The 70,740-nt window shown below is 47.2% G+C and overlaps 5 protein-coding genes, 1 long non-coding RNA gene, 1 other non-coding gene and 2 pseudogenes across 9 annotated transcripts; 3 read left to right on the top strand and 6 right to left on the bottom strand.

Annotated features, from left to right (window-relative positions):
* Positions 1-34,694: 34,694 nt before the first annotated feature.
* On the top strand, positions 34,695-39,782 carry LOC120669753 (polyadenylate-binding protein 2-like). Of its 3 annotated transcripts, none has more exons than XM_039949601.1 (6): positions 34,695-34,931; positions 35,013-35,112; positions 36,078-36,148; positions 38,905-39,096; positions 39,210-39,325; positions 39,438-39,782. In XM_039949601.1, exons 1-6 carry the CDS (start codon positions 34,839-34,841, stop codon positions 39,478-39,480), a joined length of 615 nt encoding a protein of 204 aa, XP_039805535.1. In that variant the 5' UTR covers positions 34,695-34,838; the 3' UTR covers positions 39,481-39,782. The 3 variants fall into 3 exon arrangements, with proteins under 3 accessions (XP_039805535.1, XP_039805534.1, XP_039805536.1); XM_039949602.1 differs by having other exon boundaries at positions 34,697-34,931; positions 35,019-35,112; XM_039949600.1 differs by having other exon boundaries at positions 34,696-35,112.
* Positions 39,783-40,113: 331 nt separating this feature from the next.
* On the bottom strand, positions 40,114-45,086 carry LOC120669754 (annotated as a pseudogene).
* TRNAD-GUC lies at positions 41,671-41,742 on the top strand. Its single transcript has one exon. It is a non-coding gene; the product is annotated as a tRNA-Asp (tRNA).
* On the bottom strand, positions 45,086-47,553 carry LOC120669148 (pentatricopeptide repeat-containing protein At3g20730-like). Its single transcript, XM_039948947.1, has 2 exons — positions 46,926-47,553; positions 45,086-46,140 (listed from the first exon to the last, which is right to left on the bottom strand). Exons 1-2 carry the CDS (start codon positions 47,551-47,553, stop codon positions 45,086-45,088), a joined length of 1,683 nt encoding a protein of 560 aa, XP_039804881.1.
* A 514-nt stretch (positions 47,554-48,067) lies between these two features.
* Positions 48,068-51,759, bottom strand: LOC120670339 (serine/threonine-protein phosphatase 2A activator-like). Its single transcript, XM_039950425.1, has 2 exons — positions 50,495-51,759; positions 48,068-48,482 (listed from the first exon to the last, which is right to left on the bottom strand). Exons 1-2 carry the CDS (start codon positions 51,652-51,654, stop codon positions 48,473-48,475), a joined length of 1,170 nt encoding a protein of 389 aa, XP_039806359.1. The 5' UTR covers positions 51,655-51,759; the 3' UTR covers positions 48,068-48,472.
* A 723-nt stretch (positions 51,760-52,482) lies between these two features.
* Positions 52,483-53,207, bottom strand: LOC120669147. Its single transcript, XM_039948946.1, has 2 exons — positions 53,187-53,207; positions 52,483-53,098 (listed from the first exon to the last, which is right to left on the bottom strand). The coding sequence occupies exons 1-2, from the start codon at positions 53,205-53,207 to the stop codon at positions 52,487-52,489; spliced, it is 633 nt and encodes a 210-aa protein (XP_039804880.1). The 3' UTR covers positions 52,483-52,486.
* Positions 53,208-53,396: 189 nt separating this feature from the next.
* Positions 53,397-54,506, bottom strand: LOC120669146 (aspartic proteinase nepenthesin-2-like). The gene has a single exon (XM_039948945.1). It carries the CDS (start codon positions 54,504-54,506, stop codon positions 53,397-53,399), a length of 1,110 nt encoding a protein of 369 aa, XP_039804879.1.
* Positions 54,507-67,424: 12,918 nt separating this feature from the next.
* LOC120670341 lies at positions 67,425-67,904 on the top strand. The gene is made up of 2 exons (XR_005673189.1): positions 67,425-67,654; positions 67,775-67,904. It is a non-coding gene; the product is annotated as an uncharacterized LOC120670341 (long non-coding RNA).
* A 1,168-nt stretch (positions 67,905-69,072) lies between these two features.
* LOC120670340 lies at positions 69,073-70,279 on the bottom strand (annotated as a pseudogene).
* Positions 70,280-70,740: the final 461 nt, after the last annotated feature.

Below are 70,740 nucleotides of genomic sequence, written 5' to 3'. Positions count from 1 at the left end.
TCGGTTTGTACTGTCGGGCTTCAATTCTCATATATGCTCATGAGCTTCGCCATCCAGAATGAAAAATAAAAAATGAGCTTCGGCATATAAGAAGCAGCAAAGGGCTTCGACACCCTCAATAATTTAATACCGGTTTGTTTTTCCTTCGATGGATTTTTACTGTGGGCCCAACAACTAACCTGCTTCGGTCGTTACTAGCTTCGTCAGTTTTGGAAGCTAAGTGTTGGTTTGACCATCGGTGTTCATTTGACCTCTACCTTTCGGCATCACCTCCAGCCCAGAGAAGCGCCGTGCGAACTTTGCCCTGGAAGGGCCTTCGGTCTCCAAAAAGAAAATTCGCCATGACCTCAGCCCGCGGCTAAGGCAGATACCTTCAGCCCAGCACGGATAGCGCCCCACTTCGGCGGCCCGCAGCGAAGAGCACATCGGCCCGTGATGTATAGACAGCTTCGTGCCTTTTTTTTCATTTTAAAAAATTAAAATATCAAAAATATATGGCCGTTTCAAGAAATTTAAAAAATAGACCCCTGGCGACATGCATTTTTTGTAAAAAAATATTTGCAAATCGGTCCTCGGTCAGCGCGGCGGGGGGGGGGGGGGGGGGCGGTCGCCCCCCAACGGGCGACAGGGTCTCGGTCAGCGCGGGGCGGGGGGGGGGGGGGGGGGGTCGCCCCCCCTCGGGCGACAGGGTCACCCCCTCTATATAAGCCCCCACCCCCATTTCCTCCTCATTTGAGCCCAAAAATTTCACCAAAAATCCAGAAAAAAAGAGAGGTGTGAGGAGAAGGGAAGCGGCGAAGCCCTGCCGGATTACGCACTTGTGATCAGTAGGTAATTATATTTGAATATATTGATATTGTATAGCAATTTAATATAATTAGTGCTATAGTAGAATAATTTAAGTACGAGTTCGAGGATAGAATTAATTTTTGGATAGTGAAATATAGAATTATAAATTTATAATGACAGTACCTTATTGATATACACTCTGCGTACCACCCTATCTCTACGGATACCACGACTAGTTCTATCCTTGCATATAACCTCAAATCCATGCTCCATTGTACCTGTCGATATGACGCGGTGTAGTTTGGCCTTTTCTATCTTCTGTTGCATATATTGTGTCACTCTTATGCAAAACTGAATTTGGGGGTTACTGATGTTTATGCTTGCAGCCATGTAACGCTCTCTGAAATACTTCATGCACCCATACATGATGAACTCAACAATTCCCACAAGAGGAAAGGCACGACAACGCCGCATAATCATATTGAAACACTCTGCATGGTTCGTTGTCTGAATATCATACCGCATTCCGTTAGTATCATAAAGAAATGACCATTTCTCCTTAGGTGCACCTCGAATCCAGTGTGAAAATGGCTTCTCAATTGAATTCGTAGCCTCTGCAGCCTGACTCGTGCTGGTTCCTGATGCCCTTAACTTCACTTGCTCTGCAGTCAACTGATCAAGCATCTGCCATAAAGCATTGAATTTTCTCTGTTGATTTTGGATGCACAACCTCTTAAACATGTTCTTAAGATCTTTGTTCTTGAAGTGGTCATAGAAGTTTGCACACATATGCTTAATGCACCACCTGTTGTGGACATCGGGCCATAATGGAGGCGTTGTCGCAGTTCCGCGTTGCAATTTCATTATTGATTGTAGCAGACCTGCATGCCTATCACTAATAAGGCACACATCTGGACGTGAAGCAACAACATGAATCTTCACTCGTTCAAGGAACCAATACCAACTGTCTAAGTTCTCATTCTCAACAAATACAAATGCGAGCAGAACTATTTGGTTGTTGCAATCTACCCCGATTGCGGTGAGTATCTGACCTTTATACTTTTCAGTCAGAAATGTGCCATCAATGCAGATCACCGGAAGACAACACTGAAATGCCCTAACACAGGCACCTAGGCAAAAGAAGGCTTGTTGCAGAATGCTTTACCCCCTAATCACGGCTGGTACGAGGTATGTGTCATAAAAGCTTCCAGGATTTCTAGCAGCAACCTGCGATAACATACGAGGTAGGTTATCATATAATGCCTCGTATGTGCCGAACCGCATCTCGAACACCTTTTGTTTAGCCCGCCATGCCTTCAAATAACTAATAGTGTACTGGTAAGTCTGCTCAATGTGTCGAACAATCATTTTTGGCTCATAATTTAGGTTGTCCATAATCAACCCATATATTTGCTTTGCAACAAACTTGCATGATATATTGCGATGCGAGGGCTGAACTTCTGACAGCAAACAAGTGTGCTATATCACAATGGAACATTTCCAGTTCGACTTCCATTTTCCCTTGAATGCATGTACTCGCCATGGACATCCATCATTCACACACTTCACCTCATATTCTTTGCTTCCAGACTTCACGACTCTAAATTCTCGCTTCAATGATATTGACCATAGTCTCACAGCATCTTTTACGGCTTCAATGTTTGGATATATTGCACCTTGCACTACCTCATTCTCTCTGTACTCCCATTCCTGATTTCGTACGTCTTCTACGACATGATTGCCAAAACTATGCTCCTTCCACTCTTTTGGTAATGAGTACTGCTCGTCATCAGATGAGCCCTCATATTCTTTAATCTCCATTGCGGCTTGGTCTTCTGCCTCCATCTCGTCCACGATGCTATGTATTCTCTCTCCCTCATCAGCAAGGCCCTGTGGTCTGATGTTTTGGTTCTATATCTCTTCTGAATCATCTTGCTCAACATAGTTGGTCTCTCTTTGAATACTCAGAGTTCCTTGATCTGCACCATGTCGGATTTCATTTTGTGTCATCTTCCGAGTTTGAACAAGAATGGCAAGAGGCCACCCACGCTCTAGAGCTGCTTGCATGTACTTCTGCCAGTTATCAGTGCTGTGTATCATCATCAATTCCCATAAATCACTTTCTACTTCCCAATTAACAAGAGAATGGACGGTCATCACATGTGTCTCCGGATCAACACGGAACCCACGCTGCAGCCACTTATATATGGAACCAAAACTCCTCTCCAGAGGTTTATCTATGGCGCTGGATGTGCACTTAAAGGCAGAAAGGTCTACTCCATTTGGCCCATACAAAACATTGTAGTCACCAAAAAATACTTAAAACTGCATCTTGCTCAACATATCTATATATCACAGAATACTTATCGAGTTATACTCTTTACTTCACTCCCTTATTCAATAATCCGTAAAAACTAAGTATGGATTTCAACTACAACATTTAAGTATTCATAACTACGTGATGACACTCAGATTCTATACTGCATATGCGAAATTCTATTCTAAATCGTAATTAATTTATAAACATGTCTCTAATAGTACTTCAATTGTAATAATAAACGTGTAGTCTTAATTTCCTAAACTAATAATAAACACGTATCCTTAAACTCGTACTTAAATTGGTTCTATTATAGCACTAATTAAATTTAATTACTCTACAATATCAATGGAAAAATACATAAGTTAAATATAATTACCTGCAGATCACAAGTGCGCAATCCGGCAGGGCTTCGCCGCTTCCCTTCTCCTCACCCCTCTATTTTTTTTCTGGATTTTTCGTGGAATTTTTGGGCTCAAATGAGGAGGGAATGGGGGTGGGGGGGGGGGGCTTATATAGAGAGGGGGGGACCCTGTCGCCCGAGGGGGGGGGGAGACAGTGTAACATCCCGAAAACTCACTAAATTAAATCGTGCGCTAAAACTGTTTCTCGTCGTTGAGCTCGACCCCTCCTTAAAACCCTAACCCAACTTTTCAGGAATTTTCCCTGTTCCGCCCGATCTCCCGATATCCCGGAGAACCGAGCTCGAGATCTGAATCTCCCGCTGTCACATCTGCTTTATTAGCCCTCGTCCCGCGCGTCACGCGCGACCGGCCGCGGTCGGCGCCGCGAATCCCGCCCCCTCTCTCTGACTTTTTCTTCTCTCTCCCTCTTTTTTTTCTTTTCTCTTTTCTTTTCCATTTTCTTTTTTCCTCCTCTTTTCCCTCTCTCTTCTTCCTCCCCGAGCGCGCACGGCTCGGCCGGCCCTCTGCTCCCGCACGCGCGTCCACGCCACGCCACGGCTGCCCGGCCGCGCTCGCGCGTGCCCGCGCCGGCCGCACCACGCCGCCCGGACCCACTCGCCCGGCGCCCACGTGACTTCCCCACGCCGCTCGCCGCCCCTGCCCGCGCGCCGTGCCGCGCACCGAGCACCGCCGCTGCCCGCGCCGCGGCACACGCGCACGACGCCAAGACGCGACGTCGCCACGCGCGCACGCACGTGCGCGCACACGAGCCTGCCACAGCACGCCGCGCCGCACGCTGCTGAGCGCCCTGCCGTGCCACGTGCGCGTGCCCGCGCCGCCCGCCGTTGACGCCCTGCCTCGCCACCGGCCGCCCTATGCTCACCCAGCGCCGCGGGCCCGCCCGCCAAGCCTGCCCGACGCATCACGTCCCACCTCGCCGCGTGCGCCGCTCCACGACGGCCGCAAGCGGTCGGAACGCCATTAAGGCGCCCCGCTGAACTCGCCGGACCGGCCACCGGCCACACCTACCCGCCACCGCCACGCTCGGCATCCCACCGCCTCCCCGCCGCAATAAATAGGCCCCGGCGTCGCCCTCAAGCCCCTCGTCCCCAACCGCCGTAGCCCGCTCCTCCCCAAGGCTTCCAGCGCCGCCACCGCACGCCGCTAGTGCCGCCGCCGCCTGCTCCCATCGCCCCGCCTCTACGCGCCAACCCCGCCCGAGGAGAGGCAGGGAATCAACTCCCCGCAGCTCCCTCTTCCTTTTTCCCCTACCCCGAGCCACCGCCGAGCCCCCACGCCGCCGAATCGCCGGCGCCGAGCACCGCCCTCCCCATCCCCTGTTCTGGTCGAGGGGAAGAAGAAGGAGAGGGGCAATTTGCCCAAAACCCCCTGGGCCTTCTTCTATTCCCTCAAGAGCCCTCCCATTCTTCTAACCCTTTTCAAAAGAAACCCTTCCATTGTTATATATTCCAAATAGACCCTTCCACTATAAACTTAATTTCAAACGTACCCCTATACCTTTCTAGAGTGGTCCTGAAGTTTACTAAAATTCCAACCAAGCCCCTGTTATCTCAGAACTAATTACAAACAAGTCCCTAGACCCTTATTTAGACCCTAAACACCCCATTAACCTATCATTTCAAGTGCCAAAACAACTTCGATCGACCCCAAACTTTACCATACCATTTCTAATATAATTTTGGGCTGTACCTTTAGCAAACCACTCAAAGATGTTCCCGATTCGAGCTCAACGATAAACTTTTATTTCTGTGTCTTGATTGTGCGCTTGTTTGTTTGCGTCGTAGATCACGGTGTGAACGAAGGAGAGCCCGTCAACGAGCAGTACTGTGAGCAGGAGAACGAGGACCCGTTCCGTGACCCCGAGCCCGAAGGACAGGACATCCCAGAAGGCTTTGAAGACGGCAAGTTCAATCCCATCCTTTGATGCATGTTTCTGCCCTAGTTTTTATAAACACAACCCAATGACCTGTTTTATAAAATTGCATAAGTTTTGCTTGCATGAAAACACGGTTGGATAGCCACCCCTTGATTTGTGATGTCCATTCCTTGACCACCTAGATTAATGTCTAATTTTGCTTGGACGTTAATCGATATTAGAACGCTTAGGACTTTACTCATAATACGATTTATTTTATAAAGAAAATGTGTGCGTATGTGGGATGGGATAAATGTGGTGCTTTTGTAAAGAAAGTTTGGACGGGATGGATGGCATTTCTACGGATTTGCCATTTGGTGTGCTCGTGCCAATGTGGCAGGGCAAAGAAGGGAGATATCCATCTTGTCGTGTCTAAGGACCGAGTTGATGTGTCATCTCACCTGACTCCACTGTCGTGCAAACCACTCGACCGTTGAATGGGCAACGGCTTAGCATAAATCCCACTAGCTAATTTGATAGTCATCAGGTGAGCTGAGAGCAACGGGTGACTAAGGAGATGGGATAAGCCCCGAGTGACTTATACCCGGTTATACCTAAGTGAACGGTCGATGACCCCTTGGTGCATCCCGTGATGGCTAGTCAGGTTTAGCTAAGGTGGGTAATGGCTATGTCGGGATCTACACCGACACTTCGGTGCTCGTGTTGTGGTACCCGCTTGTGGGTAAAGTTGCACACCTCTGCAGAGTTAAAAGCTATTCGAATAGCCATGCCCACGGTACTGGGCGAGTTACGGTGTGGTCACATAACTAGTGTTTTATTGGGTTGGGCTGGTGTGAGTTGTTTTGGAATTGTGTCCGGCAGTTGTGCCGTGTGCTACGACGGACGGGGAGTCTGGTAGCAGTTCAAAACTTGAATTCCGTGTTACTCATTACAAAAACTGGTTTTCTGAAATGTTTTCTGCTAAATAAACCCCTGCATAAAATTTAGTTTTCTGCAAACTAAACCGTAACCTTACCCTTGATTTACCTGTGCATATTATTCTGATATAACCCCCTCCGTGGGTGTGGTTGGACTTGCTGAGTATGTTTGTACTCACCCCATTCTTACTTTTTACAGAAGAAGACCCAGACTTCGTACCAGACGACGCCGAGTAGGGTTATCGTTCTACACCCAACCTTGCATGTGGAACCGACCCTGCCCGAGATGTTTTCGCTGACGCAGTACTCTGAGCCCGAGTTAGATCCCATATGGGTTGCAGTCTGGTGTTATGTCGTAGCTTGGCTACTTATTATCATTATCTGTATTGAGTGTCCTCCAAGGTTTGTACGGTTATGAACCATCTGATGTAATAAATGTGGCATCAGCCTCCTGGGACTGATGTTTGTATCACATTTAAGTTCTCTCTTATGAGGGGACGCTTTAGGTGGTATCAGAGCCGTAGGTTGGCCATAGGACGTGACCCTAGGAGCGAAACCCGTTTTCAAACCCTTTACCTTAGGACTTTTCTATCCATAACTCTTTCTTGACACAAACACTTACCTTTGGTTCTTGCCCTGTTCTAGATGGCTGATAATGGATGGGTTGGCGGAATCTGTCACGCAGAGCCCGGCCTTCCTAAGTTGTTTATACTCAGCCTGGAACGCATCAGAGTTGTGGACCCACTAAAGTTTCTCTACCGGGAGTATGACTCCAAGGGCACTCTTCGGTGCGACCTGATGATCTTCGTGGCGAGGAGCACTCGCTACCCAGATGTGGACCCTTGGTTCATCTCCACCACTGGTTTTCGCTTTTCGGACACCTATCGAAAAGCCGCCCGTAAAGCCCTGCGACGCCTACGCGTGATCTACAAGCATCACCTTCAGCGGACTCCTATGGGATTTTTCCCGCTGACTGAAGGAAGAGGACGCACATGGATTGCCCGGATGAGAGGACTTGGGAGAGAGGAAGAAGACTTAGAGGACACGGTCTCCCACCTATCCATCTATCTCACCGGCTTGGATGAGCTCTACCGTGAGCAAGCAGCACAACTGAAGCAACAAGTCCACAGAGCAGAAAAGGCAACCCAGGAGCTGGATGAACAACGGACAAGAACCGTACACGCCGAGTATTCCCTTGCCGCCCTCCAAGTCCAAATGGATGAAAAAGAGGCAGAACTGGAAGAGCAACAGGCAAGAGCCACACGTGCCGAGAATTCCCTGGCCGCTCTCCAAGCCCGAATGCGAGAGTACGAGGCTCGCAGAGGAATAGGTGGGTGGATAGAGGAAGAACAACAAGAAGAAGAAGAACCCGAAGAGGCTCAATGGGATGTAGGCATTCAGACCGAAGAAGAAGAACCAGAAGAAACCCATTGGGACATAGGCACTCAGACTGAAGAAGAAGAACCCGAAGAAACCCACTGGGATAAAGGAACTCAGACCGAGGATGACATGATGGACCTCCCACTGAAGAAGCGCCCCCTTAGGATCGAGGAAGGGTCCCCATGATAGGAGTAGCACCCAAGCTAGAACCTTTGCCCTTAATAATCGTGTAACCATGCAAGCTGTACCCCACCATGTTGTAATAAATATCATCTACTCCCTTGGTGTACCCCAAATAATTGTGCATGTTTTTCACCCTATCTTTGTTTTCAGATGGCTGAGGAAGGATGGACCCAGGGCGACTGCCAAGCTGCACCTGGCTTCCCCAGCCTGTTGATCAACGCCCTGGAGAGCCTTGGCGTTACGGAACGCCCAAGGTACTACAGCAGAGAGTACAAGCACCATGGTACCCTCCACTGCAGGGTGATCCTGGTCATCGCCAGGAGTGATCGCTACCCCGACATCCGGCCGTGGCGAGTAACCGCTACGGGATTCAGGCACCAAGACACCTATCCCTTGGCCATCAGAAAGACACTCCGCTACCTGTGCCAGATTTTCGAAGAACACCTAACCCCTACGCCAATGAGGTTCTTTCCGCCGGCCATCAGAACCTCAGTTTGGGAAGCACGCATGAGAAGTCTGGAACGGCGCCGCCATGAAGAGGACCCTCTGTATCAAGTGGCTAACTACCTAGCCGCTTTGGATCAGCTCTTCGATGAACAAGCCCACCTGCTGAGGGAGCAGACCCATCGTGCTGAGCAAGCTGAGCTCGCGGTGAGGCTCCAACAGGTCCGAGCAACCCAAGCCGAGGCAAGAGCCGCAGCCGCGATCAGCAGTGAAGCAGTTGCACGGGAGAGCCTCAGACAAGCCCGAGACCGGCGCATGCAAGAATGGACCAGGAGTGGAACCCCAGTTCCGGCCATCGGAGAAGACCATGTTCTACTTGGGATACCCGTCATAGGATGGGGAACGCTCTTTGGAAGCCCTCGAGCCCCACCCGAGAACCCTGGAAGGTCTACCGCCGCCACCACAAGAGAAACCAGTACACAGCCCCTGGAAAACGGGAACCCAGGGGACGGCGAGCCGTCTGTTCCCCCAGAAGCACGTCCCGCCCCAGAAGAAGTCTCGCCTCGCGAGTAGGATGTCCGACGCTACCCTAGTATTGTACCCTTTGAGTTGTGTCACTAGTATGAACTTGTACCTGGACGTGTAGTACGCGTTCTAGTCGTGTCCCCGTGTTGTACCCTGCCTCGCTTTAGTAAAAGTTGCTTGTTTGCCTTGTTGTGTGCTTGTTGTGTGTGTGCCTTTCGGCGGAAGGTTGATTATGCCTTGCTACCCGTATTAAACAACTTAAACATCACCTAATCTTAGTCCCAACCCACTTGTTCTACAGATGGTTTCCCGAAGCGTTACGAGGGCCTCCCGCGTCCGGGACCCTACAGCCGCTGATGCGAGAGTACGTCCTAACGGGCAAAACCATCCTCAGGAGGAACAAGAAGTGAGTCAGGGCAGAGGAGAAAATCATGATGCACAGCTGCCACCACCACCACCACCACCCTTCACGGACCTGGCACAAATAATCCATAACCAGACTCTCATACTGGAGACGCTGGCCAATGCTCTAGTAAACAGGCAGCCACGAGAGCAGACCTTTAATGACAAGCTGACAGCTTTTCTGAGGGCCAAGCCACCCACTTTTGCCGGATCCAGCAACCCCTTGGATGCAGATGATTGGCTCCGCGTGATCCAGAGGAAGCTCGAGCCGTTTGGGTACCAGGATCGAGATAAAGTCCTTCTGGCAGCACATCAACTCACCGGGACTGCCTTAGCCTGGTGGGAGAACTACTGTGCCGCCGCCGAAGATGCCTCCACCATCACATGGAAGGAGTTCGAGAAGGAATTCCATCGATATCATATTCCCTCGGCCACCTTGAAGCGCAAGGCGGATGAATTCCGCGCGCTTCAACAAGGGAGTATGTCGATGGAAGAGTATACACACCAGTTTATGGAGCTGGCTCGCTATGCACCAGAGGAAGTGAACGACGACGAGAAGAAACAGGATATGTTTAAGAAGGGACTAAACCCAAAACTCAGGACCCTGCTCACCCCTCAGATCTATCCTGATTTCAACACCTTGATGAACAAAGCAATCCTCACCGAGAAGGCCAAGAGTGATGAAAGAAAAGATAACAAGCGCAGGTTCCTAGAGAGCAAGGCCCGCCAGCAGGATCGTTCCCAGAAGGCCAGAAGCTTCAGCTACAATGCACCAAGGTCCCAAGCCCCAATGCAGTACAGAACTCAGTCTCAAGCGACAGGAACACGGGCCCCTAACACACAGCCCAGAAGCTAGAACACTATGAGGGCCTCCCAAGGTAATGCAAGCCAGGTCACCAACAACAACGGCAATGTGAGGGCCTGCTTCAACTATCGTGAGACGGGTCATTTCATCGCCAACTGCCCCTATGCCAAGAACAAGCCGGCTACTTCAGCTTTCTCCAACACAGTGAACGGACCCAAGCCAGTTCTGACCGGTGCCAACCGAGTGCCCCTCCGTGGCAACAACAACAACAACAACCAGCAGAGGCAACCCCAGCAGTCTTTTGGACGAGCCCGCGTCAACCACATCGACGCGCAGGAAGCTCAAGGAGCTCAGGGTGTAGTACTCGGTGAGTACCTAGTCAGCTCAACTCTTGCAACAGTACTGTTTGATTCTGGAGCATCACACTCATTCATATCCTCGAGTTTTGTGGAGAAACATAAAATACCTACAGTACTACTAAAAACACCCCTATTAACCCGGACGCCCGGAGGAGACATCAGGTGTCAACTGGGTTGTCTACGGGTAAGGATTAATTTAAGTGGGGTAGAGTTTCTAGCAGATCTAGTAGTACTTAAGTCAGAAGGGATAGATGTGATCCTTGGAATGGACTGGCTAAGCAAACACAATGGCCTCATAGGTTGTACGGACAAGGTAGTGCATCTAACAAACCCAGAGGGAGTCCGAGTGACCTGTCACACCCGGGAATGTGGAGCAAACCCGATGGTATTCAGTATGGAAACAAGACCTTGGAAGAAGTCCCAGTAGTGAATGAGTACCCCGATGTCTTTCCCGAAGAACTTCCCGGTATGCCACCAAATAGAGACGTAGAATTTGTCATTGATCTTGTTCCTGGAACCGCCCCCATAGCCAAGAGACCTTATAGGATGGCAGCCTCCGAGTTGGCGGAGTTAAAGAAACAACTAGAGGAGTTATTACGGATTGGCTTCATCAGGCCAAGTTCGTCGCCTTGGGGAGCCCCGGTTCTATTTGTCAAAAAGAAGGATGGAAGTATGAGGTTGTGCGTTGATTACCGGGCACTGAACGAAGTCACTATCAAGAACAAGTACCCCCTTCCCAGGATCGATGATCTTTTTGACCAGTTAAAAGGAGCCAAGTACTTTTCCAAGATTGACCTGAGGTCCGGATATTTTTAGCTCAAGATCAGGGAGAGCGACATCCCGAAGACAGCTTTTGTCACCCGGTATGGGCAGTTTGAGTTTACGGTGTTGTCTTTTGGACTGACAAATGCACTTGCCTATTTCATGAACCTCATGAACAATGTGTTTATGGACGAGTTAGATAAGTTTGTTGTAGTCTTCATTGACGACATACTTATTTACTCGAAGAGTATTCAGGAGCACGAGCAACACCTGAGGGTAGTTTTGAAAAAACTGAGAGTGCATAGGCTATACGTCAAGTTCAGCAAATGTGAGTTTTGGCAGGAAAAAGTAGCCTTCCTTGGTCATATTCTGACCGCGGAAGGAGTAGCAGTGGACCCCAAAAAGGTCGAAGCAGTATCCAACTGGCAGCAACCAACCAATGTCAGTGAGATTAGGAGTTTCCTCGGATTAGCTGGGTACTATCGAAGATTCATTGAGGGATTTTCTAAGATAGCCCGGCCCATGACAGAGCTGCTCAAGAAAGAGAAGAAGTTCATCTGGACGGAGTCGTGTGAAAGGAGCTTCCAGGAGTTGAAGCAAAAATTGACGACAGCCCCAATACTAACCCTGCCGGATATTCATCGGGATTTTGTCATCTATTGTGATGCGTCCCAACAAGGATTGGGTTGTGTACTGATGCAAGATGGGAAAGTCGTTGCATATGCTTCCCGTCAGCTCAGGGCTCATGAGCAAAACTACCTAACCCATGATTTGGAACTTGCAGCCGTAGTGCATGCACTTAAGATTTGGAGGCATTATTTGATTGGAAATAAGTGCGACCATAAAAGTCTGAAGTATATCTTCACCCAACCAGACTTAAACCTGAGACAAAGAAGATGGCTAGAATTAGTCAAGGATTATAATTTGGAAATTCATTACCACCCGGGAAAGGCAAACGTAGTGGCCGACGCCCTCAGTCGGAAATCCTACGGGCCCAAGGATGACCATTTACGAGAGGAAATGGCACGTTTAAACGTGCACATTGTCCCTCGAGGCTCCAGTCAAGTGCTGAACGTCCAATCCACTCTAGAAGAGAGAATCAGGAAGGCCCAAAGATCGGACAAGGGACTGATGGAAATCCGGAGGCAGACCGGAGAAAATAAGGCCCCAGACTTTAGAGTAGATAATAGGGGAACGTTGTGGTATAAAGATAGAATTTGTGTGCCTCAGAAAGGAGATTCCAGGCAAATAATCGTGGATGAAGCCCACACCTCGGCCTACTCCATTCACCCAGGATCCACCAAAATGTATATGGACTTAAGACAGAAATATTGGTGGAATGGGATGAAGGCAGATATTGCACGATTTGTCGCCCATTGCGATACTTGCCAGAGAATCAAAGCTGAACACCAGAAGCCGGCAGGATTGTTGCAACCCCTACCCATTCCGGTTTGGAAATGGGATGAAATAGGAATGGATTTTGTGGTAGGTTTGCCCAGAACCCAGAAAGGACATGATTCCATATGGGTAATAGTGGACCGACTCACTAAAGCAGCTCACTTCATACCCGTACGGACCAACTACGGCGGAGAGAAGCTAGCCAAGCTCTATGTGGAAAATATAGTGAAGTTGCACGGTGTGCCAGTCGAATCGTCTCAGATAGAGGAACCCAGTTCACCTCTAGATTTTGGAAGAGTTTGCATAAAGCCATGGGCACCAAGCTAGACTTTAGCTCCGCTTATCACCCGCAGACAGATGGCCAGACAGAAAGGGTAAACCAGATTATGGAAGATATGTTGAGAGCATGTGTCCTCACTTATGTCAAAGATTGGGAGCAGAGTTTACCCTATGCCGAGTTCTCATACAACAACGGGTATCAAGCAAGCTTGGGCATGTCGCCGTTCGAAGCCCTTTACGGAAGAAAATGCAGGACCCCTCTGATGTGGTCAGAAGTTGGAGAACGTGCCCTAGTCGGGCCCGCCCTCATAAAGGAAGCAGAAGAAAGAGTTGCCGAAATTAGAGAAAAGCTGAAAGCAGCCCAGTCCCGACAGAAGAGCTACGCCGACAAGAAAAGACGGGAAATAAGTTTCAGCCCAGGAGATTTCGTGTATCTCAAGGTATCACCCATTCGAGGAACCCGAAGATTTCAGGTACAAGGAAAATTGGCCCCTCGGTACATTGGACCATACCGAGTTCTGAAGAGAGTTGGAGCAGTAGCATACCGTTTGGAGCTACCAGAAGAAATGTCAGATATACATCTAGTATTCCATGTCTCGCAGCTAAGAAGATGTTTGAGGGTACCCGAAGCGGAACATGTGCCAGTAGAAACGATAGATCTACAGCCAGACCTACGATATTAGGAAGTACCGATTAAGATTCTAGACACTGTCACTAGGAGAACCAGAAACTCCGAAGTACGGATATGCAGAGTTCAGTGGAGCAGACACGGAGTGGAAGAAGCTACCTGGGAACGCGAAGACACTCTAAAGAAGGAGTTTCCCCACCTGTTTAGGAACAAGCCGAATCTCGAGGACAAGATTCATTTTAAGTGGGGTAGGTTTGTAACATCCCGAAAACTCACTAAATTAAATCGTGCGCTAAAACTATTTCTCATCGTTGAGCTCGACCCCTCCTTAAAACCGTAACCCCAACTTTTCGGGAATTTTCCATGTTCCGCTCGATCTCCCGATATCCCGGAGAACCGAGCTCGAGATCTGAATCTCCCGCTGCCACATCTGCTTTATTGGCCCTCGTCCCGCGCGTCACGCGCGACCGGCCGCGATCGGCGCCGCGAATCCCGCCCCCTCTCTCTTCCTTTTTCTTCTCTCTCCCTCTTTTTTTTTTCTTTTTTCTTTTCTTTTTCCATTTTCTTTTTTCCTCCTCTTTTCCCTCTCTCTTCTTCCTCCCCGAGCGCGCACGGCTCGGCCGGCCCTCTGCTCCCGCGCACGCGTCCATGCCACGCCACGGCTGCCCGGCCGCGCTCGCGCGTGCCCGCGCTGGCCGCACCACGCCGCTCGCCGCCCCTGCCCGCGCGCCGCGCCGCGCACCAAGCACCGCCGCTGCCCGCGCCGCGGCACATGCGCACGACGCCAAGACGCGACGTCGCCACGCGTGCACGCACGTGCGCGCACACGAGCCTGCCACGGCACGCCGCGCCGCACGCCGCTGAGCGCCCTGCCGTGCCACGTGCGCGTGCCCGCGCAGCCCGCCGTTGACGCCCTGCCTCGCCGCCGGCCGCCCTATGCTCACCCAGCGCCGCGGGCCCGCCCGCCAAGCCTGCCCGACGCATCACGTCCCGCCTCGCCGCATGCGCCGCTCCACGACGGCCGCAAGCGATCGGAACGCCATTAAGGCGCCCCGCTGAACTTGCCGGACCGGCCACCGGCCACACCTACCCGCCACTGCCACGCTCGGCCTCCCCACTGCCTCCCCGCCGCTATAAATAGGCCCCGGCGTCGCCCTCAAGCCCCTCGTCCCCGACCGCCGTAGCCCGCTCCTCCCCAAGGCTTCCAGCGCCGCCACCGCACGCCGCTAGTGCCGCCACCGCCTGCTCCCATCGCCCCGCCTCTACGCGCCAACCCCGCCCGAGATGAGGCAGGGAATCAACTCCCCGCAGCTCCCTCTTCCTTTTTCCCCTACCCCGAGCCGCCGCCGAGCCCCCACGCCGCCGAATCGCCGGCGCCGAGCACCGCCCTCCCCATCCCCTATTCTGGTCGAGGGGAAGAAGAAGGAGAGGGGCAATTTGCCCAAAACCCCCTAGGCCTTCTTCTATTCCCTCAAGAGCCCTCCCATTCTTCTAACCCTTTTCAAAAGAAACCCTTCCATTGTTATATATTCCAAATAGACCCTTCCACTATAAACTTAATTTCAAACGTACCCCTATACCTTTCCAGAGTGGTCCTGAAGTTTACTAAAATTCCAACCAAGCCCCTGTTATCTCAGAACTAATTACAAACAAGTCCCTGGACCCTTATTTAAACCCTAAACACCCCATTAACCTATCATTTCATGCGCCAAAACAACTTCGATCGACCCCAAACTTTACCATACCATTTCTAATATAATTTTGGGCCGTACCTTTAGCAAACCACTCAAAGATGTTCCCGATTCGAGCTCAACGATAAACTTTTATTTCTGTGTCTTGATTGTGTGCTTGTTTGTTTGCGTCGTAGATCACGGTGTGAACGAAGGAGAGCCCGTCAACGAGTAGTACTATGAGCAGGAGAACGAGGACCCGTTCCGCGACCCCGAGCCCGAAGGACAGGACATCCCAGAAGGCTTTGAAGACGGCAAGTTCAATCCCATCCTTTGATGCATGTTTTTGCCCTAGTTTTTATAAACACAACCCAATGGCCTATTTTATAAAATTGCATAAGTTTTGATTGCGTGAAAACACGGTTGGATAGCCACCCCTTGATTTGTGATGACCATTCCTTGACCACCTAGATTAATGTCTGATTTTGCTTGGACGTTAATCGATATTAGAACGCTTAGGACTTTACTCATAATACGATTTATTTTATAAAGAAAATGTGTGCGTATGTGGGATGGGATAAATGTGGTGCTTTTGTAAAGAAAGTTTGGACGGGATGGATGGCATTTCTACGGATTTGCCATTTGGTGTGCTCGTGCCAATGTGGCAGGGCAAAGAAGGGAGATATCCATCTTGTCGTGTCTAAGGACCGAGTTGATGTGTCATCTCACCTGACTCCACTATCGTGCAAACCACTCGACCGTTGAATGGGCAACGGCTTAGCATAAATCACACTAGCTAATTTTATAGTCATCAGGTGAGCTGAGAGCAACGGGTGACTAAGGAGAAGGGATAAGCCCCGAGTGACTTATACCCGGTTATACCTAAGTGAACGGTCGATGACCCCTTGGTGCATCCCGTGATGGCTAGTCAGGTTTAGCTAAGGTGGGTAATGGCTATGTCGGGATCTACACCGACACTTCGGTGCTCGTGTTGTGGTACCCGCTTGTGGGTAAAGTTGCACACCTCTGCAGAGTTAAAAGCTATTCAAATAGCCGTGCCCACGGTACTGGGCGAGTTACGGTGTGGTCACATAACTTGTGTTTTATTGGGATGGGCTGGTGTGAGTTGTTTTGGAATTGTGTCCGGCAGTTGTGCCGTGTGCTACGACGGACGGGGAGTCCGGTAGCAGTTCAAAACTTGAACTCCATGTTACTCATTACAAAAACTAGTTTTCTGAAATGTTTTCTGCTAAATAAACCCCTGCATAAAATTTAGCTTTCTGCAAACTAAACCGTAACCTTACCCTTGATTTACCTGTGCATATTATTCTGATATAACCCCCTCCGTGGGTGTGGTTGGACTTGCTGAGTACGTTTGTACTCACCCCATTCTTACTTTTTACAGAAGAAGACCCAGACTTCGTACCAGACGACGCCGAGTAGGGTTATCGTTCTACACCTAACCTTGCCTGTGGAACCGGCCCTGCCCGAGATGTTTTCGCTGATGCAGTACTCTGAGCCCGAGTTAGACCCCATGTGGGTTGCAGTTTGGTGTTATGTCGTAGCTTGGCTACTTATTATCATTATCTGTATTGAGTGTCCTCCATGGTTTGTACGGTTATGAACCATCTGATGTAATAAATGTGGCATCAGCCTCCTGGAACTGATATTTGTATCACATTTAAGTTCTCTCTTATGAGGGGACGCTTCAGACAGGCCCCCCTGTCGCCCGTTGGGGGGGCGACCCCCCCCCCCCTCCGCCTGCGCCGTGCTGACTGAGGCCCTGTCACCCGAGAGGGGGGGGGCGACCGGCCCCGAGCCCCACGCCTCACTGACCGAGGACCGATTTGCAAATATTTTTTTTACAAAAAAGGCCTGTCGCCCCCTGCCTGGGCGACAGGGGGCCTGTCGCCCTCCCCATGGGCGACAGGGGCCTATTTTTGAAATTTCTTGGAACGGCCATATATTTTTGAAATTTTAATTTTTTTAAATATAAAAAAGAAAAAAAGGCCAGCTTCGTCCCGGCTCCTCAAGTTTTCGGTCGGGCCCATGAAGGGCTGCGGTCGGCCAGCAACCCCCGGTCTTCGTCAAGGCCTTCGAAGCTCACTTCGGTTCGGCGCACGTTTTGCCACCAGAATTCCTATCCATCTTCCGGAAGGTAATTTCTTACACACCTTCCACTTTGAGATTCGTGCGGAGTTAATGTAATGATTCAGATCGAATGCGCTATAGACGGACAAAAGGTAGGCCGATCGATGGACCGGCGCGCGCATGAGATGGGCTAGTCCGGTAGGGCCTAGGAGGCCAGGAGGTGAGCAAAGCAGGTTGGACAGGTCACAGGTGGCAACCTCTGGCTGGAGGACGGGTGCTGGATTTCCATATTTCAAACTTAATTTTCTTCCAAACCACGCGTCTAATTTTAATTCTGTTTGAACTATTATGTTGTTTAGAATTATTTTAATGAAATGAGATCTAATATCACTATTTTTTTTTCTATTCTGCTATTTAAAATGCAAACATTTTAAATAAACTATTTCAACATTTGAAGTATACTATTTCAACATTATTATAAAAAATGTTGAACTAGATCTATACAATGTTGAATCTAGTATTTTTTACAATATTGACATATACTACGTCAATATCTGCTCGTGTTTTCTTTTGAAAAGAAAAGAGAAATAAATGTCATCGTACCTGAGCTTGAGAAAATTACTACCATGCTGGTGTCATTGATGATGCCCAAAAATTTATTGGTGCGGTCAAGTATTGCTGCCTTGCTCTCTCCTCCGTTGCACGCGTGTGCTCCGCAGCCGTCAAAAAAGGATTTTGGGCCGTTTCGGGCCTGATAGTTGTATAAGATTGGGCTGCTAATGAATTAAAGATCATTCGGCTAACTTTCTTCCACAAGACGCATAGGAACCCCCTGCTGCCCCCAGGCGCTTCGGGTCTTCGGCTTGCTTGGTCTAGCTTCGGTCCAGCGCGGGTCATCTTCGGCCCAGTGCTCGCGGCCGGCCCATGTTGCGCAAGGCCCAAAAGTAAACTTATTTCTGCAAAAAAAAAATGACGTGCAGGGAGGGATCGATCCCTGGACGCCACCCTTCGAGAATTTAAGGCCCCGTTTGGGAGGGCTTCGGGAGCGGCTCCACGAGCGGCTCCAGGCGAAGCCCTTCCAAACGGTAGTTTTGTAACCGGTTTCACTTGTGAAGCCGGTCCTGAAGCCATCGGCGGCTTACACAGGCAAGGTGAAGTCATGAAATCGTGGCTTTACGCGGCTTACACATCAATCTAACTAGTGAAGCTATTTTGTCAAATATTTTTTAAAACGGTTCCAGATCCACCAGAGAAGCCGCTCCATCTGAGAAGCCGGAGCTATTTTTGGAGGAGCCGGAGCCCTGCCAAACAGGCCCTAAACTAGCTAGCTGGCGCAAGCTTCGTAACACCCACCGAAGTGTGGTTGTATTTTTGTTTCCGTTGCAAGAAAGTGGATGTCGACACATCTCAAAGGTAGTGTCTAGTGGCTCTGCTATTTTAAACAGAAGTCTTTGTTTATTGCAAAAAAATAAATATATATATATATACACACACACAATATACATATATTTTTGTTTCCGTTACAAGAAAGTGGATGTCGACACATCTCAAAGGTAGTGTCTCTGCTATTTTAAACTGCAGTCTTTGTTTATTGCAAAAAAAGAAATATATATACAATATATATATATATACACACACACAATATACATATATACATATGTATATATACAATATACATATATACATATGTATATATATATGGGGCTTCGGTTATCCAAGTTCGATGCAAGATTCTCCTTCGGGCTATTGGTTTTCACCCAGAAGAGAATTATATATGGGGCTTCGATTATCCAAGGTTGATAAAAGATTCTCCTTCGGGCTATTAGTTTTCACCCCGAAGAGAATTATATATGGGGCTTCGATTATCCAAGGTTAATACAAGATTCTCCTTCGAGCTATTGGTTTTCACCGCGAAGAGAATTATATATGGGGCTTCGATTATCCAAGGTTGATACAAAATTCTCCTTCGGGCTATTGGTTTTCACCCCGAAGAGAATTATATATGGGGTTTCGATTATCCAAGGTTGATACAAGATTCTCCTTCGAGCTATTGGTTTTCACCCTGAAGAGAATTATATATGGGGCTTCGATTATCCGAGGTTGATACAAGATTCTCCTTCGAGCTATTGGTTTTCACCCCGAAGATAATTGTATACGGGTTTTGATATCCGAGGTTGATACAAGATTCTCCTTCGGGCTATTGGCATTCACCCCGTAGAAAATATATATGGGACATCGGTTATCCAAGTTTTATGAAAGATAATTCTTCGGGTTATTGGTCTTCACCCCGAAACAAAGCACGGTTATATATGAAAATAATCATTACTTTGGTCTTACGGAATTGTAATTGACCTTCGGTATTGATTGGCCTTCGGTTATTGGTGTACTTGATAAGGGTGCACCGAAGCGTCTATCTCTCTTCATCACGCGAAAAGGGGAGTCATCGGCGCACTGCAAGTGAATGCCACTTGGAGATGATCACACACCAAGCCCAGGAGCCCCGTACGCCAAGCCCGGACTGCACTTGATTTGAACCAAGGCGTGCCAGTCAATTTGACATGTAAATTGACAAGAAAACAGCAAACCGTCAAATTCAAGAGTGTATTGGCTGGATTTCTGAATCACTCTTACGTGGGGTATCGGCAAGGTCCTGCCGATACAGAAAACGACAAAAGATCAGGTATGATGAGCGTGTAATAAAAGCGATCTATAAGGGATCGGCAATGAGCTGCCGATGCTGATAAGCAGCTAGACTGCTAGATCTAAAGCCGACACGTGCCGAGTAACAATGTACAAACCCACGAATATATGGATCTAGACAAAGTTAAGCTTATAATTCAATCTAATCGGCTTTACAGGGTTTATCGTGATAAATAAGGAGCTTACAGCCGATTAAATAGATCACTAAGTTGGGTAGTTTGTGAATTAATTTAAACGAGAAAACAGCGATGCGCCCGAGATCAAAGCTTAGATAAATTCGATAAATTTTGAATAGATCTGAACGAAGCGACAGCGATGCGCCCGGAAGTTAAAGCTCAGATTTACTCGGTAAACGAAAACTTATCAGCAAATCAAGTCGCTCGAATGTGAGACGTCCTTGATCAGCTCGAAAGAACTCACAAAAAAGAAAAAGGGATGGCGACGTCACCGACGAGAAAGTAAATTGCAAATAGTAAAGTTTGTTTGTTTGGATGTGTATCAATCTTTACAATAGTCCGGGGGCTTATATTTATACCGCACGTTAACACAATTCTAGCCAATTACGGCAAAGCACGATTCTATTCTAAGGAATAAAAACTACATCTAAAAATAAAATAACCCTTGCCAAACCGAAGCCAAAATATCTGGTCAACTCCTTCTCCTTTGATCAGCAAGATCTTTGACCGTGGCACACGATCATCCTCCCAAATCTACCGATCGTACAACGCAGAACCCTTTCTCCTTCACAACACGCCTCCTTGACACGTGCCAAAATCTGGTGTCAACACATGCCCCTAATTTCGAAGTAAAAATGTCCTTTTTACTTTGAAATTAAACCCTGTCATGATTACGCTGCCGAATGATCTCTTCACTTACTGCTGTCTCGCTTCTCGTGCGGGTGGCCAGTGAAAATCTCTTCTTTGCCCTTAACCCTTCACCTTCTCGTCCGCACAATGGGAATCTACCGATTCACCTTCCGTCTTTTTACCCATATGTCCCTCGATTAAACCTCATGTCTATAGATACTCCGCCATCGAGCTCTCCGACAACTTCCAGGTCCTTGATGAGGGTGCTCAGGATTACGTCCGCGACCTCCTCCGCCAGCTCACCGAGGTCCGCCGCGACCTTGACTGAGCTCAGACAGATCAAGTCGTCATCCGCGGCCAACTCACCAACGCCGACACCAGGGCCGCCAGTAAGTTTTCCGGACATGTCATGTCCTCTTCAGCGATTTTCACCAAATTTTTTACTCTAACTTTTTCTTTTCTAGACCTGGAGTTGCAGGTCCAGACCCACCTGGCCGCTGCTCGAGTCACCATTGACTCGGTGAACGCAAGGGGGAGCACCGTCGCCGCACGCCTCCGGAACGTCCCGGCCCGCGTCATGGAGGTCGCCGAGCACGGGGTCCACGCGGGTGCCGCCAGGGCCATTGCCGTCGTCTCCACCATGTCCGGGGTGGACTACCGGCAATGGGAGCCGGTCTTCGCCGAGTGGGGAGATGCGCAGAATGCCTTTGACGAGCTGGTTGACGACCTCAGCCTTCCCGCCGACGCCATCGTTGCTGACATGAGCCTGGAGGGGGTCGTTAGCAACCTCTTCGGAGGAGAGTCAGATTCGGTTGTAAATGTAACAGCCTATCTGACTCTTTTTGTAAATATAATCAATGGACCGGCTCCTCCCCTGTTCGCCTTTGCTCTCTGTCTTTATTGCGTCTTCTGCTAATTTTTTTGTCTTGCATTTATCACAGAACAAACCAACACATCTTCATGACCCAAACTCGAATAGAAAACCAAATCAAATCCGAACCGCATGTTTTGGATTTGATTTTTTTATCTAAGGGCGATACATGTCATATCGGCCACGAAAATACTTGAACGCATTATAATACGATCAAGTCTTCTCTCATTTTTGCGCTAGAGGCGATACATTTTCTGTATCGGCTATTTCAGAATCAACCGATCTTCTCGTGCAATCGGCTATGCGTCTACCCAAACACTTGGGTAATATTTCTTCAGATATTTACCATTGAGTACTGTTGACAATGTTTTTTGACATGTGTCAAGGAAGGTGATTTCGGTGAAAGAAAGGTGGCCGATTCAAAATAAACCAAAAGATGCACAGGGTTGGAATCGACCGATGAGAGTCCGTCCGATGGACCAGGAGAATATTCTGCGAAGATGCTGACTAGTCCGCTCTGGTACTCGGCCGATGGAGAGTTGCCGATGAAGTCAAGGAAGGAGAAGAGGATCCGGACTCTACGAGAATCTTGATGATTAGGTTGTAATATTTAAAGTAGTTTATCTTTTAGAAAGTTTCTTTCTTTTTAGCCAAGTAATGTTTGCCGTAATCGGCTAGGACTTGACAGCGCTAGGCTATATATATCAGTTGTAAGGGACCGGAAAAACTTGATACACATCCAATACAACAAACATTACAATTTCTTTGTACTTTTTTGGCAACTTCGCCTTTTCTCTTCTTTTTTCGACGAGTTCTTTGAAGTTGATCAAGGATGCCTCAGATTCGAGCGACTTGATTTGCCGGTGAGTTTTTGTTTTACCGAGTATATTTGAGCTTTAGCTACCGGGCACATCGCTGTGGCTTCGTTCAAATCTATTCAAAAGTTATCGAGTTTATCTAGGCTTTGACTTCCGGGGCATCGATATCGTCTCGTCTAGATTTATTCACTAATTATCGTTATCGGCTAGATTTGTAGATTTTCCTATGCTTTTTGGTCATTATCATATCTAAAAACACACTAGATCGGCTTTAGGTTTTGTAGTGACACCTTTGTTATCTCAAGAGCCGGTTTAGATATGTTTTTAGCTTCACATCATCTAAGTTACATATTTGTAGCTTAGATCTTGTCATACATACACGATCGGCTATTCAAAGCCGGTTTTGTCGTTTAGTGCATCGGCTGATCCTGCCGTTGCGCTCTTTACTACGCGCTTGCATTTAATATCTTTTTGTCGTCTATAGTATCGGTAAAGCTTGCTGATACGCCCATCTGAGAGATATTCGGAATCCCAGCCGATACGCTCTCGAATTTGAATTTGTTTTCTCCCTTGTCAAATCCAGGTCAAATTGACTGGCACACTTGGTTGACTTTCCGTGACTCGGCGAACACTTGCCCTCGGATTCCAGTGTGTTGATTTTTGCGTCAACAAGTGCACTGAAAAATTCTTCTCCTTCCAATGTTTCCAAAATGTACGCGTTTCCAGGAATACATCTGATAATCTTGTATGGCCCCTCCCATGTTGGACCACTTGCCAAATTTGGGGGTCTTTTGTTCCTATCGGCAAGACTACCTTCCATACTAAGTCTCTTTGGTCAAAAGACTTGCTTTGACTTTCTTATCATACCATCGGCCCACTCTAACTTTATTATCCTCGATACTGATGAGAGCATTCAACCGATGCCCAGCCAAATCTTCCAACTCATCTTTCATCAGCGCAGCATAATCATCGGCTGTCAGCTGATCTTGAAGTGTAACCCTTCTGGAACCGAGTCTAGTTTCCCAAGGAAGTACAGCTTCATGCCCATAAACTAACTCATACGGAGACACTTTAGTGGCCCCATGGCAAGACATTTTGTAGGCCCATGAAGCTTCATTAAGAGTCGTATGCCACCTCTTTGGCTGCTCTTCAATTTTCCTCTTAATTAACTTAAGGACCCCTTTATTGGAAGCTTCGGCCTGACCATTGGCTTGAGCATAATATGGAAAAGAATTTAACAAATTAATTCCCATACTTGCAGCAAACTCTCTAAATTCCTCTGAAATAAACATACTGCCTTGATCGGTCATAATAGTCTGCGGAGTACCAAACCGATAAACAATATGTTCCTTTACAAATTCTATCATCTCTTTAGATGTCACAGTCTTCAGAGGAATTGCTTCAACCCATTTTGTGAAGTAATCTGTCGCTACTAGTATGAACTTGTGATTCTTGCTAGATGATGGATAAATTTGTCCAATTAAATCAATTCCCCATCCTCTGAATGGTCATGGCTTAATAATAGAATTCATAGCCGATGCCGGCGCCCTCTGCACATTTCCAAATTTCTGACACCCTTGACAACCCTTATAATAAGTGAAGCAATCTTCTAACATGGTTGGCCAAAAGTATCTATTCCTCCTGATTATCCACTTCATTTTATATGCCGGTTGATGTGAACCACAGATACCTTCATGTATCTCTCCCATCAAGACTTTAGCTTCCTCTTTATCAAGGCATTTGAGTAAAACTCCATCAATCGTCCGATAATACAGCTCTCCTTCAAGCAACACATATTTAGTCGCCTGAAATCTGATCCTTCGGCTTACTTTCTTGGAGAGATTTTCCAGATACTTCACAATTTCCCTCCTCCAATCATTAGCAGGTAATTCCAAAGTCATCACACCTTCTATTGGCCGATAACTAGAAGCATGCTGTGCCAGCCGATTAACATCTCCATTATAAAGCTTGGGTACATGTTCTATGGTTATCTTTTTGAATTCTTTCAGTAATCGGCAGCATTCTTCATGATAGACTCGCAAGATATCATCTTTACACTCATATATGCCGATCAACTGATTAACCACCAACATGTAATCCCCAAATATTTCAACTGCATCAGCTCTAATTTCTTGCAACAGCCGAATGCCCTTAAGAAAAGCTTGGTACTCAGCCTGATTGTTGGTAGTAGTAGCTTCTATTGGGAAAGACAACTCAAATGTTGCCCCCCAAGGCGACACCAAGACAATGCCAATACCAGACCCAACTCCACATGATGAACCATCAAAGAATAACATCCATGGAACTAGATCAACGATCCCCAATTCTGGCCCACAGTGCTGGACACCAAAATCGGTCATAACCTGCCCCTTAACCGTTTTGGCCGATTCGTATTTCAGATCAAACTCAGACAAGGCCAAAATCCATTCTCCAATTCTCCCACTCAGAATCGGCAACGAGAGCATGTATATAATAACATCATCTTTGCTTATCACAACACACTCAGCCGATAACAGATAATGTCTAAGCTTGGTACAAGAAAAGTATAAGCAGAGACATAATCTTTCAACAGGAGAATACCTGGTTTCAGCATCCAAGAGTCTTCTACTGACGAAATATATTACACGTTCTTTCCCTTCAAACTCTAGAATAAGGACCGATCCGATAGCACGCTCGTCAGCCGATAAATACAATTTAAACGGCTTGTGCTTTTGTGGTGGAACCAACACAGGAGGCGATGTTAGATATTGCTTGATTTCATCCAACGCCTTTTGTTGTGCTTCTCCCCATACAAATTTCTGATCGGCCTTCAACTTCAATAGAGGAATGAACGACTGTATTTTGCCGGATAGATTAGTGATAAATCTCCGAATAAAATTAATCTTGTGGATCAATGATTGAAGTTCAACTTTTGTTTCTGGAGCCACTACTTTGTTAATAGCTGCAATGGTCTTCTGACTGATTTCAATCCCTCTTTCAAGCACCATAAACCCAAGGAACTGACCAGCTGACACACCAAATGCACACTTGTTAGGATTCATTTTCAATCCATGTCTTCTGGTACATTCCAAAGCTTTGCGCAAGTCGGCTAAATATTCTTGTTATCCCTTGGATTTCACCACAACATCATCAATGTAAATCTCAACAATCTTACTGATGATTTCATGGAAAATGTAGTTCATGGCTCTCTGGTATGTTGCTCCAGCGTTCTTCAACCCAAAAGTCATGACAATCCACTCGAACAAACCGACATGCCCAGGACATCTGAATGCAGTTTTATGAATATCTTCCTCAGCCATGAATATTTGATTATACCCAGCATTTCCATCCATGAAACTGATTACTTTATATCCTGCAGCAGCATCCACCAACATATCGGCAACTGACATTGGGTAACCATCCATCGGCGTAGCTTTGTTGAGATTCCTGAAGTCAATGCAGACACGTAGCTTCCCATTCTTCTTATACACAGGAATCACATTGGATATCCACTCAGCATATCTGCACTGCCTGATGAATTTTGCTTCTATCAACTTCGTGATCTCGGCCTTTATATCTGGTAGAATCTTAGAATTGCATATGCTTGATCCTTGCTGATGTGACCGACACCCAGGCTTGATAGACAGACGATGTTCAACAATAGATCGATCCAAACCTGGCATCTCGTAATATTCCCAAGCAAAACAATCTTTATATTCTTTTAACAACTTCACTAACTCTTGTTTATACTCAGGATTCAACTTAGCACTAATAAACGTTGGCCTTGACCTATCTCCATCTCCAATGACTACTTCTTCCAATGCATCGGCTGACGTGAACCCATGCCCCAACTTCCCTTCATCTTCTAGGAACTCATTCATTAAGAACGGTTGTGAGAATCGACTGCTTGGATCGGTAGAAGCATGGAAGTTACATTAACCGGTGTAGCCATTGATTCTGATTGTTGACCTTCATCGGCCTTTGGCTTGACACGCCAAACTCTAGATCTGACTCCCCTCCTGGGAGCTTCTCTTCTTTCCTCTTCCTCTAGTGCCTCTATCTGACGCTATCTCTGAACTCGTCTCTTCTGTGATCTGGTCAGACCTCCCGGGCACCATCGAGGCTGATCAATGTTGTCATGAACAGGTTCTCTCTCCGGATCTCTTCGGTGTGGGTATTTATCGGGGACTTGAGCAGCAGCAGCTTGTTCAACCCGCTCATCGGCAAAAATCCTTCCTCCGGCAGGATCACGTAACATGGTCCTGCCCCCCAGCCGATCATGCATTGAAATCCTGCCCCCCATGTCGGTGTTTACCGCCAAACCTTCTCAGGGATACCCTTAGCAGTAGGGTATCCTGATCGGACTTGATATTCTTAACCGAGTTGGACTCGACTTGTTTACTGTACTAGATTAGGTTATCCAGCTGATCCTCCAGATCGGAAGAGTACTCGGATTCGGAGTCGGTTAGCACACCAATTTTTGAGTATGTATGCTTTGGGTGAGCAAGAAGCGGTATGCCCATCTCTACACGGAGGGCGTTCTCGTTCATCCAGTGTAGCCATGATTGAGTAGGAGTCAGCCCCTCAGGCTCCTTGATCCAGGGTTTGTCATAGATTGAGTCGCTGGATTGTTCTGGTGTAGCGAAAATGGCCTCTCATGCCATATTTCAATATAATGTTTTGGGGATTGATATAAACAACACAACACTTGGACTAATATGATTGTTAAGATGACCATTCTCAGGCTTTTAGGTTCAAGTGATGACAAAGAGAAGATAGGCGTAGCTAGGCCCGAAGGAATTGAAGAGACCGTGAAGAAATCCAAGTCGAAAAGATCAAGACGAAGACAATTTGCTATCACCGGTTAAACCGATGATGAGCAAATTACACTCATCGGTGCAATGAACTTGGCACCGGATAACCGACGTTGGGTGTTTTACACTCACCAGTGTAATGGACTTGGAGGCCGAAGAAACAGCAGGAGTTTTATAGGCACCGGTTAAACCGACGATAAAGAAAAAGTGAGCATCGGTGCAGTTGTCCAGAGACTATTTTTCGGGGGGTTTCTGAACTTGCACTCACCAGTTAAACCGACGAAGAATTCAAGAGCGTCGGTGCAATTGATCAAGTAGCCGTTGGAGTAGTAACGGCTAGTTGCTGGAAAATAGCATTCACCGGTTGAACCGGTGTTGACAAAATTGGAGCGTCGGTTTAACCGGTGTTAAGGAATTTCGTCAGCCCTTTCCCAACGGCTAGTTTTGGAGGTGTGGGTTATATATACCCCTCCAACCGGCCACAACAATATGTGGATGACCTCTCAAGCTGAAGAACAAGTGAAGAACTCATAGAGAGTATACCCAATCCACCAAAGTGCTTAAATTCACCATCCGGCAATTTGCACACTCTTGCAAGAGTTGCTTAGTGCTTGTATAGGGATTAGTTCTTGCGAGAGCTCCCTTGAGCAAAGTCTTGCTGCGGCAAGCAATCGTGTACTCGTCGTGTGACCCTCTGACTTGGTGTGGAGCGGCAACGACACTTTGTGCGGGGAAGGAGACCCCTCTTGGTGAGAAGCTCCAATAGTGAAGACGGTGCCGTTGGTGATGCTTTGAGAGAGACGGTGGCGGTGGCGTTGTCTTGGTGACTTAGCGTCACTTAGCCTTTGCTTGCCGGAAGCCTTGGTGGCGAACGCAAGACGGTGATCAAGCGAAGAGACTTGACATCACACTTGTTCTTGTTGGATAAGTGGCCGTGGACGTAGGGAGCGACTTGGTGTCCTAACCGAACCACATTAAATCGTGTCTTGGTGTCTTCACGGGAGTTTGCATATTCTCTCCCTTACTTCTTTACTTACTGTATTACGTTTCCGCATTTACTCTATCTTGCGTGCCTTTACTTTCCTAGTTAGTTTGATTAGGATTGGCTATAGGTTGCAAGTCTTTTAGGGGTAAGTAGAGAGTAGCATAGATAAACCTTAGTCATAACTAGCATGTTTAGGACGTGTTAGGTTTATCTTATGCAAATAGATTGAGCCCTAGGATAGAAAGTGATTAGCAACCCTATTCACCCCCTCCCCCTCTAGGGTCGGACACCCCGGTGATCCTTACATCTGGAGCCTTGGTTTTTCCCTTTTTAAGCTTGGCCAGTTCGCAAAGTGCGTCGACGTGTTTAGGCGGGCTGGCCATAGCATCCATGAACAGCTCGATGTTGTCTGATCATTCTTCGAAATCGTCGAACGGTTCAAAGTTTTCGAGACCGTTCATGAAGCAATCAAAGTCCTGATCGAATTTGGACTCGACTGGTTTCGGAGTCCGAGTGTGAGCAGGTTTCGGTGAAGGGCTCTGAGATATCCTGGAGATAGACGGTCCCATCCGAACAAGCCGGGGGTTTGTCTCCCCAGCTCCCCCGCAGATTCCTCCTCCCGATTTCTGCTCTTTGTTTTGCAGAGTGCTTTCAGCCACCTTAATGCAGTCGGCAAGCTTCGAATTTACCCGATCGATCCCTGAGAGCATATCGCCCGACCTCTTCTGTGGTGGGTTTAGTGCTTTAGGGTTCTGCTGTGGCGCAGATGGGCTGAGAGCGGTTTCTGCAAGTTTAATGCAGCCCTCTATCAATCGTGAAACTTGATCCACTCCGGCGAGTAGTTCTGAGTTTTTGATCTTAGGGCGTTTGATCGTCTTGAGATGAACCAGGTATTTTCCAAGAGTTTTGGAAAGGTGAGGCTTTTCAGAATCAGAATTTGTGTCGAACTCGACCAAACCAAGAGTTTGGTTTTGAGTTGTCACGTTTTTCTAATTGTCCGAGTCGAGTTCGGGTGGAACTCTTTCTCGTTGAGATCCGCGGACTCGCGGATGTCGGCGAGTTGGGAGCGGGTTTTCGATTTAGGCGAGTTAGGCGTGACAAGGTGACTAGAGAAGACTCCCATTCCGTCAACCGTACATGCCCAAGAACCGAAAACGAGGGTTGTGCCTTCCGGCACGTTGTTGGCGTCGCTTGATCCGGCCATCGAATTCGAAGGAGAACTCGCCGAATCCCCTACCTGGCGCGCCAGCTGTCGGTGTTTACCGCCAAGCCTGCTCAGGAATACCCTTAGCAGTAGGGTTTGTAGGTAGTGATCGACTGCTCTAGAACTCGATGGTACAAGGAACACAAAGATTTAGACAGATTCGGGCCGTGAGTTTGCATAATACCCTACGTCCTGTGTGGTTTGTATTGCCTTAAGTGTTGATGATTGTTTGGAGGGGGTCCCTGCCCGCCCTTATATATCCGGGGGGACAGGGTTACATAGAAAGTCCTAGGCGAGTACAGTTGGAATCTTACTACAACATAATCGGATAGTTTCCTTTGTACTGCAGCTAGTTATATGCCTATTCGAATAGTTACAAAAGAGATAAGGTACATACATGAGCTATCCCTTACTCTAGAACATTCTATGTCTATAAGCAGTCCCGCAGTCCCGGGTCTGACACCCCAGCCAATCATGTACAGAGACGCGTCTATCATCCCTTCTCTCTCTAATAATCGGCCCTCGAGGCCTCTGATCGAAACGTGTCTTCTTGTGCAACCGGTCTTCACGGTAGAAACTGTTGCACTCTGGACAATTATCCACTGTCGGCAGAGTTAACTCTTCTTCCCAACAGTACACAAAGAAAGGGCATCTCCAATGCCCTTCGTGTCGTCGTGCAGACTCTTCCCTGTACTGTCTTCTCTTTTGATCACGCTGGAATTTGTTCAGTAGCATCTGGGACGTGACCTTCTTCTTTGGTGCCGCTGATTCTTCTTTCTGTTGCGGCTCTTTGCCTTTAGCTTCATCAACTGTTATCTGTGCTTTGGGATCAATAGCACCAGTCTCCTTGGCCGATTGCGATGTGAGTACCTTTGTTTGTAATGCATTTCTCTTTTTTTTCAACATCTACCATGTTTGCTAGAAACGGATGCCCATCAATCTTCATCGGCCTTTTGGGTGTTTCAAACTTGAGCCTACCCTGTTCTATAGCCGATTGTATCTGCTGGCGAAACACCTTGCACTCATTGGTGTCATGAGATGTTGTATTGTGCCACTTGCAGTACTTGATATTCTTCAACTAATTGGTGTCATGAGACGTTGCATTGTGCCACTGGCAGTACTTGATATTCTTCAACTCTTGATATGTCGGGGTTGTATGATATGGTTTCAGCTTGATCTACCCCTCTGACAGCAATAGGTCGAAGATCTTGTCAGCCTTGGTAATATCGAACCCATACTTCTCGGGTTCTTTGTTACCGAAAGGACATGAAATCGTCTTCTTATTGTTCTGAACTCATTCAGCCGATCCCACCATCTGATCATCATCTGAGTCAAAAGCATCTGAGCAGTCAACAAAATTAACCTTTTTCTGGAAGTTACTTCTCTTCTGCTCATAAGGTCTTGCCTCCCCTGTCATCCTGTTGGCCATCTGATTGATGCTATAGAACTCCTGAGAAACATATTTCTCCTTGATGTGTGGCAGGAGTCCTTGAAAGGCAACCTCTGCAAGATGCTGATCAGATAGAACTAGACTAAAGCACCGGTTCTTGACATATCTGAACCTCTGAATAAAGTCAACAACCGATTCATCATTCCTTTGCCTCAAGATGGTTAGATTGGTCAGCTTCATCTCCTCTACACCAGAGTAAAAGAACTGGTGGAACTGCTTTTCCAGATTGGCCCAATATATAATGGAGTTGGCTGGCAACGTAGTAAACCATGTAAAGGCCGATCCAGACAAAGACATAGAAAACAAACACACTTTTAATGCGTCATGTTGAGCCGCTTCTCCACATTGTACGATGAATCTGTTGATGTGTTCAACTGTGGAGGCTTCCCCCTGTCCAGAAAACTTGGTGATGGCAACTGATCATAAGCAGCTGGATACGGAATTCTGTACATCAGGTTCTGCTGCTTTGGCTTCAAACCGAATTGATCTCTCATCACCTCAGTAATCTTGGATGCCCAGTCAATCTGCTGACTACCAGCTGATGCTGCCTATGGTGCTGGTAGAATCAAAGGCAAGGCTACCGATGCTGGGTGGACGTTTGGTGTGGCCATCAGCTGTGCAGCCGATGCAGTTTGTGTGACTTGCTGAGGGGGTTGATTGGATGGTAATTGGTAGAGCACCATCTCATTACCATGACTGTTCTGCGTTGTCTTCTGATTAGGTTGTTGTTGTGCTACAAGAGGCACGTTAACATGACGCACAAAACCAGTCGCAAGATTATGAAAAAACCCAGGTGACTCCATTGGCATGAGGAACTCTGTTTGCCAGGACTTCTGTAGGAGACTTGGGCTGCAGCATCATCTCCAGATTCTGTTGTTGAGGTGTCGGCCATGGGGCTGGCACGTTGCTTGGGCTTGCTGGCGAAGGTATTGACGTAGGTGTAACTGCTGGTTGTAAAGCTGGTGCTGTATCTTGAGGTTGAGTCGGCTGTGCAGCCGACGCATTGACTTGCTGATTCATCGGCTGAGAAGCTGATGTGCTTGTTGCCCTGTTGGAGACGGAATCATAAATTCTGGAGGCATACCAAGACCGGATCCCAACCAGCTGGGTATCCTGGCATAAGGCGTAGAATTGGTGTACACAGGAGGAATCTGAGTTGATGCTATAGTACTAATCGGCTGTGCATCTATGACACTCTCATCCGTACAAGCTTGGGGATGAATCTGTGAAGTGCCAATAGCTGATCCAATAGGAGAAAAGACCATCTGACTAGCCTGATGATAAGCCGGTCCCACAAAGCCAGGTGTTCCCCTGTCTTGTAGCGTCTTGAGCACAACATTGTGAACGTGGTTGGCCATGATCGGAGCATGATTTACAAAAGCATATCCAATCGTCTGATTCATCTGATGTATCATACTGTCCTCCTTCTGTGATTCTTCATATGATACAAAAAGTGGGAAAATTGAATTTCTTGATTACTTCCCCACTTCTGTTGGTGTTGAAGGACAAAAGGCACTGCTGCTCAAAAACATCTGTGATTGCTTTAAGTTCTGCCTTGTGTTCTTCCTTCAACTTCTCCTTATCGATCGGGATCTGGTTCTGTTCAGAAACCTCTGCCTTCTCTGACATCTTGATGTTTCTTGTCCCACCAGGCGTGCCAAAAGATGTGTTGACGCGAGATGATCACACACCAAACCCAGGAGCCCCGTACGCCAAGCCCGGACTGCACTTGATTTGAACCAAGGCGTGCCAGTCAATTTGACCTGTAAATTAACAAGGAAACAACAAACCGTCAAATTTAAGAGTGTATCGGCTAGATTTCCGAATCACTCTTACGTGGGGTATCGGCAAGGTCCTGCCGATATAGAAGACGACAAAAGATCGGGTGTGATGAGCGTGTAATAAAAGCGATCTATAAGGGATCGGCAATGAGCTGCCGATGCCGATAAACAGCTAGACGGCTAGATCTAAAGCCGACATGTGCCAAGTAATAATGTACAAACCCACGAATGTATGGATCTGGACAAAGTTAAGCTTATGATTCAATCTAATCGGCTTTACAGGGTTTATCATGATAAACAAGGAGCTTACAGCCGATTAAACAGATCACTAAGCCGGGTAGTTTGTGAATTAATCTAAACGAGAAAACATCAATGCGCCCGAGATCAAAGCTTAGATAAATTCGGTAAATTTTGAATAGATCTGAACGAAGCGACAGCGATGCGCCCGGAAGCTAAAGCTCAGATTTACTCGGTAAACAAAAACTTACCAGCAAATCAAGACGCTCGAATGTGAGACGTCCTTGATCAGCTCGAAAGAACTCGCCGAAAAGAAAAAGGAATGGCGAAGTCGCCGACGAGAAAGTAAATTGCAAGTAGTAAAGTTTGTTTGTTTGGATGTGTATCAATCTTTACAATAGTCCGGGGGCTCATATTTATACCCCGCGCTAACACAATCCTAGCCGATTACGGCAAAGTACGATTCTATTCTATGGAATAAAAACTACTTATAAAAATAAAATAACTCTTGCTAAACCGAAGCCAAAATATCTGGTCAACTCCTTCTCCTTCGGTCAGCAAGATCTTTGACCGTGGCACATGATCATCCTCCCAAATCTACCGATCGTACAACGCAGAACCGTTTCTCCTTCACAACACGCGTCCCTTGACACATGCCAAAATCTGGTGTCAACAGAACCGTGCCGGGTTTGGGCCGGGCCAAAATTTCGTGCTTCGTGTCGGGCTTGCGGGCTGCAGACCAAATGGACATCTATAGTACAATGCTAGGCTGGGGGCACCGAAGAAAAGAAACCCTCACAAAAAAAAATTGAGAAAAGTAACGTGATGGGCCTACACCCCAGCAGGCCAAGCCAGTCCATGTTCGGGCTGGGCAAATATAACCGAGAACCGAGTACCGGAACCGAAAAAACTGGAACCGAGAAATTTCGGTTCTACTTCGGTTCCACATTCTGAGGAACCGAAATTCCTCGGTAACTTCGGTTCTTGACTTCGGTTACCCAAAGAACCGAACCCCTATGCCAAATCCCAAATTAGCCCAGCTGGGAAAGGCCCAAGTCGGCCCAATACAAACCCTAGAACCCCATCCTCAGATCCCCTCCGCCCTCCCGGCCTCCCCCTGATTCTTTCCCACCCGACCGACACTCCCATCCTCGACGGTGGACGCGACAGCCGCCCCGCCCCGCCCCGGCGCCCACCGAGCGACGAGCGCCTCTGCTCGAGGCCTCCAGGCTTCAGGTCCAGGGTCGAGACCGCGCCAGCCGCGGGCTGCCGGCAAGCTGCATCGCCGCCCCCGCCCCAGCCCCCGCCCCAACCCCCGCCGGCAAGGCCGTCGCCAGGCCGTCGGTCCCTGCCCAAGCCGCCACCGCCCGCACCCAGGCTCGGCTTCCGCGTCCGACGCCCGCCCTCCTGCGACTCTGCGAGCGCGTCACGGCTGCCGGCTGCCGGCTGGTGTCCGGCCACCCCTGCCTTGGCCCCGGCCACCTCTGCCGCAGGCCAGCCCCTGCCCGGCTACCCTATCCGGCGTGGAGGAGTGCCTTTCCCAGCTCCGGCCGGCGCTCGTCCCCAACCGTCTTCAGAGATTTCGGTCCCTCGGTTAGAACCGAGAACCGAATTTTCTAACTATAGTTCGGTTCTTAACTATATAAAATACCGATCGGTTCCTGTTTTTTAGGAACCGAATTTCTGTGAGAACCGAGGAACCGAACCGATCGGTTCGGTACTAACAGGCCTAGTCCATGTCCATCCTTTGGTCCGACACGCTCCCGCAGCGGCCTATATAGCCCGCGAGGACCCGACTCTTTCCCTAATCGGCTAATCCCCGCCTCCACCGAGTCCTCCCATAGTCCCATCCATCCCCCTCCTGAAACCGGATTGGGGCGAACCGTACCGCATCAGAAGAGGTCTCGTCTAGCAGCCGAGTTCGCACGCCGGCGCGGACGGCCATGGAGGACGAGGAGCACGAGGTGTACGGCCAGGAGATCCCCGTCGACGGCGAGGACGTCGACATGTCCGGGGCCGGCGACGACGCCGCCAAGGTCCCGCTCCGCACCCCTTCGACTCCGCGCCCCCGCCGCCCAAACCCTAGCTGCTGTGCTGACCCGTGCTCGCGTGCGCAGCTGCAGGAGCTCGACGAGATGAAGCGCCGCCTCAAGGAGATGGAAGAGGAGGCAGCCGCGCTCCGCGAGATGCAGGCCAAGGTCGCCAAGGAGATGCAAGGTTCGGGACCCCTCCCTCCCCGTGTGCGCTACTTTTCCTCTTGAAGTGGCAAGATCCGCATCTGAAGTAGGGTTGTTGCCTTGCATATACTTGTTTGTAGTTGCGAATTAGCTGGTTCAACTGGGACTAGGCAGCAATTTGATGCTCTGGGCTGCTTGTTTTCGTTGATGTGCGGACATGGCAGTAATGCAGGGTGGTTGGGAAATTTGTCTTAACTTGTATCTCCTTATCAGTAGTTGGGAATTGGCAGGTTGAGTTAGAAGTGATGTGACGTGGACACATGGTGTGGACTGTGGTCGGTTTTATTGCTGCTTGTACATGGTATTATGATGTGGTGTGGTCGTTCTCGTTGCTTCATGGTTTTACTGCTTATCTATAGTAGGGTGGGCTGTGATATTTATTAACTTGTATCTGATTATCAGTACTTGGGAATCTGCTGGTTGTTTTAGAAGCCATGTGATTGTTGTTTAGGTTGATTGTTCTGGTTTCTGCATGGATGTGAGCACATAATGTTACCAGGTGAAATTATTGGTTGGGTAGTTTTGTGTTTAATAGGCTCGGTGTGAGATGGGTGATTGTGACATACATCTCTGTTTCCCATCATGTTTGTCAACCCCACTCTGTTATCATGGTCTCCTTGTCACTTAGGGTCTAGAAGGCTCATCATGATGATGAAATTCCGAGATTACTTTGTATTTGGTATCCCCTCTATTTTCCATTGCAATAACCTCAGCTTTCTGTTTTAGCACCTTTGGAGTTTGTCCATACACAAGGGCATGTTTGGAATACGAACATATGTGCAATTGGTCGTAAACTTTTGGATTTAGTAACCCTATGTATTTGGATCCCAATCATCCCCTACCCAAACAGGCCCTTAGCATTTGTTTGTTGCATTTTGTAATAAGATAAATATATAGACATTAATTCCTTAGTTCTCCCAGACAATGATTGTTCTTTTTCTGTAGGTGTAGATCCTAATGCAACCACATCTGAAAACAAAGAGGAGATGGATGCTCGGTCAGTATTCGTTGGAAATGTAAGTTTTATCTCTCTTCCCTCTATATAATTTAAGAGGACTAATGTACAATTCAATATTTTATACCTATGGCTTTGCGTATCTCTGACGATTCACGTTTTGGTCCTCGTTACCAGAATATGTTTTTTCGAAATAAAGATATAAAATTGATATTCATGTGCTGACTATTTAAAAATATAATATTTGGGTTTTAATAATGATTTTCTTGTTTTTGTATTTGTTTTTAATCACTTTCAGTATAGAGTATGTCTCTGTGGGCAGGCTCCATTAGAAATCTTATTTCGATGTGAGGGTTATATTATTTTTAGTTCCTGCTGCAAAGTTCCATTTCATTGAACAACAGGACTGTCTTAGTCTTACTGTATGTTAATGATACAAATCATAAATTTGTCTCCTTTATCTTTATCTATTTCCTTTTTTTCTCTGTTGCATTGATTGTGCAATGGCAATGGTCGCAGGTTAGTCTGCTGTCATCAAGCCTTTCAATCAAAGTTTTGGCATCTGGTTGAATCTCGGCACAAGTTCTAGTGTTAGCTTAATGGGGGGAAGAAAAAGAGGAAAAATAAAAAGAAATTCTTGAAAAAAGAAAAGAAAAATGGGGAAAATCAGAAAAAATGATTTGAAAAAAGTAAAGAAAAATGTATAGAAAAAAAGAAAAGATAGAGAGGAAAAATGATATCATAGACTAGGAATTATCCCCCAAGGTAGCCAGCAGAGAACATGTCAGGCACATTCCTGGTACTGATGTGGCGTGATATCATTAGCCATTTACTGGCACGGTTCATAGGCATGACATGTAAGTTTGACCTCACATTTATGCTGAGTATACTGTAATCATTGTATGCTTCTATTGATATTTTGCCTGTTGGGATTTTACTCTTGATGTTTCTTCTGCTATTTTGTATCTGTGTTTTGTTGGACAGAATTGCACTGTCACGCTAATTTGTCGGAATCAAATCACTCAATTCCTTCCTTACTCTCTTAACTATCTTGAACACACACAAGAAGAATGAGAGATCACTCAAAAAAACTATATTAATCTTGTAGCCTCACACTACAAGCTTACACACAATGGAACACACTAGATTGTCACAACCTAGAACAACTTGCTTGATCTTCACAACCAAGCACTACCACACTCTAGCTTGATCTTCACAATCAAGCTCTATATGCTCTATATCTCATGTTCTATATCACACATACTCAACACATGAGGGGTACATGTCCTTTTATAGGACTTACAAACCTTCATACAAACCTACAGCTCATTGCTAGCTAAGTACTAGCTGGTTCACTGTTTTTTTCTAGCTCATGATCAAAACCAACTTTGCCTTTCCTTTGCTTCCATGCATTCACTGCATGTTCTTGATCCTTGCAGTAGTAAACCTCAAGTTGATTACCTCTAGATACAGCTATGCTCTAGCTAACACTAGAAACTACTAGCTGTCAATTTCATTTTGACTTTGACAACTTGTGCCCATAGATGCATGTAGATGCATCTACACATTTCTTATGACAAGATTATTTCCAACATGTTTTCTCCTCTTTCATACTGAAACATTCTTTTCGGCACTTCTGAATCCATCTTTAAAAGAAGACAACTTATATCCATTAGTTTGCTTTGTGTGATCTCTGAACACTGTTCTTCTCAACAACCCAACCGTATTTTTGTGTCTTTTTTGGCATGTCTTCATGGCTACATGGCATTGTATAAACAGTAAACGTAGCAGGATGCCAAATCATATTATAATAAGCTTAAGCTAAAGCCCCAGTGCTTCACGATAGATGTCTGTATGTCATGCGTCCCTGAAGAGAACTTCTCCTGATTGAAGGTTTCATAGTTTGACAAATTATAGACAAATTATATCCTAGAAACCTCTCACTAAAGCTCACACTCCATTTCGTTTCATAAAAAAAATATCATGTTTTAGGAAGATATTCATATAGGTAAGTGTTTACTATGGACTGGTGCTAGTAATGGACTCTTTTGTCTTTGTTGTCATTAGATATTATGTTTGTGGACTATATGCAACTGGGGGTTTGTAATTTAGTTTGTTTTATTATGCATGTACAGCCTAGGTCTATCATTCTCAGGGCCTTCAACTATGTAATTAGTGAATCTCCTGGTATAGCATAAATACATGTTTCTTTTCGAGGTAAAGCATTATGCACATGTTTCTGGCAAGTTGCATTCATTCATTCAGCCATATGCTGGCAGATGCAAAGTAGATGTTCTGTATAGTTGAAATAGTTGCCCTCAAATTTAATAAGCAATTTTGATGTCTGCGATTTGGTTTGTTGTGCAGTGGCGATGTGGGATTCATTTTGTTAACTAACTTTCTAACCACCTTAGAGCATCATTTAATCAGTTTTGGGACTTGGTAGGGATAAACATCACTTTTTGTCACCAAACTGTAGGTTGACCCAGATGGAGTTTATAGGAATGATTTTCAAGAATCAAAGTGACACCTGAACAATTTTGAGTTAGTTCTGGTGCAGCATCTCTCATATGATATTTTGGAATAGCTGACTCGTGACTCATGTACTATTTTCGTTTAGAACAGTGACAACTTATGAATGTAAGAATGTTATGAGTGACTTTGTAGATGCTTCACATGAATTATTTAATGTCTGCAAAAATCTAGATTCAGTGTTGTCTTATTTCAGTTGCATGGTTGTCTTCAGCTGATTGATTATTGAAGTGTGGCGAACTGGCAATACAAATCCACTCACTTTGGGTGTAATCACAAGTGCAGGTTGACTATGCATGCACTCCAGAAGAAGTACAGCAGCACTTCAATTCTTGCGGAACTGTCAACAGAGTGACAATACTGACTGACAAGTTTGGGCAGCCTAAAGGTTTTGCTTATGTGGAATTTGTTGAAGTTGAAGCTGTTCAGGAAGCTATTAAGCTGAATGAGTCAGAGTTGCATGGCCGCCAACTCAAGGTGCGAATCTTGGTGCTTCTTGCTTTCACTAAGTACACAGCTAACGATCTATTAACATTTTTTACTCCATTGACATTTGCATATTGACGTTAGTACCTTTTTTTTCTCATCAGGTGGCACCAAAGAGGACTAATGTTCCTGGGATGAAGCAGCCCCGCGGCCGAGGTTTCAATCCCTACCATGGCCACCCCTACACGAGGCCATATGGTTATAGTCCTTATGGCTATGGGTGAGTTGTTAACTGTTTATTCAGCTTCATGGCATGTAGACTATCTGAAACAAGAAGATACTGATTTCGATCCTCCCTTTTCTAACATCCCCGTTTATTTTTGTTGATGCAGGAGATTCCCCAGATTCCGCCGCCCTCGCAGACCTTATTTTTGATTCTCAGGTCTCCATAGAGTTGTCAGCACATGAAGCATAGTCGGTTCAGATTCAGGAGGAAGCTGGGCCTTATTCCCGCTTTCTGTTATTTCATAGCGTAACAACATCCCGGGTTTATGTTCCCAGACATGTTTTCGAATTGACGATGCTTAAGGCTTGTACTGTACTGTATTGTTGTCTTTCAGTGACGGTTGTGCAAAACAATTACGATTTGGTTACACGGAAGGTACTATTGTGATGTTGCCGGGCTGCTGTTGCTGCGATAGCGTGCTTTGCTTAAATGAATGTGTATGTTTGGAATATGATTGTCTTTAGGCTGATGCTTTGTTTCTTCACTTTATCGCATCTAAATATTCTGTTCAATTAAATCTGGTGCTGTCGAGGAGCCCAATCCTCGGGTGCCTGGTCACCGTTCCTCACTGAGGCCTTTTTGATATATATATAATATATTAATCCCCTTCAATCCATAGGTATTGGAAGGGATTGAGGTGGAAATTTAGTTCATTTTCTCCAATCCATACACGGATTGGGAGGAAATATGTTTATCCAAAGTCCAGACAAAGACCCGACTTAGATGCCGTCCATGTAATCAGGCCCCTGCCGACAATCTTGCAAAGTTGCAATCACACGAGCAGCCAAATCATTCCCTTTTTTTCCTTTAGAAAAAATAGCAGATATGCTCGATAAAATGGGCAATTCTCCTGTCAATTAAACAGGAACACAAGTGAGCAAAATCAGTTCGAATCAGCATTCGATCCTCTGCACGGCAACGCAGCTGCTATTGGCAAAAAGCCAAAAGCTAGAAGCGGACGGCGCTTCCCCAGGCGTGCGCGTCCTTGAGCGTCGACGCCAGCCAGCCGAGCCCCTCGTGCAGGCCCTCGCCGGTGAGCGCGCAGGCCCCCACCACGCGCGACGTCCGGTTCCTGAGGTCGTACAGGCCCAGCCGCTGCCCCACTTCCGCCGGTTTCATCGCCCCCTTCTGCGCGCAGAACAGAAAGAAGAAAGGGGAAAAAGAAATTCAGAGTCTGATTCAGAGATGAGAGCTGGATAGCTATCAACGTGTTCTGTCTTCTGTGCCTCGGTTAGGTCGGATTGGATCGCCAGTTACCATGTCCTGCTTGTTGGCGAGCACCAGGATGACGCTGTTGAGCATGAGCGGGTCCTTGACGATGGCCAGGAACTCCTCCCTGGCAGCTTGTCCTGCCCTCCCACGTCCCAGACCGTGAAGGCCACGTTCTTGTGCTCCACTTTCTCCACGTTGAAACCTGCAGGGATCGAGCAACCAACATTTGCGTCAACTCGCAACGCCTGTCCAATCTCCATGCTCGCAGCGTCGCTCCCGGTATCTAGCTACAGCAATCTACCGATCGTCGGCACCGTCGACAACACTTCGCCGACGTGCAGCCGGTACAGGATCGTCGTCTTGCCGGCGGCGTCCAGACCGAGCATCACAACCTACATTGGCACCAGGTCAAGGGAAGGAACAGAAAAACAACCGAGAAAGAATTCAGAGCCACAAGTAGAGCTTAATCACGGTGTCGTCTGCAGCAATGGCAATGGCAAAGGAGTGGTGTTTGTTACCTTCACCTCTTTATGGCAGGAGTTGTCGAAGAAGAGCTTCATCAGAGACTGGCCCATGCTCGCGTCGGTGCTGTATTGCCCTGCGCCGGGTCCCGTCGTCTTCTTCCTCGCTCCTCCCTGTTCCTGCGTCCCTGCACGAAGAGTTCAGAGCCTTTTTTGCGCCGCTTGCGTTGCAGCTCTCATTCTGGCGGCTTCATTTGCTCGATTTTTATTGGTCTTCAGGGATGATTTGATGAACGTAGAGCTGTCGCCTGTCGTGCGGTTACTTGCGGTTGAGGGGGATCGACGGTGGTGATCATGCTGCCCATGTCGCCGGCTTGTTTTCGATGGCATCCCGTTGGTGTTTTGTTTGACATACCGACGGGGAATGAGAATCTGCAGTTGGTTCGACAATCGACATGGGAGCACGAAGACACACCGGACGCTTGCTGTGCTTCCACGGCAGATGGCACCGACGGTGTTGTCAGCTCTAGATTTCTTCGAATCTGATGGTTACCAGGTGTCTGCCACGGTGATTCGTATGCGTCAGCCAGAGAACAGAGTTCAGCTATGTATGTCCGTCCAAATGAAGATGTTGTTATTTGTCCCGACCAATAAGCCAACAAATAAGTCGTTGTAGTATAGTGGTGAGTATTTCCGCCTGTCACGCGGACGACCCGGGTTCGATCCCCGGCAACGGCGCAATTTTTTTTTACCCGCACTAAATCAGAGAGTGATGCTCTTCAGCTATAACCAATCCTTTTTTAGATAAGCACTTTAGTTCGTTCAAAGAGGGAGATGTAGCACTGCAACTCTTAACCTTCATTTTTGTAGCTAAATGACATTGACAAGTTAGTTCGTGCAGAATAGTCCATGTATAAAGCTGAATCCCTAGATCCTATTGCGCTCATAAAAATTACAGTGTGAATACTGAACAAGTTCTGAATGGTATCCGCAAAAAAAAAATGATAACTGTTGGCAGCATCTGGCCATCTGCCTTCACCAGTCTGGTCCTCGTCCGGTACCTCCGCCTGGTCAGAGCAGCGCCATAACGCCCTCGTGGGGAGAGGAATTATCCCCTTCGCCGGTGTCATCCAGTTCATCTGCTTAATTAGAACAGAACAGCGCAAACCAAGGCTCTGTTATGTTGCATAAGACAAGAAAGTGTAGCAAATTAGGATGCGTATAATGTGATCGATTATATTGCAATGAGCCTCTTGGTCGGTATATATAGGAGTACAAGACTTGGAGGGCAAGATACCTCCCCTAGAGATAAAGAAGGCTATCACGGGATTACATCAATCCTAAACTACCATATCTAGAGTTGCCTAATATACTCTAACATCCCCCCGCAGTTGTAGCGGTAGCAACACGAACGGTCAGACTGGAGAACAATGGAGATGTATCTCCCTGCAGTCGGAACGCCGGTGCGAAAGCTTTGACTGGAGACTCATGCAGATGATAGCCCTTTAGTGTCGTAGTAGCCGAGGTCGAGGTGGACGTGGTCGAAGCCGTGGAGGGGCCGCGGGTCGAAGCGTCATCGAGGTGCTCGAGTACGCAAACTCAGCAGCTTCTTGCCGAAGATAGCAGCAGGACGGTGCGGCGGATGACGAAGGTAGACGGCGCGGTTTGCGACTTAGGTCACGCTCAGGATAGGGGTGGCGACGGCGCAGGTTGCAACAAGTGTCGCGCTCAGATCAGGGGTGGCGACGACGTCTTCCTTCAGGAACATCGGCGGCGATGTCCGCGCGAGAACGGCTGGAGGCGCGGAGGCGGATCGTGTGCTTGCTTGACGAAGACCGGCGGCGAGTGGCGCCACCGCCTGAAAAGGCGACGACACCGATAGGGTGGCTTGATCACGAACGTCGTTGCTGCAGCCTGGAGGGCGCAGCAACAACCTCGTCCTTCGGGAGTGTCGATGATGAACGGAGACGAACGGCAGGGCGACGCAAACCGATCTTAGATCGGAAAAAAAATAGCAGCAGCATCAAGACGAACCTGCGGGTACAATCTCGGGTGCACCAAGTGATGCCCTCTCAAACCTTATCCTCATCCGCCTGTTGGCCAGAGGGCAAAGGAAGGAAGGGGCAGGAGCAGCCCGAGCAGCTCCTCTGCTCCGGCCGCGCAGCAGCCCGACGACCCCCAGAAGCCGCCCCCGCAACCGCGACCTTGCGGATGGCGGCGTGGCGTTGAGGGAGGAGGGGAAGCAGGCTCACGGCGGCGCGTTGGAGAGGACCGGTGGTGGAGGGCGGCGGCAGCGCTGCGGCCCGGCGTGGACGTCGATTGGCAGTGCGGCGGCCCGCCGGCCCCGATGGTGCAGTGGCCTGGCGTCCCCGCGGTGATCCTCCGCAGCCACGCACTCGCGCTCATGGCAGCGGTGCGGCGGCGCTGGTAGGAGTCGGGGCGGGCGGATCCGGATGCGGAGCCGAGGGGGACGACGACGCGGAGGCGTGCAGGCCCAGTGGCGCCCCCATGGCGATGTGGTACCCAACGGGGACGTCGAGCGGCGCCGCCATGGGGCGGCCAGGGAAGAGGTAGGTCCTTCTGCTGTGCTTGACGACGACGGCGGCGCGGATCAGAGGGATCCGCGGCGCATCCTAGGAGGGCGCTGCCCCCGGCAGAGATCAATCTCGATCTCCCCAGGGGCGCGCGGGTGCAGTGGAAGCGGCGGCGCGGCTAGGGTTAGGATCTCGTAACCTAGGCGTCTGATGCCATGTAGGAAAGTAGGATGCGTATAATGTGGTCGATTGTATTGCAATGAGCCCCTTGGACGGTATATATAGGAGTATAAGGTTTGGAGGGCAAGGCACCTCCCCTAGAGATAAGGAAGGCTATCACGTGATTACATCAATCCTAAACTACCATAGCTGGAGTTGCCTAATATACTCTAACAGAAAGAACTCTGCTAGTAGTTGAACTCTCATCACTGCAAGCAACATGAGGCAGTATTGGTAAACTGAGGAAATTTAAACCTTTACCACCATTGTCAGCCTGAATCAGCTAATTTGGTGCCTGTTTTCCACCAAAATATTAACCTTTCTTACTTAAAGAATAAACGACGATTAATGGCTAGTTCTGCTAGTTCTTACCAGGAAAAGAGCCTCCCCTGCCACCAGATCCTGGATATCATCCAGGATGTCAGCACTAAACAACAACCCAGCTTGCACTTGACATGGCCAATTGTGCCAATTGCCGATGTCTCACAAGCTGAGGCTAGGTGTGGATTCCTTTTTCAGATGGTGATCATGGTGAGCCATTCAGCAGAATAAAAGCGTCACAGGCCCTGCATAGCACGATCAGTTCAGCAAAATACAGTTATGTTATGACACTACCAATGCAGGTAAAAGCTCTCTGATTACTAGCTGCGTATTTATATCCTACAAAAAAAAAATGAGCCCTGAACAGTAAACATTCTTGAATTTAAATAAAAAATCTTGATCACTCCAGAAGACTACAGATCTAGAATGCAGGTCCTGAATGGCTCTTGGTCAAATAATTGTTCATAGTTTCCAAAGAGTAATAGAAACCTATGGTGCAGATAACTTGACAAAAAAAAAAGTAAAGGGAATACGGGTCCATAGTGATGTAAGACTAGACAGAATAACAATGAAGTTTGTGAACACAATAGACGATTTAGGATTCAAAGATGCAAATCACAAACTAAACCAACTGTTGCAATATAGGCATTCAAAAGGAACCTAAACAAGTAAACATCAGGCACGGCATAACAAACAAACTAAACAGCAGTTTTACTACGGAGTACAGAATGTGCTTTACCATTGACCAATATGATGGCTGCTGATAAGTCACAAGTTCCCTATTGTTTAATTGAAATGGCAAGCATTCATAAGTTCAGAGTTCCGCAAGTTGAGGATGCTCATGAGTGTATGGCCTCATGTCCTTTTTTTCTCGAATATGTATGGCCTCATGTTCACCTGGGCTCCTGAACAATTAAGGGGATTCAGATTTCAGCATCGTCTTTTGCATTTATAATAGACAGATAACCATCACCTAGGAAATTTCGTCTCCATCAATCATAACCTTCTCATATGACACTGCAACCAACTTCTTTTCCACTGGATGTTTCGGCCAATAATTTTCTGGTCCTCTGAGCATTTTCCCATAGACATGACTCTGCATACATATTCGCAAGAACAGCATAATTTACAGAGCTCTTAGGATCTATACTGAAAAGATTCTTGGCTGCAGTTTCTCCAAGAGGCACATTTCCATGTATTTTACAAGCTCCAAGCATTGCACCATACATTGATGAGCTGGGTTCAGCGTTCATCTTCTGAACAAGCTTCCATGCATCTTCCAACTGACCTCCACGAGCAAGAAGGTCAATAGCAGAGCTATAATGCTCCGCTCTTGGATTGATACCATACTTGCTCATCATGGAAGTGAAATACTCTATACCTTTGTTCATAAGACCAGAGTGACTACAAGCAGACAGAAGAGCAAGGAATGTCACATCATTTGGCTTTACACCATCCTCCGCCATCCTGTCAAAAAGGGTCACAGCATCTTCTCCTAAACCATTTTTCCCACAGGCAGTAATAAGTGAAGTCCAAGAAATCACATTTCGGTGGGGCATTTCATCAAAAGCACGCCTAGCATCTGCAAATTCTCCAGTTTTCGCGTACATGTCAACTAGAGCATTGTCCAATGCTGCATCACCCATATGTTGCTTCTTGCACATATATGCATGAACTTGTGTCCCAAATTTTATTGATGCTGTATTAGCACAAATCGCAAGCAAAGAACTTAACAGAACACCATCGATTCTTAAACCCTTACGGTGAATCTTACAGAAGAGCTTTATTGCATCTTCGCTGTGGTTTTTATCCATAGAGTACCCACTGATCAGTGCAGTAGATGAAACGAGGTCTGGTTCACACATGGAGTCATATATCACCCTTGCACTACTCAAACTCCGACATTTTGCATAAGAATCAATTAGTGATGCAGTAACAATCTTGTCATCTGGATAACCCAGCTTGATGATGCAAGTGTGTATTAGCTTCACGTTGGAGAGCACACTCACTGCTCCACAAGCCTTTAAAGCACTTCCAAATGTGAAATGGTCAGGCAGCATTGCTGTCAAATTATTGATGTGAGTGATTGGCAATGGAAATCCAAACAAAAGGGTATCAAATTATCGAATGAAACCCATTAATATCCTAGAAGATTTCACAAAACCATTATCATTTAGTTTTTGACTTTTTGGAAATATATTGGCTGATGAATTAGTCGTTGTTGTTCTTGTTTCTTTAGTCCCCTTAGTAGTCCCTATACCGGTCATGCTTCTTGGATTATTTACAAGCGGTATTCAAGCTCTTATTTTTGCAACGTTAGCCGCAGCCTATATAGGTGAATCCATGGAAGGTCATCATTGAATTGACTAGTTTTTGAAATAGTTTTTTTTTAGCTTAGCCCAATTCATGCATGATTCCGGATAATCCTCTTAGTATGAATATACACGATAAAGAAATTAAAGTGGACTGAAGAGATTAGCGAGGAGCCATTGAAAACAATTAACGTACATCTAGGCACCAATGTTCCCACAAAGAAATGTGCCATTTAGCACTTAGCAGTATTTTTTTCGAGAATACGCAGGAGAGCTGCCTATCATTGCATTAAGAAGAAAAAATAGTAGTTTCCTTTACAACACGGGCCACGAGGGGCAGCACTTAGCAGTATCAGTTATTTCATTTAGTCTACTTGAACGAGAGAAGAAATGTTCCATTTCCAGCACTTTGTTAATATTAGTGTATCACCTTTTCTTTTTCAGTAGAACTATGGAAGTATGGAACTAGATATAATGTGAGGTGCATAAGATAAGCAAAACTATTCATTAGTGAATAGCAAGATGTTTAACATACCATCTCTCAGCATTGACGAAAACAATCCAAGTGCATCACTGTAATGACTGCGCTCCACAAACCCCCTGATGAGGGCATTCCAAGACACCACGTCCTTCCTCTCCATCTCCGCAAACAGCTGACTCGCATCCGCCACCGACCCGCACCGCAGGTGCATGTCCATGAGCGCACTCTGCACGAACATGTCCCCCGCGAATCTCCCTTTGGCTGCACATGCGTGCACCTGCTCCCCGCTCCGCGCGCACCGGGCGCCCGCGCACGCGCTTGCAGCGCTTCCGAACGTGAACTGGTTTGGCCGGGTGCCGGACCGCACCATGAGCGCGAACAGCTCCAGCGCTTCCCGGGGCCGCCCGTTCTTGGCGTACGCGGAGACCATGGCCGTCCAGGACACCAAGCTCCGGTGCGGCATCCCGTCGAACACCCTGCGGGCGGCCGCGACGTCGCCGAAGTGGGAGTAGAAGATGACGAGCTTGGTGCTTAGGTGGAGGTCCGGCGGCGAGGCGGAGGGCGCGATGACTGTCCGGTGGTGCACGGACTTGCCTTGCCGGAAGGCGTTGGAGCCGATGCAGCTCTGGAGCAGGGAGGAGTAGAGCGCGGCGGCGGATTTCTGGCCATTGACAAGGGTCATTGCGGTGCGCGTTATTCGACACCCACGGGTCTATCGCATCCTGCCGGTGTTGAGGTCGTGCGGGAAGCAGGGCCACGGCAAGGTAGTAGGAGAAGGTTGCCGCAGTTGAGGTAGACGGCGGCGCCGGTGGCGGTTTGTTCGTTTGGTAGTATCAGTTTCGGGCTGGTTTTGAGTTTGGACGACAAGCTGGGGTTTTTCCAACTTTTCGAGAGAGAAAAAACAGGGTTTCTCCTAGTCACAAAATGTGCAATAGCCATGTTTTTTTTCATTTTATTCCAAAATGAGGAATTGAGGATCCTCAATATTAATGCGAAGCTATTCGTGACAAATTTCAAAATGGTAAAATGCCATGCATTGGATTTTTCTTTTTCTTCGACTCGTTAAAGTAAACGTTTATAGAGCTGTTCGGCTGATCGTTCTCGGCTTGTCTCGACTTATTTCCTCTCACATAATACTATTCATTCTACCAGCCGAACAGCCTCTATGAGATCATGGAGGTGCCAAGGATTAGGAATTCAGCAAGGTCGACGGAAGACAACAGCATTCAAGTCACAGGCAAACCCACTACAAGCGGCAGCACCTTCAGGCTACAAGCAATACTGATTCTTATACAAAAAAAATGCTTCACTGCTCTAGCCATCTCTCTCATCTACATGACTACATCAAAAGCCTCAATACAAGGTGTTTATTCGGCAGCTACAAGTAATGCAAGCTGAGCAGGAGGGGGCAAGCCCCCAGAAATTGAAGAGCGATAATAGCAGTGTGATGGCACGCTGCAAACATACAGAAAACTCATTCCTCTAGACGGAAAATGATCCTCTATAGGTCTTTCTTCTACACAATCTGAGCAGCATTACTGTACAACCAGTCCTCGCATCACACAGTTCTCACAGATCATGGTGAGCTTCTTTAGATGGAATTAATCCTCCCTGAAAAAATGGAGCACAGAATTCATCAGCTGGTCTGTGACGAAAAGTGCAGGCAACAGTAAGCACCAAGGTCTGTATCAACACTATCATGCATCGCTAACCATGGTTTCATTTAGTAGCAACAGATGAAATAACGTGTATCGGCTGCTATAACCCAAGCAATGGGGGATATGTTGCAAACTGATTTATTGCACTTAAGGGTGTTTTGAATGAAAGAAAACCTTGTTGGATTTATAGATTTAACCCCAAAGTTGAGCTAAATCCCCTGAACTCCTCTTCTTGAGTTAGAGCAGTGTAAAACCCAGGGAAAAGTTTTGAAGGTACTGTTCTTGGGTAACTATGCAACTGCGTTTTTCCTATGAAACTAAGCACATACCCTTGGCTATTTTCTCCATTGCATTAAACAGATGCTGCTTCAGACTTTGCTGGTCAAGGATAAAACAACAAAATCTATGATGCTTCTGTAACGTGGGCAATGTAGCATGCTGGAAAACTGGGTAAAGAGTGTTTAGAGTAGACTCAAACTTTTCAAACTGGATTCATGTACATACTTTGGATCCGCAACTTAAAACAAAGCTGAACCGTGCAGAATGGGGCAGTGGTACGTTATCCCATTCTCTGAACCAAAATGTGTAATGGTACAGAAGGACAACATCATACAAGTGATCAAGACAACAGAATACTAGAAAGCTAAGAGCACACAGAGTAAATAAAAAATATTGAAATAAAAATAACGATAACATAGTACACTGATTTTTAGTTCATGTTTTAGAAACAATATGAAGCCGGTTAGGGGGTTGTCTTGGTCCAAGTTACGGTGTGACCCTATAGGGTGAAGCCAGGGTTCGGGGGTTTTCTTGGCCGGCTTGGCTGACATTTCTTCTTAGTACAATGCCATGGGGATGGTCTTTGCCCCGCCGGTCAAGTTTTTTTTTTAATATGAAGGAAAAATGTAGCACATCGGCATAAAGAACAAGGAAACATGCTAGACAAATTCCTATCAATTTAAGCATCAACTAATACACAGAATGTAGATGGTTTTTGCAGGAATAGCCTAAAGCAAATATGACGATTTTGGGCATTTGAACTCTTATTAAACATAGTGGGTGACCTACTAGCTAGGGAAATCCAGGATCTCACCAAGGACTCGAAAGAACTATTCAATGATTCAATACTATGCTATGTTAGTTGATTTAGCATCACAACATTCCACAAATATCTTGAAGCATATCATCTGTTCATGCTAGGGACAGATAAATATATTCCAGTAAATCATATGAATTCAATTCAATCTCACTATTTCTGCTTACATCCATAACGACCTTCAAGTATTTTATCCAAATACTGTTTAATGGCAACTTTTCTGTACATAACCTTACTTTGGTCTGAACAGGTCTGCTCTTCTAATCTTCTAACTGGCACTTAACACTAGTCAACCGGTTATCAGTAACATTAATTTTGGGATATCTTTCCAACATAGGGAATTCTACAACAATGATTAGAGATACCATGGAAATGAGAAAGAGATGGGTTTGGAAAACTAAGGTAAAAGCAAGTAGGCGACCATTTTGGGCCATCTCCCTCAGACAGCATTTATCATACGAACATCTGAAAACACAACTATTTGACCATGGGTCTGCAAATCATTAGAGTTAGCCTATCAGGCAAAACAGGATCAGGATCACCATAGAATTTTTCCTAATTCCAACGATACAATGCCAGATAAATGCAAAGAAAACAAGCAATCTGCATTATAATTTCTTTCCTAGAATTACTGTAGCCAGAGGTTCCAATTGATAAAGGTGACACCCATTTTCCTTTCTCAGATGGTTATCAGTCATATTTCATGACTCATATGCCAAAACTAGTCTAGAAACAAAACTGAATTAGTCACTGCACAATTCAGCATGTTTCTCAGCCACTCCCTGCAGTGGGCTCTTGTTTTAAATTGGAACTACAAGATCAATTCATGCGAACCAAATACAAGAAAAAAATAGTGCTATGACTCATACCATTTGATTAGCGAACCAAAGAGGAAATGCTGCATGATCGGCACTTTCTCAAGCACCTCGGCCTTGTACATCTTGAGCAGCCCACTATTTACCTTCTTCCAATTGGGCACACCACTGATATCATCCAACATCGGTGAATGCTCTGCGAAGGGCCCCTTCTTTATCTTCTTCACATACGCAACACATGCCAGGTACATATACTCCTTGGAGAAGTTCTCCAATATATCCGGGTTGTGAATCGACTTGGGTTTCATGTACTTGTGATCGATAAGCTGCGCAGCCCCAAATATGAAGGGCAAAAAGTGGAAATCATCAAGGCCCCACACGCCATGGGAGCCCGCAGGCTCCAGCTGGTACGTGTCCTGCAGCGTACGCATAAAGCTGAGGTAGGCTGCGAAGACGCGCAGCACGACGGCAGGGTAGTCGGGCTCGGTGATGAGCCCGAGCCTGGCGAGGCAGTAGAGGAAGGCGGCGAAGTTGGTCTCGTGCCCCGTCCCGTAGTCGATGCGGGTGGCGTTGCCGAAGGAGTCGAGAAGGTACGGCGCGAGCTCGACCTCGGCGCCGGCGAGGTCAGCGGGGGACGCGGCGGTGGACGTGATCCGCGCGATGAGGTCGCTGACGGAGTCGGTGAGCTTCTCGTGCCAGAGGCGAAAAGCCGGGTTCCCGTAGCGAGAGTTGTGCGGGAGCGGCGGGGCGGACGCGACGAGTGCCGTGAGGGCGGAGATGAGGTCGAGGAGCGCGGAGACGGCGGCGGACGGGGCAGCCGGGAGCGGGTCCGAGAGCTTACGGCCGTGGACGGAGGCGGATAGCGCGGCGACGAAGCCGAGGAAGTGGCGGCCGTGGAGGGAGGCGTGGAAGCGGGCGATGTCGTCGGGGGAGGCGATCCGCTTGGTGGGGGTCTGGAAGGCGTGGGGCGGCGCGGCCGGGGGCACGGGCAGGGGCTGCGGGACTGGGGAGAGGACGATGGAGGCGGTGTTGGTGGGCGCGTTGATGGCCGGGAGGCGGATCGGGCGGTACGCAGGCGGCGGGGAGTCGGAGGTCCCCGACCAGGGGGCCGGGGTCGGAGCCGTGGTGGGCGCGCCGCAGGGGCGGCAGAGCGGGGCGTGCGCGTGGTCGTGGTGGGCGGAGGCGGAGGTCGGGGACGAGCCGGGGTTGGACATGGCTACCGTGCCGGTGGCGATGCGGCGGCGGCGGCTGTGGTGGCGTGCGGGATCGGAGAGGCGAGTTCTCTGTCCTGGGCGTTTGGGTCGGCAAGTTGGAAAGTGGGGAGTATGAGAGAGAGGCGAATTAGCCGAAATGGTTGGGTTGGATGGACAGAGGAGGAGAATTTAGCCCGACTGATGGGCCTCGGCATATGGATTTGTTAGGTTTCTGGGCCGCAATATTGGGCCATCTCTGTGTTCTTTTATTAATTGGGCCTTGTTCGTCATATGGCCATATGGGCCATGGGGGGCTCGCGTGCTGACTAGTTTTCTGTGACGACGTGGAAGATGGGGATTTTATTTTCTTTCAATCTAAAACGTTTTTTTTTGAAGGGTTTCCAATGTAAAACACGTTTTTATTTATCTTTGCTGTCAGAAAAATTAAAACTCTTACGTCCATGAATCCATAAAAAAAATTGTTTGTGACGATGAGAACATCTGACTGCATCATTTCTTATTTCATACTAGGCATACTGCATGCACCAAGCAGTTCCTAAGATTAGTTCATCTGATTTTATTTCAGGGTAAAGTCCATTTTACAACCTCGTACTTGCCATAGTTGTCTGATTAACAACCTAAAAGTACAAAACCGGATAAAAAACACCCTGAACTATACAAAACCGGGCAAAACACACCCCTGGGTAATTTTTTTGGGCGGTTTTGCTGACGTGGCGATGTGGGGTCCGCATGTCAGCGCTGACTAGTGGGCCACCCCACTTCTCTTTCTTCTCTCCTACCCTGTCTCTCTCTACCCTCTCCCCTTCTCGCTCCTTCACTGGCGCGCGGTTGGTCAGGAGCACTCGGCCCAGCCCTCCTCGTCGTCGGCCTCGGCGAACGGCGGCGGCGGCGCCCGGTGGCTCGCCGCGCGCGCCATCCACGACGCCACGGTGAGCACCAGCCTCGCTGGCACGTGCGCCGCGGCCTCCGGCCGCCGGAGCAGCGCGGCCTCCCCTCCCTTGCACGCGGCGGCGGGGGCGGACGTGATCTCGGCCCAGAGCGCCGCGGCCATCGCAACGCAGAGCGGGACGCGGGCAGCGGCCACGCCCCGGCCCAGCGCCCGGAGCGCGCCCGCGGCCGTCGCGGCGCACCGGCGCACGGGCCCAGCCGCGAAGCCCATCCGCGCGGCCCACCCTTCAAGCACCGCCTCCGCACGCGCCCGCCGCTTCCGCGCCGGCGCAGGCAAGAGCGCGGCGGCCGACTCCGCCGAGTCGGCCATGGACTCGCAGGAGCTGCTCGACGTGGACGACGCCGAGGGCCCCGAGCGGGTGGGCGCGCCCAGGCGACGCTTCAGGTGCCTAGACACCAGGAAGTTGGCGCCATGCAGGGAGCGGACATTTGCGGTGGCAGCGGTGGAGTGAGTGGAAGGCGACGGCGGTGCAGGAGCAAGAGGACGGCAGCGGCACTGGAAGGAGCGAGAAGGGGAGAGGGTAGAGAGAGACAGGGTAGGAGAGAAGAAAGAGAAGTGGGGTGGCGCACTAGTCAGCGCTGACATGCGGACCCCACATCGCCATGTCAGCAAAACCGCCCAAAAAACTGCCCAGGGGTGTGTTTTGCCCGGTTTTGTATAGTTCAGGGTGTTTTTTATCCGGTTTTGTACTTTTAGGTTGTTAATCAGACAACTATGACAAATAGGAGGTTGTAAAATGGACTTTACCCTTTATTTCAAGAGGATTCAGAGGAATCCGAACAGCATCGGTGGATCATCTAAACGTCTTGGACGGTGTCCTGGTCCCCTGGATGCACGACTCCGATGCAAAGGAAAGCTTGGAGTCCTTGAGGTCGAAGACGAACCGCGTATCCACCTGCTGCAATGCGCCGATGACGGTTCGGCGTCCCGGCTTCATGGCAAGGCACGCGATCCGCCCCTGCTCCTCGTCATCCGCCATCAGGAACATCTGCTCCGGCGAGACCACCAGCGCCGCCTCCTCCTCGGGAAAGTGAAGCGACAGCGACGGGAGGCGCCCCTTCATCGCCTCGGACGATGCTCGGACGCAGAGGCCGTAGCCGGAGAGCTCCACCCGCTCCGCCCCGTGGTGCGCAAGGTCCGACCACACGGCCGCTTCGACGACGTCGTACGCCTCCCGGGCCATCACCGTCAGCGGCGTGCCGAGGTCGATCACGCACCCGCCTTGCCCGTCGTCGCGGCGGGCGAACATCTCCAGTCGGATCCCGTCGAGCCTGCGGGCGCCCAGGCTGACGCCAACGAGGCGAACGTAGTGCCCCGACGACTCGTTCCGGGCGCCGAGCGCCGGCAGGATCTTGGTGGTTCTGTAGCGCGGGTTGCGCGGGACGTCGGTGCCGAATCGGAGAAAGCCCTGGCGGCGGCGGTTCGCGTCGCCGCCGCCATGGAAGAGGCAGTACGAGAACCGCGTCAGCCCGCGAGCCACGGCCGTCGCGCCGATGACCCCGGCGAACACGCCGTCGTTCTGGAAATGATGGGCGCTGTGGGCGCAGCCGAAGGGCACGTTCTGGTGCACCGCCCCCTCGTAGGTCAGCTGGTCGGTGCCGAGGTAGCCCTCGACCGACATGCCCCTCGGGCCGTCGACGCGGAACGCGCACGCTTGCCCGTTGAACTCGGACCAGTACGGCGGCTGGCAGAACGGGTCGGTGCCCGGGACGAGGCCGAACGTCGGCGAGGCCGTCTTGTCGAAGAGCCGGTGGCGCTGCGGGGAGTGCGGGTCGCACCCCTTGCATTTCATCCAGATCAGGTTGCTCGAGGTGTCGACGACCTTGAAGAGGTAGTCCTGTCGCCCGTTGCCGGTACCGACGCCGACGACCAAGGCCCTCGGCAGGCGTAGCGGGGCGTACATCTCCGGGGCGCGTAGGGTGGTGGTGACGTTCGCCGCCGAGGAGTTCGTGGCGCCTGATGGTGGGCGCGGCGGAAGGTCGGTGCGGAGGCGGCTCTGCAGAGGAAGCCGTCGCTGCCCCGGCGGACGGTGTGGTCGAGGCCCTCATGATCGGCGGCGGCCACCAGCTGGAGGCTAAAACCGGCCAGGCTAGCGTTGGCCGCGTTATTGTGTGGTGGGCAACGGTGGCGACTGTGAGAGTGGGGTCATGATGCATGAGTAGTAGTGCGGTGACGATAGCAAGACTGATAGTGTGTTTCATCTCCATATACATGACATACAGTTGATGGCATGGTATTGTTGGATGCCGATGGCAGGTTCACATGGTAAGAGAAGTTATAGAGAGAGAGCTTAGACCTCACGTCAGTTTCTGTTCCATCTTCGAGATAGCATCTTCAAGATGTTGAGCTGGGTACAATGTGCTGCTGGGGCTATCTATAGCTACAGTCAAGAGATGGAGTTCTATCTTGAAGATAGGCTTAGGATGTCTTTAACTCGGCATGTAACGCTACAAATGCGTCGTACTACAATATTGGAGAACGAAATACATGTACATTCAAGCATGCAACAAGTAAAACATGAATCGGAACAAATGCGATGATTTCAAGAGAGCGTGTTACTCCTCGTTTAAGCACACTCCCTCCGTAAAAAAAAACTGTCCTTTTAAAAAATTTCAGACGCGTTACCCCATCCTAAGAAATGATTTTGTTACCCCAAATTACTATAGCAATTGTGATTAAAAATCGTATTGTTTATTTAATTTTTTTATTTCTATACTATAAAGAACCTAAACAATTGAAATTAGCATAGACCAAAAAAATTACCATGTACCTCTCACAGACAACCCCACATGTCAGGCCCTTGGTATAGCGGCGTACCAAAACAGACGAAGCAGGCCGACAAAACCTGGCGTTCCAAAACGATTCCGTCAATTCTCGCCATCTTTTTTCACCGCGCGCCTCCGCATACCCTCCCGCGATACCCACCCCCATGGATTACGCGTCCCACCTCTCCTTCCCAAATTTGTCGCCATGATCTCGGCGTCTTCTCCTTCCCAATTTCCTCGCCATTAGCACAGCACCGCCGAACCCTCCCTGCCCGACTCCTGCCCAACAGCGTCGCCGCGCACGTCGCCAACCCTCCAAGCAGCTCACGTCGCCAGGCGTGGCGAGGCGTGGCTCCAAGCAGCGCAAGTCGATAGGCGTAGCGTGCAGATCGCCATGCGGCCGCGTGGGGCGTCGCTGATTCCGGGAGGTACGTAGTAAAATGGAACCCTAACGACCACCTCTATCCATTGCCCTACTCCGCTGATCCTAACTTGCCCTAAATCACCGGCGATTTCGAGCTAACAGTGACGCGGCATCTGCAGATCGCCGTGCGGCTGCAGCGGGCGTCGCTGATTCCGGGAGGTACGTAGTAAAATGGAACCCTAACAACCACCTCTATCCATTGCCCTACTCCGCTGATCCTAACTTGCCCTAAATCACCGGCGATTTCGAGCTAACAGTGACGCCGGCCACCATCGTTGGAGAAGTTGGAGCTATTGCAATTTAGTCCATGTGGCCGTGCGGCCGCGCGGGGCGTCGCTGATTCTGGGAGGTAAGTAGTAAAATGGAACCCTAACGACCACCCCTATCCATTGCCTGCTCCGCTGATCCTAACTTGCCCTAAATCGCTGGCGATTTCGAGCTAACAGTGACGCCGGCCACCATCGTTGGAGAAGCCGGAGCTATTGCAATTTAGTCCATGTGTGTGTGTGTGTGTGTGTGTGTGTGTGTGTGTGTGTGTGTGTGTGTGTGTGTGTGTGTGTGTGTGTGTGTGTGTGTGTGTGTGTATGTAATTCATTATATGGTGTTGGGCATCCTGCCGTAATGGTGTCTTTGATCTTTAGTTTGGTCTTTTGCAACTATCTTTTAGCCCCAGATTCAGATCGTAGTATGCAATTTCAGGTGATCATGGACCATCGGGAACCCTTGCGTGATATCACCAATCAACCCGCTGCTGGCCGTAGATGGTTGAAAAGACCCAAATCGCAAATAGACACGGCGCTGCCTGATGATCATGATCACAGTAAAATCCAAGTGTATCTGTTTGCTGCTAAAATTGTATATGCACTCATTGTTTATGATGCAAGTTAGTTTTCGGATTTTATTATATGACACAGTTCTTGCTGCGTTGGAAGCAAAACGTCAAAAGGCCAGAGACAATTATGCAAAGTTAACTGATGAGCAGAAAGCACAACGGAATGCAAAGAGAAGGGAGGCTTACACACTGAAAAAAAATGCGAGCCGTGCTCCAGCGCTCATTGCTAATGCTGGTACTGTCTCGGGTACCAAAAAATTTAAACACACATATTTTATTTATTTAATTTTCTCACATTTATTACATGTAGATGAAGGGGACACGTTTGCTACACCAGTGGTGGCCGCGCTTCCGTCCAACGAAGCATCAGGTAACATCGATAAGATTAGCTGTTACGATTTTGAAAGTAAATTTTTGGTTTTATAAATCTCTTTGATTTTGAATAGAAATCATTGGTGGCGCTACTCCTGCATTTATACCAACATATGTGGACATCTCCGAGTCAGGTTGGCTTCATTGTATTCATGATGGATGGTTCAGTGGTAGTAATTCAGAATTTATCCTCAATTTATTATATGATACAGTTGTTGCTGCATTGGAAACAAAACGTCAGAAAGCCAGAGACAGTTATGCAAAATTAACTGCCGAGCAGAAAGCACAAAGGAATGCAAAGAGAAGGGAGGCTTACGCACTAAAAAGAAATGGGAGTGCTGCACCAGAAATTCATACGCTCGTTACTAACTGTGGTATTGTCTCCACCGCCAAAACTTTTAAACACGCATAATTGAAATGCTTAATTTGCTCACCTTTGTTACGTGTGGACGAAGATGACACGCTTGCTACACCGGTGGTGGCCATGCTACCGTCCAACAAAACATCAGGTAACATCGTATATCAGATGGCCTTGTTACGATTTTGAACGCACATTTTTTTGTTTTATAATTTATAAAACTCTCTAATTTTTAATAGAGATCATTGATGGCGCGACTCCTACATTTATACCAAAATCTTTGGATGTCTCCAAGTCAGAATGGCTTCATCGTAATGAAGCCAGAGCGTTCATTTGTAGGAATTCAGATTCTGTCAGGACCATCTTAAACTCTGGTGCCCTTAGCGCAGGTATTAAGTAACCAGAATTATGTTGTTATTTTCTGCGTGGTATCTACTAATGAATTCTGCCTATAATAATGCAGATAAAGGTGTAGATGTTCATGAGAAGACGCCAGAAGAACTGAAAAGGGAGAGGGACAGGAAGAGATATGCTAACATGTCTGCAGAAGCAAAGAAGGAAAATATATCTAAAAAGCATTTGTCTCAGCCTCCTAATAATAATATTCGTTCTATAGACTTGAATGATGAAGGTAATTATGTTTATATACGTAGTTTTATAGTTTTCACAACTGAGTTGTCCTATTTTTTTACTTGATACGATGGTGGTATTATAGATTCATTCTCAGCGTCAAAACTACTTGGTTCAGTACAATCTGTACTGACTAATCTTCCCGTCACTCGAAGTGCGTCCAAAGATTAGTGAATATGTATTTTGATTTATGTGTTAATAAAACTAACATTTCGGTGGCATGTATTTTGTGAAATAAGTAGTCAATGTTGTTAATTCTAATATAATTCTTGTTTTTGGGTGGTTCGTGCTTTGTGATCAGGTGTACGCAGTGAAAGACCAGCTTTCAATACAGGTATTTGGGAGCCGGACGATGAGATGTTAGCCGCACAAGAAGGTACTATTTACGACAGACTTTTATAAAAGAATATATACTTTATTTATTCAATTATATAAACTGTATATATAAGAAGTAAATGATTTGATGCAGAGGAAGATCTGGATTGCAAAGCGCCAAATGACTGTGGCCTAGAGAGTGGTGTATTCGAAGATGACGAGGCGAGAGTCTACCACGCTAAAGGTATGTTAGGCTACTAAAGCAAGAATGTACTATTATGTTACACATATTTATGAAATCCACATACGACAATGATAATTTGATGCAGATATGAAATTCAAATCGATGAGGGATCCTGAAGTGGTAACCTTGGAAACGATCCTTTCGATCGAGTATATAAAGATCTGCCTGCTCACCATCATGTGTTGAGAAAAGTGCCGATATGCGAGTATTGTGGTGCTATAAGGTTTCCAAGTGAGGGATCCGGTTTTTGTTGCAGGCAAGGAAAGGTTAATATAGTGAACACACCAATTCCCGATGAGCTGCGGCGCCTATTTATAAGCTAGACGGATAGGGATGCGTTGTATTTCAGAAAGAATATCCAGTACTTCAACTCACATTTCTCTTTCACAAGCTTTGGAGCTACTGTGGATCATTGTGTCGCTACTGCCGTAGGTGACTATTTATTATTGCAAATTGTCGCTACATTGCTATTAATTTTTTATATTTTAATATATAGTTGAACTTGCAATATTTGTGTGTATATATAGGTACTGGTATCTACACTTTCAAAGTGCATGGACAGATTTATCACAGATTGGACCAATTGAGACCGGGGAAAGAAGGCCCCCGTCATATGCAGTTGTACTTATATGACACTGATGAGACCCTGGCACAAAGAATCCAAAGATCACCCCATCTTGATTCAAAATTGATTAGGGCTATTTTTCGAATACTTGAGAACAATCCGTATGTTCGTGTCTTCAGAACTGTGGGTCAGATGCAAAATTTGGACGAGTTGAAGATTGAATTGAACACTAGTATTTCTGTTGATCAGAGAAGATATAATGCACCTGCTATGGACCAGGTTGCGGCTATCTGGCAAGATGGCTCCGATGAAAAAAATAAATTTAAACAGAGTATTATGTTTTTTCCAAATTCTGGGGGACCACAATTTATACGGACGTACCATGATTGTTATGATCCGTTAGCATACCTTATCCTATATCCCGGTGGTGAGACTGGCTGGGAGGACAAGAGTATATTGTTGGAGGAAACACCTATAGTACGCTTTCCGCGAACTAGACGGAAATATACAAAGCGAAAATCTGAGGGTACGTCATTTATAATATTAATTGTTGATTAATATATTATATATTATATCCATTTCAGTTTAAATCTGGTAATATAGTAATGTACATTTATATCACTATTGAAAACAGATGCTCTGAAAGGTAATTCTCAAGCGACATGTAGATCAGGTGTTAAACGGAAACATGTAGAAACAACAAGTAAGATGTCACGGACTGGTGGTTCGGCCACAAGACTACATTTTTCCTTGCTTTCCATCATGTTTTTGATATATTTAAAGTGCTTTAAATATGAATTATTAAATGTGAAGTTCAAGATATTTGTGAGGAGCAAGGTGACTGTAACGACAACATGGATGAGGACGGTGAAGGAGGTAAACTTTATACACTGTCTTGGATGCCTTTTCTAAAAAAATCATGTTGGTTAATTATAAAGTATATATTATATAATTATTTACTATTATTATTGTTCATGTTTAAGAAATATGAGGTGGTGGGGGAAAACGTTTGCATGTCAGCGCAAAGGGAGTATTATTGCTATATGATGCAGATCCGGAATGGAGTTTTATTTATATTCTTTCATGGTGGAAGGCTTTTTCAGCAATGGATAGTGGATATGTATGTCAAAATAGAAAGTATGCGGTTAGATTGGTACTCCAATCCAGAACACCAAAAAATTATTAGAGCGGATCTCTATCTGGTATAATTAATTAGACTACTAGCATTTATCAGTACTCTTATGAATTTTTTGATATGTGATGTTTGATTCGAGTGGATTTGTTTTCAATGATAAGGTATAATGGACACCCTTGCTGCCGGAGAGCATAGAGGTCTGAAGGCTGGTAAATTGGTTGTTTTATCTAAGAATTTTCCTGGAAGTGATAGAGATGTGCAGTGCAAATTCATGGATGCAATGCATTAGTTGCTAAATATGGAAAGCCAGATTACTTTTTAACCATGACTTGCAACCCGTACTGGCCGGAGATCACAGAACTTTTGTTGTCTGGGCAGACACCTCAAGATAGACCAGATATTGTGGCGAGAGTTTATCATGCAAAACTCATTGATTTCCATGACTTTGTTATTAAGAAGTGGTTTTTTGGGAAAGTGGCAGCTTGGGCACTCGTTACTGAGTTTCAAAAAAGAGGTTTGCCGCATGAACATTTCTTGCTTATAATGGACAGCAGTTCAAAGCTTAGTGGGACCAGATAATTTTGACAAATATATTTCAGCAGAACTTCCGGATGAAAAGAAATACCCTCTTCTCCACGAACTTGTCTGCAAACATATGATGCATGGCCCTTGTGGTGTTCTTAACAGAAATTGTGGTTGCATGCAGGATGGTGCTTGCCGTTTCAGATACCCTAAACAGTTCAGTGAGACCACAGAGCAAGAAAAGGATGCATATCCTATATACAGAAGACAGAATGATGGTCACAAGGTATTTGTGCGTAAGAAATGGTTGGATAATAGATGGGTTGTACCATATAATCCAGCACTGCTGATGAGATATAATTGCCACATCAATGTTGAAGTTTCAAGCAGTATCAAAGGTTGCAAGTATCTTTATAAATATGTATATAAGGGCACGAACTGTGCATCATTCGCAGTTGCGAATCAAGACCAGAATGGAGAGATAGAGATAAATGAAATTAAATAGTATAGGAAAGCACGGTGTACAACGTCTATTGAAGCAGTATACCGGCTCTATAGGTTCCCAATGTTTTCTATGTATCCCTATGTTTTACAGATGCAAGTTCATCTTCCTGGCATGCACATGGTCTCATTCAATGATGACGACAACCTTGAAGATGTGCTGGAACGCGCTAGCAATCAAAGATCGATGCTAAAAGAATTCTTCAGAATGAATAGTGAAGATCAAAATGCTCGAAGATACTTATACAGGGAATTTCCAGAACATTATACATGGAACAAGTTCAAAAAAGTTTGGTCTACTAGAAAAAGAAGTTACCAGATTGGAAGGTTGGTGTATGCGTACCCATCTGAGGGCGAAAGATTCTATCTTCGAGTTCTTCTAAACCATGTTCGAGGTCCAACATCATTCATATCAATCAGAACAGTTCGTGGTGTGGTGAGTCCTACTTTTAGAGAATGCTGTGAGAAACTTGGTCTTGTTGAAACAAATAGGTCACTCGACAATGCACTTAGCGAAGCAGTAGCTTTTCAGATGCCATGTGCTCTCAAAAGAATGTTTGCCTCTGGGATAAACATTTTGAATCAATGGCTGAGGACTATGTGCGTGTTCATGGAAATTCTTCAAGTGTTGAACAATTTGTCCTTAGGGACATTGCGGATATTCTCTCATCGATGGGTAAAGACATTAGAAATTATGGCCTACCACATATACACCAGTCTGGTAATATATTTTCTCAACTTTATTTGCGATGCTGTGTTGCTATTATTATTGTTTATTGTATACTTGTACTTATAATTAAAATTTTGGCCGAACAGGTGAGACAATGTAACACTTCCGGTGTTTAGCACTATTTTAAACACGCAATTAACATTTAAGGACCAAGTTAATTACATCAGGCTTTTCATATACGTATATGTATATGTGCATATGTGCAAGTGTACGCATGCAGTGACATATACATTGCTTTAATTTTCAAATCAATCCACTCGTGCCTATGAAATTGAGTAGGGACCTTTCCCTTATCTTAATTAACAAATGATTAGTTGGAGTCTAGGGGAGAAAACAAAATTTTGCACATGAAATGATAAGTCAATCGAATCACAGTTTTTGGAAATTCAAAATAATTTTTAAACCATAACTCTAATGAAATTTTGCCCAACACGAAAGTTGTAAACCTTTGAATTTCCTACAACTTTGATGTTCACCGTTTTTCGAGTTTCAATACAAAAATTTGAATTATTTTGAGTCAAACTTCGGTTGACCCTCCTCCCTTCTCTTTCTTCCTTCTCTCACCCTCCTCTGTTCTTTCTCTGGCACCATGGCAGGGTGGGCAGCGAAGCCCCGCTGCCCGTACGACGCCGTCTGCTGCCGCACGCCTGGCCACCACGCGCCACAGGAGAACGACGACGAAGTGACGACAACCAGGCGCTACTGAACGTCCGCACGCCGTTGACAAAGGGGTGTAGCAGAGTAGCTTGCCGCCGCCGCTCGTCAACGCCGCCAACTCTCCTCGCTGCGCTTCCACTCATAGCTTCCTGTCGGGCACGCCAACTCGCCCCGTCCCGTCGCCACTGCGGCGCCCCGACCCTCCTCGCTGCGCCCCTGAACCGGCCATTACTGCCGCTCGGCAACGCGACGTGCCCAACGCCAACGCCGCACGCGCCTGCCCTTGCCGCTCCCCTGCCCGAGCGCCGCACACCTGCCCAAGCTCCTAGTGCCGCGTCCCGCACTCCCTCCCCTCTCCCTGGCCGCTATAAAAGCCAAGCCGAGCCCCTGCTCGCGCACCCAGGGAGCCGCTGCCCCACCATTGCCACCGCTGCCCAAGCTCCACCGTGGAGCCCTGCTCTCCGCCCTCCCTCGGTCCCAACTGAACAAGGAACGGGTCCTCCTCTCCGCGGCGAAGCTCTGCGGCCAGACCTCGCCCTCTCTCCCTCGCCGGAGCGGCACCGCCGCTGTCCGCCACCGCCGCCTCCGCTACTGCACGCCTGCGAGCCCCTTCCGGCCGCCCCCAGCCCCAATCGAGACCACCTAGAGGTAGAGCGTGGCCTCCTCGTGCTGTTCCCCCTCTCCTCCCTCACCGGCGGCGGCCGGACTCGCCGGGATTCGGCCGGGCGCCGCCTCCTCTGTTCCTGGCTCCGGCCAGGGGCATATTTGCAAGCCCCCAAATCATTCCAGGGGCCTAGATGCAAGATTTCGTTTTCTTTTTCTTTTGTTTTCAAAAACAGCAAACTTGTAAAATCGATATAAATTTGTAGAAAAATTGGAAAAATGCAAACTAAATTGATCTGAGTTCCTTGTTACTAGATCTACAACTTTCATTACATGCACTTTTCATTTGCTCACTGGTTTTTGTTCTTGATTAAATACAAATTTATTAGTCCTTTATTTAGATCTCAACTTCTAGCCATGATCTGTAGGTGATTTTTTGGACAGATTGTTGTAGACTGCAAGTGTAGGACTCTGTAAAAATTTGAGGTCCATTTGACACTCCTAGATATAGGTTTTATTTAGGACTTGATGTATGCCTAGGATAAATAGTTTTATTTATCCAAGTTGTTATTCTATGATTCATGGGTTCAAACTTTTACAGTACCTTTAGTTTGATTCCCATATTCTACAAAAAAAGTTTGAGAATTTTTAGTTAAACCCAACTGGACCAAATGATTTTTGGAAAGGAGAAATACATTAAATCAAGAAAAAATAGTTCCATTGCCTGGAAAAATATGATATTTTTACCATAGGTCTACTATGTTCACCTAATCCCTCTGTAAAAATTTGAGGCTCAGTAACTTGGTATAATGGTCTGTATAAATTAATCTTGATCTATGCCACTATAGTTTGCTTAATTTCTCATGCCTTGTGTAATGCTCAGTTAAATCTGAAATTTTTACAGCACCTTCATAATAGGATCATCAACACTCAGTTTATGTTTTATTACTAGTACTTGCATGGTTTGACATGTACAATTTATTTTTATTTGTAGTAGTAGCAGCTTACGCTAGTTTTGATAATTAATATATTTGATGAAAATGGCTAAAAATTTGACAGCAAGTTTGTACGCACGTAGTGTACTTTGCATAAAAATTTCACCTTCAGAACTTATCCCTAGTAGCAGTTTTATTTAATCCATGCTCACTTTTGAAAAATGGCAATTCTAAAATTACAACTCCTACTTGCTTAATGAGTTTAGTGAAATTTATTAACTACTCAATTAATGAATGCCCCTGTAATGATAGTAAGGTTATTCCATAGTTATAACTTGAATGGTGTTGTAAATAGTTATATACCTTTTACCATCAATGCAACTCATGCATGAGCATTTCATATAGATACGACTACTCTCGCTGACAGTACATACGAGCTGGTGCCGGAGTCCGAGAGTGAGCAGCGTGAAGCTCAAGTTAATCTAACTGAAATTGCTGAAGACCTGAACCAACATTCAGAAGAGCCCAAGGCTAGCTCCGCTCAGGAAGGCAAGCCCCGGAGCATGTCCTATCTATTTTAAATTTATACAACTACTTATATTCCTATCTACTCGTGCATTTAAGTTTGTAGGAATTGTTTGGAACCCTAGTTGCATAATCTTAAGTACCTATGTTTGAATACTAGCATGTATAGGTCGCTAGTTGGCTATGTTAATGGTTCGGTAGAAGTCGAGTGATTTCCTGTCACTCGCGAGAATTATAGGAGTTGGATGTTTACTACACACTGCAATATAAGGTTTATGGGCGGGGTTGTTGTACTTGTGATACCCCGTCTGTTTAGTGAAATTGGATAAGGCCGCGGTGTGTGGTAGTGGTGGTTAAGTGTTTGAACGTACTAACCACATGCCGAGAAATATGGTAATCGGTAAGCTTAAGTACCTGATCGGCTCGGGGAGTGGACTTTTCCCTCACCCTCTTTGAACGTTGTTTATCATGCGGCCACATGCGGGTGCAAGCGTGGTCACGACCCGGCGTCGACCGTGGCGTGGGGCTCTTGTAGTCGAAGGGGGTGGCCCTGATCCACGAGCCGGAAAGAAAGCTGAAATGTTGCGTGGGGACTCGGTTCCCATGCGTGTGTTTAGGTCTGCCTGGCCAGGTTAACAAATTCGATTCGAATCGTCCGCGTCTCACGGATATTGGGACTGCTTAACCCTTTTGCCACATAGAGTAAGAAGTGGAACAATGAGGATGATGAATATGGTTGAATGATGAAAAATAATTGTTTTTCACCATGTATGCTATTGGATAGATGCTCACTTAGAATAGTCAATTGAACTAGAATTTTGAAGCTAAAATTTGAAATTAAGGATACACTCTTAGTTGCTTTTCGGCGAAACAAACCCCTCCAGCCAAAAGCCTTGCATGTCTAGGTAGTGGGCTAAGTATACCCATAGTCGGGTAAGCCTTGCTGAGTATTAGTATACTCAGCCTTGCTTGTGGCTCAACTTTGTTTTCAGGTGATACGTTTGAAGATCAGATAGCTAGCTTGACTTGGCCGTGTACTTTACCTCTTGGTTGGTCGGTGGAGTGGGATACGACTCCGGCCAACGATGACAATGGCGAGTGATGTCATGTACGAGCTTCATCATGACATCTTGTATCGTCGTTTAGAACTCACTTTATTTCCGCTGCAGTTGTACTCTGAACTACTTTCAATTTGAATTTCAAGTATCTTTCTGAGATTTCGAACTTGGTTTGAAATAATTAAGTTAAGACTCGGTAATGTAATATATATGTGAAATATTGTACTCTCTGGACTCACCTTCGTGTGAGTTGCATGTAAGCTTTGGGTTCGATCGACGCTCAGGTGGATTCTTCGATACTTTACCCGACAGCACTGCCGGATTACTCCGTTTGAAGTGCGTGTTAGCCAGGATTAACTTTAGGGTGATGGTTAGCGCACTTGAGCCGGATTAATTTGGGCAGTTCTGCCACAGACAAATAGAGATTATTATAGGGAACTAACTGAGGAGAGAAAAATTGTTGTATCTGATGAAGATATTAAATTAGCTGAGTCTCTCAATACTGAGTAAATGGAAGGTTTTAACGAAATTTTTAATCATGTCATCAGAAATAAAGGGAAAGTTTTCTTTGTGGATGGTCTTGGTGGGACCGGCAAATCATATCTTTATAGGGATCTTTTGGCCAAAGTTCGATCTACGAACCGCATCGCAGTGGCTACAACTACATCCGGTATTGCAGCATCCATCATGCCTGGTGGTCGTACGGCTCATTTGAGGTTCAAAATTCCCATAAAACTTCAAGATAATTCTGTTTGCAACTTTACTAAACAAAGTGGTACAGCAGCACTATTGCGTGAGGCGTCTTTAATTATATGGGATGAGGTTGCAATGACACGAAGGCAGGCTTGACAGATCATTACGGGATATTACAAGATGTGATTTACCGTTTGGTGGTAAAGTAATGGTATTTGGAGGGGATTTCAGATAAGTTCTACCTGTTGTTCCTAGAGGTACTAGAGCACAAATTTGTGATGATACCTTGCTTCAATCCTATATATGGGATGATATCAAGATAATACGGCTGAAGCAGAACATGAGGGCAAATAATGATGTATGGTTCTTGCAGTTTCTATTAAGAATTGGTGATGAAACAGAAAAGACATTCCAAATGATTATGTGGATATGTCAGATGATATTATGCTTGAGTATAATGATGATCAGTCTATTGATACTCTCATCGATCATGTGTTTCCTGATCTAGCTAACAACTGCACCTCCGTCAGTTACATGCGCGAGCGTGCTATCTTGTCAATAAGAAATGAGTATGTTGATAGCCTCAACATGATGATGATTGGAAAGTTTTCTAATGAAGAAAAGGTTTACTACAGTCATAATTCTGTAGATGATGACTCAACTAATAATTATCCTCTTAATTTTCTTAACTCAATTACTCCAAATGGTCTTCCTCCGCATGAGCTTAAAATTAAGAAGAACTGTCATGTCATACTTCTTCGAAATCTGGATCCTCATCATGGACTGTACAATGGAACTCGACTTATAGTGAAGTCTTTTGAGGACAATGCAATTGATTGTGAAATTGTAAATGGACAGCATGCTGAAAATCGAGTTTTTATACCAAGGATTCCCCTGTCTCCATCAGAGGATATTTCACTAACTTTCAAGTTTAAGAGGAAACAATTTCCAATAAGACTCAATTTTGGAATGGCTATAAATAAAGCTCAGGGTCAAACTATACCAAATGTTGGGATCTATCTTCCAGAGCCTGTTTTCTCTCATGGACAGCTATATGTTGCCTTATCAAGAGGTGTTTCACGTTCAACTACATGGATGCTAGCTAAACCTAACAAAGATCTTGATCCCACCGGCAGAAAAACCAAAAATATTGTTTTCAGAGATATTCTACGGTCTTCAAAATGAAGGTATCTCATATGATGTATCGTTTTTAGTGTAGATGTTGTTGGTTATCACTAGTACAATATAAATTCAAAGGGCCAATCTGATTGGTTTTTTTTACTTAATGGAACTTTAATCATTTGCAGTGACACCGGAGTCCATCATAAATGGGATATGAGTTGGAAATTAAATTCTGGCGACATGGTGTGAAAATTTTGCATCATTAAATTTTTATAATATGTATGTTAGATGTGGCATTCATATGTGGATTTTTTGAAAAAAAAAGATGTGCTACAATCAAGATATGACCAATGCAAATATTTTATTTTTACCTTTACCCTCCTATATAATTCTTGCGATGTCTTAAATGGGTTGCATGTATGTATGGTCATGTCTATATGATCTGTATATCTCAAAATTTTCATTTTAGGTAAATTTGTATCGAACAATGTACTAAATATTGTATCCGCAAGCTAATGGTAGATGTGGCTATGAATACATATTTTTTTTGTAACATAATTCTTTTATTTGATTTTTTTAAAACACGTGCCACTAGTGCACCCTACTAGTCATCAATAAATACATATGTATTGGAACTACAACAGTAAAATCTACTAAACATTTGATTGGCTCTCCGCGTTTTTCTGTATATTTCTATCTTGATATTGGGCACTGCTTTACTAAAATGGATCGTAGTATAATAGTAGAAGATAAAGAAATACTTCCTCCTAGAAAAAATTTGAAAGAGAATCTTGCTATTCAGAAGTATTAAATAAAATATGTTTACAAAATTTTTTACACGGATGGGTTGTAATCACGAGATGAATCTAATGAGCCTAATTAATCCATAATTAGTGGATGGTTACTGTAGCATCACTGTTGTAAATTATGAATTAAGTGGGCTCATCAGATTCATCTCGCGATTTACGACTATCTATGTAAAAAGTTTTGTAAACATATTTTATTCAACACTTCTAAATAGTAAGATTTTCTTTGATGTGACGGGGTGTAAAATATTTGGGAAGGAATTGGGCTTATTTAAATGCACCGTGCAAAGTTTTTGAAATGAAAACATTTGAAGTATTAAACATAGACTAATCACAAAACTAATTACAGAACTCGTCTGTAAACTGCGAGATGAATTTATTAAGACTAATTAATCCGCCATTAGCACATGTTTGCTGTAGCAATTAATGTAGCAATTTAACATCTAATCATGGTCTAATTAGGCTCATTAGATTCGTCTCGTAATTTACAAGCAAACTATACAATTAGTTTTTTTATTTCATTTAGATTTAATACTTCATGCACACATTTGATGGGATAGTTTTGAAATTTTAAATTTTGCATCTAAACCTGACGTAAACATCCTATAAGACTAGTTTTTTTGGACCGAGGGAATAACATTCAAAAACATTAGAAGCATTGCACATATCCTACAGATTAAATGCATCATCATACAGACGGATTGCTCCTCGAAGAGCAAACTACAAGTACATGCAGCAAGATAAGCAAGTAAACAGAAGGAATGAAATAAATGAGGCATTTATTTATTTTTCCTCCCTCACGCAGAGCAATTGGCCCTCTGGCCACGTCTAGACAAGTGTCTTGCACTGCGAGGTCGTCGGGTCCCACAACGCCGGGAGCAGGTACTTCCTCCCGCCCAGCCCGACGGCGTTGTAGCTCGCGCCGGTGGCCGGGTCCGTGAGCAGCTTCCCGGGGTAGCCGGGGTAGGCCCCACTCCCGAAGATCCCGGCGCACGCCGTGGCGGCCTCCAGCCCGGCGCCGGCGTCGCCCTGGTAGTACCCGTCCCCGTAGGGGTTGGTGACCGTGCCGGCGAGGAGCGCGGCGAGGCTGATAACCGTGCCGTCGGCGCCGACGTCGCCGTTGGGCGGCACGAGCAGCGGGGCCTGGGGCCCGTGCAGCGGCTGGTGGAACGGCCACGCGCACTGGCCGGGGCACTGCCGCGCGGGGTTCCCCGCCCACAGGTACGTCTACCGCGCCCTGCCGTGCGCGCCGCCGCGGCCGCGCCCGTGGACGCCGCACCGGGACACGCAGAAGGGCGCCACGGCGACGTCGGCGGCCGTGAGCACCGCCGTGATGGCGCCCCGGTGGTGCCCCGCGGCGCGCGCCAGCGTCTCCACGTTGCCCGGCGAGAGCGGGCCCCGGCCCAGCGACATGCGCTCGTCCAGGATCTGCCTGCCGAGCGCCACCCGCGCGCCGCCGCCGCGGTACAGCGAGGTGGTCCGCCACCACGACGGCACGGACGGCGGCGCCGCGGCCGCCGAGAGGGACCGGACGAAGTCGGCCACTGTCGCGCGCTGCGCCGGGGTGAAGCGGCCGTAGAAGAGCAGGTTGACGGTGAGGTTCCCCGTGAGCAGCGCGCCGCCGTGGTCCCGCAGCACGACCGGGTCCGGCTTCACCAGGAACAGCATGCGCGGGTTGAACGCCTCGCACCGCGGCGGCGCCGCGCTCAGCACGACGACGACGACGGCGAGGACGAAGCGGGTCAGCAGCGGCGGAAACGCCGGCTTCTTGCGCCCGCCGACCATGGTCTGCGTTGCGCGCGAGACGATCGAGATCAATGAGGCGCTGATCGAGCTATGAGGCCTGTCGAAGACAAAGCTGGTGTGCACGTTGGTGTGGTGGTGTGTGAGGAGTTTGGGAACTTGGGCTACCTCGTGGCGTCGCGGCGGGTTTATATATAGGCTGGAGCGTGTGGCCGTAATGGCGACGACGTGATGGAGGTGTGCCGCTGCCGCCGGCCGGGCGCGCGCGTGTGGCCGCCGGCCGGCTCTTGGCCGCGCCGCGGAGTTAAGAGGCGCGTAACGCGCGCGTGCATCAGCTCTGCGGGTTTGGATTTCCAGGCGCCGTTCGTTCGCGGGTGCACGTATCGTGATTCGAAATTCGTGATTCGAAATTCGGGATGCCGGGACGAAGGCGAAGTCGTTGGCCTGGTGCCCTGGTGCCACTTGCGGAGTTGCGGTGGGACGGAACGTGGCCGCAACAATTTTCATGGCTGCAAGTTTGAATGCCGCGGGATTGTTGCGTTGTGTTGCGCATTTGTGCAATGGATTTGGAGGCTTATTCTGTTAGCGTTCAAATGGTTGAC

The sequence above is a fragment of the Panicum virgatum genome, chromosome 4N, assembly GCF_016808335.1.
Source record: "Panicum virgatum strain AP13 chromosome 4N, P.virgatum_v5, whole genome shotgun sequence".
NCBI classification, from domain to species: domain Eukaryota; kingdom Viridiplantae; phylum Streptophyta; class Magnoliopsida; order Poales; family Poaceae; genus Panicum; species Panicum virgatum.
This window is presented reverse-complemented; position numbering and strand designations above follow the sequence as displayed.

Coding starts and splice junctions, on each gene's coding strand:
- LOC120669753 (XM_039949600.1), top strand. CDS start 34,839: ATGGAGGACGAGGAGCACGAGGTGTACGGCCAGGAGATCCCCGTCGAC. Junction 39,097..39,209: donor TGCATGGCCGCCAACTCAAG/GTGCGAATCTTG, acceptor TTTTCTCATCAG/GTGGCACCAAAGAGGACTAA. Junction 39,326..39,437: donor TATAGTCCTTATGGCTATGG/GTGAGTTGTTAA, acceptor TTGTTGATGCAG/GAGATTCCCCAGATTCCGCC.
- LOC120669148 (XM_039948947.1), bottom strand. CDS start 47,553: ATGACCCTTGTCAATGGCCAGAAATCCGCCGCCGCGCTCTACTCCTCC. Junction 46,141..46,925: donor TTCGTCAATGCTGAGAGATG/GTATGTTAAACA, acceptor ATAATTTGACAG/CAATGCTGCCTGACCATTTC.
- LOC120670339 (XM_039950425.1), bottom strand. CDS start 51,654: ATGTCCAACCCCGGCTCGTCCCCGACCTCCGCCTCCGCCCACCACGAC.
- LOC120669147 (XM_039948946.1), bottom strand. CDS start 53,207: ATGGCGATGTGGGGTCCGCAT. Junction 53,099..53,186: donor TGGCGATGTGGGGTCCGCAT/GTCAGCGCTGAC, acceptor CGCTCCTTCCAG/TGCCGCTGCCGTCCTCTTGC.
- LOC120669146 (XM_039948945.1), bottom strand. CDS start 54,506: ATGTACGCCCCGCTACGCCTGCCGAGGGCCTTGGTCGTCGGCGTCGGT.